The following is a 72089-nucleotide window of genomic DNA, read 5'->3' as shown; positions in this document are numbered from 1 at the left end:
TTAAGGAAGAACAACTCCTTAATTATTGGATACAAGGAAGGATGAATAACTCCTTTAATAGTTGTCTAGAATCAAGCACATTCAAGATCAAGAAAAATTCTCAAACGGTTGGAGGATATCAAGGTTGATTGAGACCTTGCCTCATTCTTGGAAACAAGGATTCACCTTCCTTTCCAAGGATCAAATCTCTTGGGTTGCTCTCTTCATTTCAACATTCCACCAAATGCCTATATAAGGACCGAAGATCGAAGGAAAAAGATATACAAAACAATTGAACTTTCTGACAATCTGTGTTCTACTCCTAGCAAATATTGTTATTCTGTGTGAATTGTTGTGTAATAAAAAAGAGAGGAGATAATACTAGATTGGTGAGGTTTTGTATCAAAAAGTGAAAAGAGATAACAAGAAAAGAATTGAATGTATATTTAGGATTTACTTATGTAGTGTCACAAAATCACATATAAGCTAGAAAAGAACACCCTTGCAACCCGATGAGACTGGAGTAAGACCACATTGGATCTCAACCAGTATAAAACATATGGTGTCATTTACTTACTGTCTTTAATTTATTGCTTGTCTTTCTTATATTGTTCTTAGTTGAGTTAGTTACCGATTAGTCGACTAAAGAAAATTAAAAAGAATCAATTCACCCCTATTGCATTTTCAATAAGTATGTAAGGGTACCAACATACTCATATAAAGTAACAGAAGAAGGAAGCAATGGAATAAGGTTTCTAAAAAGTAGTCATAATCATAATAAAGACACTGAAAAGAACCAATTGTAATCCATGCATAAATATTAGTTTTAAGATCTTCTTTCAAAAACATATACATAAAGATGAATCTAAATAGGTATCGTTGCATAATCATAACGTAAATTAGCATACTCAATATATCTCAAATAAAGTTAAGGGCATGTCGTAAAAGATGCATAAACTGGGGAGTTTCTCATAATCGAGATACACCATGTGAGCTCATGATGTCCAATAACTAACTAAGTTGGGAGGGCTTTCCTATACCTTTTCAGAGTATAATACCATACCATATCTAAGTGGATTCACTAATCTGAGCCTCTCAAGGTTAGAAGGTTAACCGATAAAGCAGTGAAACATAATCCTACATTGGCACATAGTTATAAAACTTGAATTTTCTCAATCTCCATTATCTCGGTACTAATATAGTCCTTCCAAAATAACATATAAATTTTCTCAATCTCCATTATGTCGGTACTAATATAGTCCTTCCAAAATAACATATATTCATATAATGCTAATAGGTATGAAAACCATTTATCATCTTGAATCAAATATGAGGCTAAGCTCAAAAGTCATATCTTAATATAAAATGTTTTTAGGTTGTACTTCATATCATGTTTATATTCATGTTTGAAAGTCATAATAATTTGAATGATCATAAAAATCATGCTAAGTCAGTACCATAAAATTTCAAAACCAAAGTGAAACAATGAAAATATAGCTTATTGAAGAAAGGTCATAATTTCGTAAGAACCGTAGCTTTCATTAAAAAAAAAAAACTGATTTAGTCTTAAGAATCAAAATACTTTAGGCATGAGAGTGAAGTGATACTATCGTTGAAGCCTTACATACCTGAGAAGATAAGACTTAGAAGTAAGAACTCACTTTGATGCTTTAGAACCTTATAGCTTGAACTTGAGAAATCCTTATATATATGATTTTCTTGGAGATGAAGTGTGGAATTGAAAACCTTAGGATTCTAAAAGAGAATCTTAAACTTCAAGCCTTTAGATCTTGTGAAATTGGAGAATTCCCTTTCATAGAGTTCTTGATCTTTGAAAGAATGAGAATTGGTGTATGTACAATGATGTTATTAGGTTATAAGATGGACTTAGAGAAGTTGACTTAGGATAAAAAGTCAAGAATAACTTTCTGGAAACATAAGAAACCCATAAAAATAAAAGAAAATAATCTTTTAATGAATCTTGTAGTTGTTATTAACCCCCCCCCCCCCCCTATTTTTTTTATTTATATATACATGTTTTTTTGAGAATTCAATTTGCTAGTTTGTTTCGAGTTGTGAAATCAATTGAAAGTGATTTCATCTTTCAATCCTTGTGGTTGGATCCCAACCTCTAAAGTTGGATAATTGTTTTGCATACGACTATCTATGCTCTGATAATGAGACATAGTTAAGCGTTTATTAGACTCACCTAAGCTTTAGACGCTTGATGAGCTTTGTGCTTGGTTTGATACGTGTTCGAACGTTGATTGCACTCTAGAATTATATATCCAGACTTCTTACAATAATTGTATATGTTTCTCTTCTTGAAATGTGACACAATATTGTCATACTCTTTACACTCAAAGCAATGTGGTCCGAACTTTTGGTGAGTGTAGAATTCATGGTTACCTATTGATGTATACATAGCCGCCTCAACTGTGTAGGACAAATCCATAGCTGCAAGAGTATTGGTGCACGTCTCCTTACGAATGAGTTCTCCAAAAACTACATCTATGTATGGTAGAGTTTCTTTGTTAAGAATGTTAGCTCTAATTGACTCAAAGCCAGACCTCAATTTCATGAGAAATTGAACAACTCGAGTTTTCTTCCTCTCTAACATAACTTCTTTAAAACATGTAGAAGAAAGTTTTCCTCCAAAGTTTTGATCTTGTTCGGACCAGATTGACGTAAATCCCGAATAGTAATTATGATTGTTTTTATATATCTCCCTACGTGTATTCCGAAAGAGTATGTTCTTACTCAAATCATGAGCATAGCTACATTGAGAATATACCTTTCTGAGATGCTTCCACATCTTCAATATCAAGTTGAACGGACGCAGACTTAGTGCAACATTTGCATGTACAAAATTGAGGATCCGTGAAATGACATGAGCATTGTTAGTGTGACAAATTTATTTTTTCTTATCTTTGTTTTGCTCAGTTGTTGATCTATCCAAGATTTCAAACAAGCTTTTTTCCTTGAACAAAGATTCAGAAATGAAATTCCCACATCAAATAAATTTTCATCAAATTTGATAGTCAAATACCATGAGAATGTGATTCCATTAATAAGACAAGAGATTATCCGATCACAGAAATCAAACAACAATAAAGAAGCAATTTCTATAGAAAACAAATTAGACTATTGATACCATGATAACTATTGATAAATCAAAAATAAATAAGAGTTGAAAAATATTTTATGTTTTCTTATCTACAATTGATAAACTAGACACTATTTATATACAAAGATCCATAAACACATGCATGATTTTAGCACTATATTTTGCACAATATCATGTCATTTATAACACAATATCAAGGGTATGATTGTGCATAGTTATAACATAATATTGTTTCCAATCTTATAAAATTATATCAAATATTTTGAAATCATATTTGATATGGTCAAAAATTTGAACCTATAGAAAGATAACATATCAAATTTAACAAAATGAGTTCATCATTTATAACACATTTCAATGAACCAGCCCCATAAAATTAGACCATTGATTAAATATTTATTAGACTTTAAATAAGTATAATTTAAATAATAAATTTTATAGTGTTAAGAGCTAATTACATTATTTCCCTTATCTTTTCTAATTTTCAAAAATCCCTTAAAATTTATGAATTTCGGATACATCATTGGACTTCCGGATATATTAGCAGACATCCGGATACATATGAGAGATGTATCCGAGAAGGGAGGGATGTATCCGAGAGAGGATAGGACATCCGGATACATCACTGGACTTTCAGATACATCAAAACACATCTGGATACATAAGCGAGGGATGTATTCGAGAAGGGAGGGATGTATCATAGAGGGGAGGGACGTATCCGAGAGAGGATAGGGATGTATCAACGAGAGGAGATTTTTGAAAAAGAAATTAAATGGTAGAAAATTTTAGAGATTATGGTAAAATAAGGTGTGTATTTAGGTAATTTTTCCTAAATAATTTATTCAATATATTAGCCCATTAATACATGTTGAATAATAATTTTTATTACTTTATAAATTTAAATAAACTTAAATTCTTATAACTCTATTTGAAGTAAGTTTCCATGGGCAGGCAAGTCGATGTAAAATGTACAAGGAAAGCGTTTTTGATTATAATATCTATCACCAGTACCACTCCTATCATTTTATCTCAACTTTTATGGCATCATTATATTATTTGATCCTACAAAGTAATAATGTTTGTTAGTAATCTGTATTTGATAATTAAAACTACAAATTAAAACAAGTTAAAATAGAAATAGAGAAAAATCAAAATTAATTCGAGTCCTCTAAATTTACAGCATATTCTTAAACATTTTAATTTCTTTTTAATACTCGATATATTTGATTATTTATTTTAGGAAAAACACATAAATTACATTGATATAACAATAATTTTAACCCTGATATACATCAAACATAAAAAAACAATCAAATCATAGTTACAAACTTACTTCTTATTTTTGACAAGTAAAATTATAAATTTACTTTGCAAGTGCAAGAAGAAGGAGAGTACTTAAGATATTTTGCACATAGAGAATTTGAATATAACGATGTATATATATAGTCAGAAGTAGGTGTGGCAAAATCAAATCCAAATAAGTTTGGGTTGGTTATTGACCCGCTCATTCATTAATTCAATCCATTTCAATCCATTAGAATTTGGGTTGATATGTAACCCGAATTGGCTCATGACAAATCTTATTAAAATATTTTTAGAAAACTTTTTTTTCAATTTAATATGTTAAGACGAGCTTGAATAGTTCCAGATAGTTCTTGATATTGCTTAAGGACTTCATATTGGAGAAGATGAAGAACTGATACAGTGTTCTTCAACCTTCCACTTTCCTTTTCTTGTTTTGTTATTCTATTTTAATATTTTTCTTAGTGTAATTTTTTATTTTCCTTTTTCCTTTTTAGTCTTTTCATTTTTTGGTGGGTTGTGCACTTTGGGTCAACTCACATGGCTTGTATATATTTTTTCAATTTTAATAAATTCTGATCCATGTGGTCTTTAATTAAAAAAAATGTTAGGATCTTGTCCTGGTTTTTTTATCTTATTTAAAGTTTATTTTTTTCTAAAAGAAAAGACAAAACATTACCATAAATGTTTTTACTTTTCATGAAAGGAAAATATATTTTTCTTCCATATTTGATTTATTCTTTCTTTAGAGGAAAAGTTTGGAGATCTATAAATTAAAGATTCATATTCTCATAGCATAACACAATAGAATCCACAATGTAGTCATTTAAAAAATTTGTTTATGGGAAGATTTTACTCTTTACAGTTTTAAAGTTTTTTTTTAGTTTTTAAATATGTAGATCAATTGGCCAAATCATATAATAATATTTTCATTTTTAGTATAAGTTTTTGTCATCTGATTTATCAATCATATGATATGCAATTATAAGATTCCACATGACGCTCTAATCACTTTCGAATCCAACAATTGGTATCAGAGCACATAGTTCAATGATCCAATGATTGAACAAGAAAAAAGACAGACTTAAGTGATTTCAAATCAATTTTCAATCAACGTGATGATAATGAAGATTTTTGTGCTACTACTTGTGGAAAAAGATTTCAAATATATTTTCAACAATATCCTGTTGCTCTATCTTTTAAAACAAAATAAATTTTCAACTCATGCTTACTTTAGAGCATGAGCTCCAACTTTCAACCCCTTGATGTTTGTGTAATCAACTGACACTAGTTCGGTTCAAGTGTCATACAGTCACGTGTAGTGATATAACTCAACCAAGGGTTGGGATCGCACAAGTGTCATAGGATCACGTGTAGTGATATAACCCAACCAAGGGTTAGGATCGTTCCCACAGGGAGTGATTTTGAGAATTAATAGAAAACTAAAATTTAATTCTAATTAGTTGTATCTAAAGGCATTAACGAAGAAAAACATTTTAAATCAAAAAAAGGAGTGACACAAGCGTTAATTAACAATTTGGGGTTTTTGTCACAAGTAAGCAAAAATAGTGAAAATAACAAAGAGATCTAATAAATTAGAGGGGGATTCTTGGGATGTGATTAGGAACACGGGATAAACAAGATTATTGGGTACATGCTTTTAATAGAGAACTTATAGAGTAATTGTGACTAGGCTAGACTTTAAGGGGGATAAACTCTCTCTCTCGCAACTTACCCCGTTTCAAATGGGTTCCTCTCAGACACCCACTTAGCTTGCCACATGAAGAACAACCTTCGCCTTAACCCACTCACTCTCTCGAGCTGAGTGTGTGGACATGGGACTAGGGTTCACTCTCTTGAGCTGAACCTCATGTCGATCCACTAACACTGACCATCAATTTAGTGGTCTTAGTTTTACGACCTCTCTCTCTCGCAAGCTGAAAACACATTTATGAAACTATATTTGCAACTACAACCTCATTAAGTTCATCCACAACCACTAAACGAAATCACATTTAAACTACAAATAGACTATTAGCAAGCAAGGCCTAACAACTAATCTAACCCATATTCACAAAATCACACCCTAAGAATTGGGTTTTTTAGCCACACATCAAGAGATAGAAATTTATACCTAAATGAGCTTGCATTCAAATGGGTATGAAGATTTAAGTCTTGTTACATGCCAAGAATGAAGAATCCAAGAGACCCAAGTCCAAATCCTTGGAGATGAAACCCTCTTCTTCTTCAAGTCTTCAAAACCCTCTCAAACTCAGAGCAAAATTATGAAAAACTAATATTCTCTATGAAAATTATAATAATTGTTCGACTCTTAAAACTACAACTCTAACTAGTATTTATAGTTTTTACAGATTTGTGCTGCAGCGGATCATTCGGCATTGTTAGTCGAAATTGCCGATCAACTCGGCGATTCGCCCTTTGGTGTAGTTCATCACCGTCTTGCACCAGCCTTTAGCATCGTCGTGCTCTGGGTCATTGGGCTACATGGTACTGCTTTGCGAAACTTCTCGGCAATGCGCCGACTGCTCCCTTTTTCCGCCGACTTGATCCTTTCCTTTAGGGCTCAGCACACTGGAACAAAAGGCGAAGTAGAACCCTTCGGCGACTCACCAAGTGGACTCGGCAATCCTCAGGCCTTCATTTCGTCGTTCTTTTTAGCCTTTTCATTCCTTTTTGCGACATAATGTCTATGCTTTCCTTCAAACTTCAAATACCTGAAACTTTAAGGTTTTCATCAGATATTGAGATAAAATAAGCATTTAAGGACACAATTTCTATTAAAATATAGCCCTAAATGAGTTCAATTTATGGACTCATCACCCCTACAAACTTTAATGATCGGGCTCCACTTTTAACTCATGAGCTCCACTTTTAACTCATGCATATTACTTTTAACGCATGAGCTCTACTTACAACCCTACTCATAACTTTTAACACAAGGCTCCATTTTTTTAACCTATATCAATTTTTAAATCATGGTAAGCAATAGTGATACATGAAGATTTTGTGAAGAATAAGATTATCAAGCATATGAAGAAGACGAATCAAGTTTTGTCAAGAAAATCCAGTCAAAATGAGGGATTTGTTAGGGTTTTGCCCTGATTTTCATATATTATTTGAAGTTTATTTTTTTCTAAAAGAAAAGACAAAACATTACCATAAATATTTTTACTTTTAATGAAAGAGAAATATATTTTTCTTCCATATTTGATTTATTCTTTCCGTAGAGCAAAAAATTTGGAGATCTATAAATTAAAGATCCATTTTCTTGTAGCATAACACAATAGAATCCACAATGTACCTCATGTATCTTTACTTTTAATGCATGAGCTCCACTTTAAACTCATGCATCTTACTTTTAATGTATGAGCTCCACTTTCAACTCATGCATATTACTTTGAAGGCATGAGCTCTACTTTCAACCCTACTCAAAACTTTTAACACAGGGCTCCAATTTTTTTAACCCATATCAATTTTTAAATCATAGTAAGCAGCAGTGATACATGAAGATTTTGTGAAGAACAAGATTATCAAGCATATGAAGAAGGCAAATCAAGTTTTGTCAAGAAAATTCAGCCAAAAGGAGAGATTTATTAGGGTTTTGCCCTGATTTTCTTATATTATTTGAAGTTTATTTTTTTCTAAAAGAAAAGACAAAATATTACCATAAATGTTTTTACTTTTCTTGAAAGGGAGATATATTTTTCTACCATATTTGATTTATTCTTTCTGTAGAGGAAAAATTTAGAGATCTATAAATTAAAAATCCATATTCTTGTAGCATAACACAATAGAATCCACAATGTAGTTGTTTAAAGAATTTTGTTTATGGGGAGATTTTACTCTCTACAGTTTTAATATTTTTTATTAGTTTTTAAATATGTAGAACAATTGACCAAATCATATAATAATATTTTGATTTTTAGTATATGTTTTCTCATTTGATTTATCAACCATATGATATGCAACTGTAAGCTTCCGCATGACGCCCTAATCACTTTCGAATCCAACAATATATAGTCATAAGCAAATAATTTTAGTAGGTACTAAAATAGTTTGAAAGACCAAATAAAATAATTAAGCTTGGTAAAAATGGATTGGGTTGCGTCTTGACCCGTTACCTAACTGTAACGACCAGATTTCGTCGTTAGGAAAAGGCCAATGGGGAAAGAATTGGACCAGAAAAACTTTTGAGTAGTAACTTGAAATTTCCTAGCCTAGTCCAGATTTGGACGAAATCGAAGTCAGGCGAGTCTAGGAAAATCTGGTAACAAATGAAAAGTATAATAATGAAATTTATTGCGTGAGTGGATAGCTAAGACGTAAAGAAATCCGTGCGACTTTACGAAATTGAATTCGGGCGAATAGAACTCCTGAAATTAATCTTACCATTAACAGGTGTTTTCTAAGTGTCCTGGAATGAAGGAGTATTGTGAAATGGGGGTTTGGAGCTCTTAATTCGACATTATGTTTCCGTGCAAGCCATTGTGGCGGGGTGAGTGATGCTACGGCGGGGAAGACACGACATATAGTCAAAAATAAACCCCAAAAAAATGTTTTATTCTGCAATTTTCGAACTTGAGAGCTAAGGAACGAACCCAGGGGTTTTCTTGACAGTTTTTCACCATTCTTGAGACTAAAGGTAAGATTTTAACTCCCCAAATCCATTTTTTGATCCGTAGAACGTAATCTAATGGGTAATTATCGATGGAGAAGGGTTTCAATCTAGAAATTATGGTGAAGAAAACGCTAATCTGGGTATGGGGATCATGGGTATGATCTAGGGTTGATTTAATTTTTAGTAATTTGAGTAATTAGTTATTGTTTATTGATTCCCGTGTTAAATTAATTATTTGTCGACCAAGAACAAGCAGAATGAATTCGAAAAGGGAAGATTTAAGTGCCTTAGGGGATTCAATCTTGGATTCAAGATAGGTGATGGTTGTGATGTCATGTTGGTGTGATATATGTTTGTACTTGCTTCATTATAATGCATGTATGTATGCGAATGTTGCATTATTGATCACCCTAATTGTAAATGAGGATAATTGAATAATTATATGTCATGAATCACCTCTTGTTGTATGATTGCGAGAATATACATTATGATTGTGATTGTGGCTTGTTGAATAGAGCAGGTGTTACGTTCTGACACACTAACTTGAATCGGTTGCCACGTTCTGGCATAAATACGGGATCGGTTGCCATGTTTTGGCATAAAAATGGGATCGGTTTCCACGTTCCAACATAAATATTGGATCGGGTACCACGAATCGGTACACTAATAGTTTGGGTTTGGGTTCTATGAGAGTACCATTGAATTGGGTTCCATGAGAGGACCGTTGAATTGTGTTGTGTATCTACTTGTGATGATTACGTTCATATCTAATGGTGATTGAGGTTGAAAGACTGTTTGTTGCTCTAAAATGATAACCAATATGTATTATTGAGAACGTGGAATGCAACATTGATTCTGTAAAGATGACTAATATTGTATATGTTTGGTATATGCATGTTTATAATGTTGTGGTTACTTGCATGTGTTTCACTTATTGGGATAGTCGCGTGATCCTACCAGTACACTGTGATTGTGTACTGATACTGCACTTGCTTATTCTTTGTTGAGTACAAGACATCTTCAGGCTGCTATTGATAAACCTCAGTTAGGTGACTATTGAGAGTGACCGAATTCAAGGGTGAGCCAGTTCTTTCATGCTACCATGGATCTTTCTTGTTTAAGTCCACTCTCTTTGGACTCAGACTCTTTGTTAAAGGTGTTTGTTTAGTTTCGGGATTGTACCCCTTGTTTTAGACTTTTCGTTCGTAGAGTTTTGGTACAATGACTTTCAGGTTCTAGGGGTTAAATTTCCGCATTAGTTAGTTAGTTAATTGTTTAAACCTTTGGAGTTTATGGGGACTCCATTTTTATTGTCATTTAAACCTGCTTCCGTATCTTTAAATGTTTTAGTTTTTAGTTAATTTGTTAGTTGAGTTGTAGTAATGGTTCTCCCACCAGAGGGTTAGTGTGGGTGTCAATCACGACGGTCGGGGTCGTGACAAAGTTGGTATAAGATCTTTAGATTCGTTGATCTTATTGTACCAAAACGAGTCTAGTAGAGTCTTGCGGAACGGTACGAATACGTTCGTACTTTTCTTCGAGACGCTATAGGACTTTAGGAAGAAACTCACTTCTTTCTACTCTTTTGTGCTATGATTTGAATCCAATTGGTATTTTGGTGATACAAATTGATATCTTTCCTCCTTCACTCTATGGTCCGAACTAGGGCAACAACAGTGGTGATACCATCACTAGCAAGAGAGGATGTGTATAGACTACCGACAATTGAATAGGGTGACCACTCGAAACAAATATTCACTGCCTCAGATAAATGATCTTTTGACCAATTGCAGGGTGCATCAGTTTACATTTTGCTCTTGTACTAGGAGGCCAGTAAAGATCATCATGGAACAAACTAATTTAGAAATCGGGCTTGTCTGTGAGTTGTAACTTGAAATTTGTGAATGTGTGTTCCTTGTTGCCTGAATTAACTGTGAATGTGGAAGTTATATTCGCTTGGACGTGATGATATGATCATGTGCACAATAAGTGTGGGTCTGATTTTTTATGTGTGTGATATGCTGGCTGAATTGATTAAAACTATGCAAGTTGTAACTGTTGAGTATTGTGAAACTTGTTGTGAAAAGAAGGTCACGACTAAGTTCAATGCAAGGGTCTAGATAATGTACGAGGTGCTTCGTAAGAAAGATCTGGACGTGTCTTGTGCTTGGGGTAATAACCGCGTGAGTGTCTTGGTGTATCCTAGGGATGTGTGAGTTATGGTGTTGAATTAATGAGAATGAGTTAGATTGTGTATCGTTGGATTGACTCGAGGTAGACAATGATTATCCTAGTTCAGTGGATTATCCTAAATTGCTCGGTAAAGCTGAAACCCGTTGGGAGATTTAGAAAAGAGAAAAACCCTATAAAAACTTATTGTCTGGGTATTGTTTTCGTCAGAGCTGCTGGGGGAGGGGGGAGGGGGGATTACAGGGTGAGACAGAACCTCAGCTTGTCTCCTCTATTTTTCCCAGGTCTCCTTATAGAACCCAAATCGAATCCGAACTAACCATTGTAATCCAATAAGTGTTTAACAATCGAGGATAGACTATAAAACCATGTAATAAAACGAATATTGTCAAAAACAGCAAAAAAACTACCATCCATGTGATTACAAAAACAAAAGGGGTGTGCGAAATATTCTAAGTGTGAATTTTGGTTGACTTCGATTGCCTTATGGGGCATGTAGTTCAAGGGAATAGGTAATGGTAGATCCTCAAGAGATTGAAGCAGCCGGGAATTGGGTCTGACTTAGTTTTGTGACTGAAATTAAGGGTTTCGTGAGGCTCGCTAGCTACTGTCATCGTTTGTGAAGGGATTAAGGTCTGATTTGCATATTCAAGTTTATAGGTGACAATATTCAAGAAGTTTTGGTAAGGGAAGGTTAGATAATGAACACCATTACTTTGGAAAATACATTTAGTATTGTTGTCATAACATGTATGGGTTGTTTAGCGAATGATGAAATTAAGTTATGCCAATTGAGATTAGAAGCTATACTATAATTTCATGGATTGATTGTATATCAAGAAGGGTCAGGATACGACTGCTCCAATAGCAGTGATGTTTACCTGGTTAAGTTATTACGAGTGTTGAAATTGTGGAGAACCTGGGCATATGAGGAGGAAATCAGTGAGCCCGTGGAGGCCAGGGAAATGGTAATGCAGGTAAGGGAGCAGTGCCGCCAGGCAAGGAGGTTGCCCGTCAAGATGACAGGGCTCAGTTTTTATGCCTTTTCAGAAAAGAACGAGGTTGAGGCGTCATATGCAGTGATCACATGTACTATTATCTGTGACTGGATGGCTACTATTTGTTTGAATCTGAGTTCTACTTGTTCATATGTGTCAGTTCAGTTTGCCTTGTGATTTGATGCGATTTGTGATGTACTTGATGCCCCCATCCATGTTTCTACCCCAGTTGAAGAGTTAGTCATAGTCAACCATGTATTTCGTGTTGTCCTGCTGTGTTTATGGATTTTCAGATTTGAGTTGATTTGGTTATGCTGGATATAACTGACTGGATATAATCTTAGGCATGACTTGGTTGTTCCCCTAATATGTTGTGCTTAATGGTAATGCTAAGTCGGTAACTCTAGAGATCCCGGGTAGGGAAAGGTTAGAGTGGGAAAGGGGTACAAGCCTAAGTCAACTAAGGTCATATCTGTCATGCGGGGTAGGAAACTGGTGGGGCAGGATTGTTTGGCATGATTGGCTCATATTCGGGATGTTGAGGTCGAATCCCCCTCTATTGAATCTATTCCTGTGGTATCAGAATTGAGAGAGCTTAAAGCTCAAATCCAGGAGCTTCTTGATTAAGGTTTCATCCCTCATAGTGCTTCCCCATGGGGTGTTCCTATCTTGTTTGTTAACAAGAATGATGGTAGTATGAGGCCTGTTGATTTTATCAAAAGCCATATTTGGGTAGATTAATATCGAGATGACAAGCTTATGGATAAAGAAAGTCCCATTGAGTATACTTGGGTGAAGGCAATTGAAGTATTTAGTAAGAAAGTGTGCATAAAAATTGGGTTAGTCCTTTGAATTTGATGGGTATACATGAGTTTGAGGTGTCGTGTTGATGAAAAGTTTGACTTTGTGGTGATAGTCAGGGCTGACTGAGCATAAGGGTAATAAGAGTTTGTGATGGAATGCAACTATATAATAAGTGCTTGGTTCTTGTTTTTGAGTTTAGTAATGAGTATGATTGAAATTTTAGCAAAAATATATTGTAAGATCGATGGAGATGCGATCAATGATAAATGGAGATCCATGAATTCATAAAAATCTTCAAGGTACAAGCTAATGTTGATAGAGAAAAGGATTGTGTTATACGATGGAAATTACAATTCGGATTTTTCATTGTAAGTCTACATTCGTGGTGATGTATTTTGTCAAGGTATGAATTGGCAAGGTGAGAAATGATCAATTGTATCCGGTATTGAGCATTTGAAAGGACTTACACCTGGGTTGAGTCGTAAGTTTACTATTATTGATTCTTAAGTAGTTAAGAAAGGTTTCATTTTTAAAAGTGTTGGTTTATAATAAGGTAGATGGTCGGAGTGTTTATGATGGTTGTTAGTATTGTGAGTATGATTCACTAGCTATGCTCTAGTGTGTTTTTACTTTTGTGGGTTGATCCCTAGTGGTGGATCAGGGGTACTAAATCCTGCGATGTTCTCTTGGTTGAGTGGGAAGATTAGGAAGATTTGATTATTTCGAATGACATAATTGGTGTTGTCTTGGAGTTGTTAAAGTATTTTAGTGGTTCGACATGTACCATTTGCTTATGAGAATTCATAGAAGAGCTACCATGTGTGATCATGGTTGTCCGACAATCTTAATATTCGTTTAGTCGTTGAGGTCATGTATTGATTATGTGTGGATGAATGTAGGAATCATTGGGTCCAATTCTACAATTCTTAAGGGTAATCTACAATCATAATTGCTAAATCTAGCATTTGATAGTATGGTTAGTGGGCTGTCTGCTTGGACATATTCCTCGATAAGTATCTGATGTCTAAAGATCAAATTTTGTAACTTAAGCTCATGGAAATTTATGTTGTGTGAAGGAGATGTTGATAAGAACTACGATTGGTTGAGTATTATGAGTGTGTGTTGGTTGGTTCAGGTCCACCTAGAAAGGATTAGTCCTGATGATTGTGTCAAGGCCCTTGATAACATGTGGCAGACGTGAGTACGATCAACTCTAGTGGTTATTAAGAATAACGTTTGTTGTAGTTAAGTTTACATACAACAATAATTATCACTCGAGTATTGTGATGACTTCATTGAGGCATTGTATGAGAGGATGTGTAGATCACTGATAGGGTGATTTGGGGATGAAGATGTAAAACCTTTGGGAGTTGATTTGGTGAAAAATGCTCAGGACAAGGTGAGAAGTATCCAAGCTAAGCTTCTAGCAGCCCATAGTCGACAGAAAAAGTATGCGAGACAAGTATCCCCAATGATTCAACGATTCAGATACTACTCTACTCTTACTTTAGCCAGTCTTTCCTAGTTGATCACTCGGGAACGAGTGATGGGTAAATTGGTATCTATTGTAACGACATGATTCCGTCGTTAGGAAAAAGCCAATGGGGAAAGAATTGGACCAGAAATTTTTTTGAGTAGTAACTTGAAATTTCCTAGCCTAGTCCAGATTAGGAGGAAATCGGAGTCAGGAAAGTCTAGGGAAATCTGGTAATGAATGAGATGTGTAATAATAAAATTGATTGCGTGAGTGGATAGCTAAGACGTTAAGGAACCCGTACGACTTTACAAAATTGAATTCGGGCGAGTAGAACTCCCGAAATTGATCTTAGCGTGAACATGTATTTTCTGAGTGTCGTGGGATGAATGTGTGTTGTGAAATGGGGGTTTGGAGCTCTTAATTCGACATTCTATTTTTGTGCAAGCCGCTGTGGTGGGATTATTCCCGCCAGGGCGAGGCCGCTGAGGCGGGGTGAGTGCTGCCACAGCGAGGCAAACACGACTTAAAGTCGAAAATATACCCCAAAAAATGTTTTATTCTGCAATTTTCAAACTTGAGAGTTAAGGAACAAACCATGGGTTTTCTTGACAGTTTTTCACCATTCTTGAGACTAAAAGTAAGATTTTAACTCCCAAAATTTGTTTTTCAATCCATAGAACATAATCTAATGGGTAATTATCGATGGGGAAGGGTCTCGATATGGAAATTCTGGTGAAGAAAGCCCTAATTTGGGTATGGGGATCATGGGTATGATCTAGGGTTGATAGAATTATTAGTAATTCGGGTAATTAGTTATTGTTTATTGATTCTCATGTTAAATTAATTGTTTGTAGACTAAGAACAAGTGGAACGAATCTGGAAAGAAAAGATTCAAGTGCCTTAAGGGATTCAAGCTTGGATTCGAGGTAGGTGATGATTGTGATTTCATGTTGGTGTGATATATGTTTGTACTTGCTTCATTATAATGCATGTATGTATGTGAATGTTGCATTATTGATCACCCTAATCGTAAATGAGGATAATTGAATAATTATATGCCATGAATCACCTCTTGTTGTATGATTGTGAGAATATACATTGTGATTGTGGTTTGTTGAATAGATCGGGTGTTACGTTTCGACACACTAACTTGGATCAGTTACCACGTTCCGGCATAAATATGGGATTGGTTGCCACGTTCCGGCATATACATTGGATTGGTTGCCACGTCCCGGCATAAATATGGGATCGGTGATACGTTCCCACATAAACATTGGATCGGATACCATGAACCGGTACACTAACGCTTTGGGTTTGGGTTCTATGAGAGGACGATTGAATTGGATTTCATGAGAGGACCATTGAATTGTGTTGTGTATCTACTTGTGATGATTACGTTCATATCTAATGGTGATTGAGGTTGAAAGACTGTTTGTTGCTCTACAATGATAACCAATGTGTATTATTGAGAATGTGGAATGCTACATTGATCCTGAAAAGATGACTAAATATTGTATATGTTTGGTATATGCCTATTTATAATGTTGTGGTTACTTGCATGTGTTTCACTTATTGGGATAGCCGCGTGGTCCTATCAGTACACTGTGGTTGTGTACTGATACTGCACTTGCTTGTTCTTTGTTGATTGCAGGACATCTTCAGGCGGTTATTGATAGACCTCAGCTAGGTGACTATTGAGCGTGACCGGATTCAAGGGTGAACCAGTTCTTTCAGGCTGCCATGGATCTGTCTTATTTAAGTCCACTCTCTTCGTACTCAGACTATTTGTTAAAGGTGTTTGTTTAGTTTCGGGATTGTACCCCTTGTTCTTAGACTTATCGTTCGTAGAGTTTTGGTACAATGACTTTCAGGTTTTAGGGGTTGAATTTTCGCATTAGTTGGTTTGTTAATTGTTTAAACCTTTGGAGTTTATGGGGACTCTATTTTTATTGTCATTTAAATCTGCTTCTTTATCTTTAAATGTCTTAGTTTTTAGTTAAGTTGTTAGTTGGGTTGTAGTAATGGTTCTCCCACCGGAGGGTTAGTGTGGGTGTCAATCACGACGATCTGGGTCGTGACACTAACCCATTTTGACCAAAGTCGTTTTGACCAAAGCAAATTTGGATTAAATATATTGGGTCTTGACCCAATTATTATCTTAACCCACAATGACTCGGCCAAATTTAACCCAACTCATCTAATTGCCACCTCTAGTCAGAAGTACTCTAACTAGTGGCCTTTCACAATTGTTTACGAAATAACAACTATTTGTGCAAAAGATTTAAAACAAGAAAATAAAATATGAGGGGAGATAATTTACCTTTACGAAAACGCTCATAAATATGCTAATAAAATATTAATATTAATGTATAAATTTGGTCCAAAAAATATATCAATAAGATTATTCGATCAAAATTTGATGTTAAAGCCGAATGACGACAATTTTTAAAAAAAATATCCTTTACATAAGTAGTGGAAAGGAGGTGGAAAAGATTTTTTGGGACAATTATATCTTTAATCATGCTAATGCATGTAATAAAAATATTTGCATTGCTAGTATCATGAGTTTTCATGTATTAGTTATACCTAGCATAAGACTACCATAAAGTATTGAACCAATATTAAAAAAAGGGAAAGGTCCCGATAAACCTCTTGTCATTTAGAGCTGATATACCCCTAATTATGAAAGTGACTCATATATGCCCCTACTATTATACAAATGACTCAAATATACCCTTTTTCTCTAACGGAAGTGAAAAAATTAATTATTTTTTAAAAAACTATTTTAAAAAATATATATATATAAAATCCCATGTGGGTATAATTAATCATCCTCACACATAATTTTTTAAACTTTTTTTTTGGTTTCAACGACTAATTTAAAGTTATTATTTTGATGGTCAAATTTATATATGTTTCACTAATTTTGTTGTAAAATCTATTATAGGTTATCCAAAAAAAAATTCAAATATAAAAACTAAATGAAATATAGTCGAAAAAAATATTTTAAAATTATAATATAGCCACAAAAAAATTAGTTTTAAAATGTTCTCTTTACACTAAGGAACGAAAGAAAAAAATAAAATAAGAATAAGAAACTCAAATAATGATAATCAAAGACCTCAAAAAATAATTTATGTATAAAAAAGATTAAAATATACGTTGAACTTTGCTAGAAGGATCATATATACCCCTACATAGTTTTTTTTAAAAAATTAAAAGTAAAAAATATAAATTTAAAACTATTTTTTTTCACTTCCATTAAACTAAGAGTATATATGAGCTCATTTTATAACGATAGAGATATACGTGAGTCATTTGTATAACGGTAAAAATATATATGAACCACTTTTTCTAATGCCATTTTACCCGATCCGGTTTATCGAAAAAGTCTACTCGCATAGTAATGAACGGATGAAAACCCTCCAACAGAATCAGCGGGAAATGAATTAATCAGATACTATACAGATACGACTGCTTACTTCATTTAAGACCATCCCCGTTTCACATGCTGACAACCAGCCTATAATTCACTACGTTCCCAACTACTCACCTTTATTATTCATTCACCCCATTTATTCCTATTTATAACTCTTTATGCTTGCTCCATAAATATATCACACAACAAAAACATCTACATTTTATTACTACAACACAACACAAACCCTAAAAAAGAAATGGCAAGTGCATATAATTTAGTAGTTTTACTAATCGTTTGTAGTGGAATAGTATTAGCTAATGGTGATGATAAGAGTCTGGGTGACAAGTGTGGTGTGGAGTTTCAAAAGGTGGCTGCATGTTTGACATACGCGACGGGGAAGGCCCCGTCGCCATCGAAGGAGTGTTGTGATGCGGCGGAGGATATAAAAGATCATGACCCGGTTTGTTTGTGTTACATAATAGAACAGATCCATAAAGGATCAAGTCCTCAGTTGAAGAGTATGGGAATTCAAGAAGAAAAATTGCTTCAGCTTCCTTCTGCTTGCAAGCTCACGAACGCTAGTATTTCTAACTGTCCTAGTAAGTTTTTTTTTAAAATTGTAATATATACTATAAAAAAATATATATTTAGCTGCATTTTATACTCTAATAGTGTATAGAGAAAATTTTGTTATGTGACATACTTAATTTTCATGTGAGACGTGTAGTTCATGACATGCCATATATAGTCAATATTTGACTTATAAGCTATGTACACTCTCTGATCCTTTTTAGACATGACTGGTTTACTTGACACAATTCTTTAAAAATTATTTTATATCTATATTATTTTATCAATAGAAATAGAAGTATTGGAGATATTTTTAAATTCGGCTTTGATTATTAGTTTATTTTCAAATTATTGATACACTTAAAAATATATTTTTATTTGATTAACTGGACATAAATATACCCTCGATTTTACTATATGAGTGAAATACATCCCTATATTCTTGTCAAGTTTAGAGGTGTTTTTAACATGTTTCTTGATTTTTTTATTAAGAATCTCATGCTCGTATAAGAGTTTGAGATCACTTGTTATATCATGTTGCATATCGTGGTGTATGTAAATTTAGTTAGTCAAGTAGAGATGTGTTTTCTTTCTATTTATTTATTATTTACTAAATAAATTGATAATTTATTATTCTCTTTGTTTTAAAAAGAATGATGTTTGTTTAAAAAAATGACCTCTTTCCTTTTTTAGCAATACTTTAATTTCAATTTTCCACGTGATATATTTAAAATCCCAATATTAAAAGACATTTAAGTACATTTGACATAACTTTAATTTACGACTAGACTAAAAAATCTTCTTTTTAAAAAAAATTCAATATCAAGCGAATTAATTAAATCATTCCTTTTAAAATACAAAGAGAGAATTTTGAATTTATTTTATTTTCACTTTTATATTATAATTATTACCAATTCATTTTTCAACATATAATAATTCAGGATTTTATTGTAACATTTTTATTATTATTATTTCTTAAAAGGTGTGCCAAGTTAAACAAATACGCAAAATGGAGCATTTGTAAGGAGTTTATTTTATTAAATTATATTTAGTAATTATACTTTTGAAATCTAAATTAAATTATTAATATTTTATATAATTATTTAATAATAACAAAATACTAGAGAATAATTTTTTCTTAATTTATCAAAATAGATAAAAAAAAAAAAAAAAAGTTACATGCACTACATACATAAAACTTAGAAGTTACTCCTCCGTCCGTGATACTTTTATGAGAGTTAAATTAACTAATAGTAGATACAAAATTGAATAAAAATAAATTCAATATTTTAAAATTTAAATATTTAAATTTTTTATAAAAAGTATTATTATTATATGAATATATTTTTAAAAAACTTATCAAAATATTGATCAAAATTTATATAATTTATATAATAAGTAGTTGGGACAGAGAGTAACATCTGTCAATTGCATTCATACTATAATCAACTTGTTCGTTTTGAACAGTGATCGAATTTAAGAAACAGCTGGACCACTTTGGATTGGGAGAAATACACTATTTAGGCTATTTTATAAAAAAAAAATCAGTTTTTTTTATTTTATCAAAGATCTATATTTTTATATCTAAATTGAAAAATAATTCTTTAATTTATTTTAAATGACCATAAATTCTTACTTCCTCTTCTTCTTTTTAAAAAATTCTTTCGTTTATTTAAGGTTGCTTTGGTTGTGATGACAGTGACACAGATATTTAGGCACCCGAAAATGACTTTTATCTACCTATCTAGTCAAATTTAGCCTCTTTATTAATTATGGACTATCTCATAATGTATTCAATAGTACAAGTCCTAATTATACATTGATGAAAATTGATGATATAAATAGTCTTTTATTAAAATCATAAATTATAAATATTTATTTTTTATATATCAAAGTATAAAATATATTCAAAGATATTTATTGATTATCTTCTTAAAATATGAGATTTAATATTTTTTTTAAAATATATTCTTTATTTTATTATAATGAATAAATATAACTTGATGAGGTAAAATTTGCGTATATTGAATAATTTTGACTCTAAAGTTTGTAATTAAAATGAAAGGAAGGTAGATGACTAGATGGGGTGTCTTCTACATGTCCCGGAGTTTTGAAAATTTGTGTCAATTTGGGCTACCTACTCTATTTGCTTCATTTTACTTATTGAGCTTATTAAACATAATTGGTCTAAAATAGTACAAGTCCTATTTTATCTACCTATCTAGTCAAATTTAGCCTCTTTATTAATTATGGACTATCTCATAATGTATTCAATAGCACAAGTCCTAATTATACATTGATGAAAATTGATGATATAAATAGTCTTTTATTAAAATCATAATTTATAAATATTTATTTTTTATATATCAAAGTATAAAATATATTCAAAGATATTTATTGATTATCTTCTTAAAATATGAGATTTAATATATTTTTAAAAATATATTCTTTATTTTATTATAATGAATAAATATAACTTGATGAGGTAAAATTTGCGTATATTGAATAATTTTGACTCTAAAGTTTGTAATTAAAATGAAAGGAAGGTAGATGGCTAGATGGGGTGTCTTCTACATGTCCCGGAGTTTTGACAATTTCTGTCAATTTGGGCTATCTACTCTATTTGCTTCATTTTACTTATTGAGCTTATTAAACATAATTGGTCTAAAATAACTTTTATTTTCACAAGGATCTTTTTTTTCATTTTTGGTCCATCAACCAAAATTAATTATGGATGCTAACAAAAAATATACACACTATAATGACTAATTATGTATATAATAAATATCTTATGGTATATTTATATTTATATTTAATATACAAAAGATACACATTTGCTCGATATATTTTTTAGGGTGGCCCAAAAAGATAATTATTCCTCACTTTTACACTTTCTCTAATAAAAATGGAGAGAGATTAATGTGGTAAACATTAAACAAAGCGTATTATATTGAAATTAAAGAATAAATAAGAGTCATTTAGTCAAACTAGTATTTAAGGCGTTATATTTTGTTGAGGGACTACATCACAAGTAAAATGGACCACACGAGTAATTTATAGAGTTTTTCTTTTATCAGAAAAAGAATATGTTATTTAGAAGTGTAAAGAAAATACTAGTCTCTATTTCTCAATTTTATGTGAATAATTTCATTTTTAGTTAATTTAAAAAAAAATGACACTTCTATATTTAGAGGGTGACAATTTAACTTTAGGGGTAAATTGTACATATGGTTGATCACCTAACTATCACTTGTGTTTACAAAAATCATTTAACTATCTTTTCTAACACAAAAAGTCATTAAACTTCTAGATACTAACTTAAAAGTCATAAAACAAAAAAAATGCTAATTTTTCTATGTTTCAAAGATCTTTCTTTTATACTTAAACGCAAAAGCGGATCTAAAATTTAATTTCTAGGGTTTCAACTTTTAAGTATTTTAACATTGATCGATTATGAGTTATAAGTTCTTACCTACTATTTGTTATAATTTTAGTAGATGATCTTTATGCATAACATTATGTTTCACATTGGAAATAATACTAGATTTAGATGAACACAATATTGTCACTATGCATCGGCCTTTGCATAAATATCGTGTTCAGTTAAACGCCTTCACATGAATTTCTTTTTTTGGTGAACGCAGAGTTACTCAACATTCCTCCAACTTCTCCCGATTATGCGATCTTCACCAATGCGACCAGCAAATCGCCTGTATCCACCACACCTTCATCATCATCATCATCATCACCGGATACTAACAAAGACGTCTCGAACGGATTCAAGAACGGACCCCAACTTTCAGTCACCGGAACAGTTGTGGCTGCTGCACTTGTTGCAATCTTTTTAGCTGTAATTCCTAGGGAGCTACTAGTATTTTGATTGTCAAACGTACTTTTGCCTTTAATTTCCTTAAAGTTTTTGGTTGTAGCTCGTCTTGTCTTGTTTTAATGAATTGATGTACGTTACGTATGGATTTAGTTTGCTGGTACGCACGAGACTAAGGAGCAGTTTGACCATGTGAATTATTCAACTTTATGTTTTTTGCTTTATTTCAAAATCAATGTTTAGTTATAAATTCTCTAACTCCATTTTCATAAATTTCTTATAATTATCTTCGCTATTTTTCCTTCTTATATTCTCGATATAATAAAATTTAAAGAAAGTAAAAATATAAAAATAATATATATATATATATATATGAATTATCAAATGGAAAAAATAATTGAATGAATGATATAGAAAGAATTAGATAAATAAAAGTCATGACTAAGATAAATTGATGTGAAAAATTAGATGAGATAAGAACTTTTGTTTAAAAAAAAAAGGGATAAGGGTCTGAAAAATATCTCAACTTTGGTCGAATTTGCTGTTGCGATACTAAACTTTCATGAGGACCTATTACCTCCCAAGACTATTTAATACCGTATTTTAAACATATATATTTGCCCACGTGGACATAAAAATAATGCAAAATTATAAATAATAATGTGTCCACGTGGACACATATATACCTTTAAAATACACTATGAAATAGTTCAGGGGGTAAAAAATACGGTATTAAATAGTCTAGGGAGGTAATTGGTCCTCATGAAAGTTTATTATCGCAACAACAAATTCGACCAAAGTTAAGGTATTTTTCAGACCCTAATCCAAAAAAAAAACTGAGTGAAAAGGAAAGAAATGGGAAAGAGGAGGGCAGTGGAGAAGAGGGGTAGGACCATACACTTTTTTATTTATATAATAATTCCTCACATACCAAGTAAAACTTATGTTTCTTTCACCATAAAAAATTGGTAAATTAGACAAAATAATTATTATGTTGTATTTCTTATATAAAATATTACCATAAATGACCATTCATCACTTTTTCCTTGCAAAATTTGGCCTGCTTCATTCTTCTTCGTCTTGCTGCAGCTGCTGCTTTTTTTAAAATGAATTTTGACGTAGGGTAAACGTGAATCATTTCAAGTAAATTATATATTAAAAGACACAAAATATCAAGAGGATTTCATATCTATAATTTAGAACTGTTTAGAGGTGATTATGAGTTGACTGAGATTGAATAGACAATGTATACTTCATGTATAATTAAGCTATATTGAGTTACTGAATGTGGATGATTGTAGTAAAGGAAATCCTGGAAGTGCTGGAGGTGGAGGAGTTCTTAGGAACCTTGCTGGACCAATGATTATATCTTTCAGTGCCTATTTTGGTTTTTGCTCAAATAATTCAGTCAAGGCTCTAGCTCTAAAGACTGGTCGAAGATGGTGTATAGATCATGATTTTCAGAGTTACTGTTGAGTCAGACTCCATCTTGATTATTCAGATGGTTAAAGGTATGATCAACCCCCTTTGGCAGATCAAATATGATATTAAATAGATTCGATCCATGAGTTCACTTGGTCATTTCTCTTTTATTCACACATTCAGAGAAGGTAACACTACAATGGATTTGCTTGTGAATATGACTAAACATTGCAAAACAACTACCTTCTTGTACCGAGGCCATAAATCTTCCTTCTAAGATTACATCCACCTTGAAGAATGATGTAGTTGGCTAGCCCAATATTAGATTCGAGTGAAGAAGGGCAACTTCATATTCGACCCTGCTTAAATTTTGTTTGATTGCTTCTAGTTTTATGAATTCTAGATTTTTTTGTAAGCTTATGTAATGATGAACAATCCTTAGCAAAAAAGCTATATTGAGTTTTTTTTAGTGTATCATAATGTATAGTCCGTGTATAGTTCATGTATAGTGTATAGTCATGATATACTTTCGTTTACTTTTGATAAGCTATAGTGTATAATCAATATATACTTTTATGACTTTTAGCTAAATAAAATGACTATATTTATTTTATATATTTGGAACTATCCTAAAGAAACTATTGAGCTTACTTAAGTTAAGATAAGAAAAAATAATACCACACTTTTCTAATCAGTCCCTAAAGAAATCTCAATAAATATTCCCATCTGTGAATTAGATCATCCACCCATAAAGAAGTTTGGCAAGAAAATGTAACATCTCAATGATGTATAATCATATTCAAAGCAAATGAAAACTAGTAGAAATTGTCTCTCTTTCCAACAGAAGTAAACAGATAATTGTACATGCACAAATTTTTATAACTTCTTCCCTAACCTTGAGTAAATATTTATTTTTTTTCCACCCACCACATCACCCCGTCATAGGATCAGTAGTGTTTCCACTTATCATGTATAGTTACTCGGACCCTCAACTTACCAGATGATAGCAGAATCGCTTAACCACTTGAGCAAGTCTGACTTGTCAACCTTGAGTAAATTAATTTGCTGAAGAAGCTGCGGCTTCAAAGGACTGTTTCCTTACAAGAAGGCAAGTGATTTTAGAGGGCTGAGCATGTGTATTATCAACTGTACACAACACGAAATCGGGTCGATGTAATGCTAAAGCCAATCTTTCCTTTCCTGCATCCAAACAAGAAGCATCTAACAGAACATGCCATGAATTTCTATGAGCTTCTGAGATCCAATGCATTGAATAGCGCGTTTCTTCTACATAAGCAGGATAAGCAAATAGCCCTTTTGGACTATGCTTTGATTTCCTCCGAAAATATTGACTTAGTTGTGATCCTTTGATCCTCAAATCAAGCCATGTTTCTGGTGCTGCAATCACTTTTGAATCTTTAAAAGTAACGAATTCGCGTATACAATCATACTCTTCACCAAGAATTGTCATGTAGTAATTTCCCCTGAAGAAAGGGTAACATTCTCCAATCATCATCATGGCTTCTTTCAATGTAAGTGCAAAAACAACTAAATACTCCTCTTCACTTAGTCCACATTGTTGCAATGCTCGATTACGGACTTGTATTTCTGGGATTGAAATGAAATTTCCTTGGTACGAAGTTTTCTTTGTTAGGATATCTAGCAATCTTGATGGCTCCAATTGGATTTTTCCCAACTCTGAATTACTACTACCAAAAGAAGGCGATGAGGACTCTCTCCTCGGGGATTTTCCCTTTTCATTAGACGACGAATCATCGTTCATACAAAGTGCATAAAGATCGATTTTATCCCCTTCTTCCACAAGTCCATTGCAATATTCAGGGTACTTAGCCAAAACATATTGTTGAACATATTGCATTTCACTTGGTGTAATTGGACCTGACCATCTTAAATCAAGCCCATGGAGTGTTGATATTGCTTCTGCCACCAAATGTGCTGGAATTACAGTATTTGCTTTCTGTTCATTTATCAACAACTCCTTTTAAACATGAGGTGTATTTGGTACGACAAAAAAACGTCTTCCAGAATATAATTTATATCACGTTTGATTATCAGGAAAAATGACTTCGCTCAACTCATTTTCCTTCACAATTATCTCAATTCTCAACTTGACATCACTACTTTAACCAACAAAAACATTGGTATCAATATTTCATACTCGAAGATTACAAAAACCATCAAGTTAACCAATTTTACTATAAATCTTTAATATATACAATATTTTTTCAAAAAATATTTTACACTCTTCAAATAAAATGTTTTACATAAAACAAGTCATTCCAACCACATCCAAAATATAAAACAAGAAAGAAGACTAGTATTTTCATCAACCATATATAGGAACAAAATTATGATTAAAATTAGCATATGGATAGAGAGAAATTGAACTTGCCTTAATCACCATGCTGTTTGGTCTGCTATTAATTGGTGATTTTGGTACAGGAGGTAACAAGGAATATTCTACAACTTCACCATCCTAATCATGAAGTTAAAACCTTGATTAGTACAAAACCTTCATAATTAATCAGAAGTTATAGAAGAGGTCATACCTTGTTATCTTTGTTTAGGCTTAATTGTTCTTGGGCGTCTTTTCCCATGTTGTGATGTTTTTGCACTTTGATTTAAATTAAACCAAAAAAGCAGGAACTGAAATAGGGAAATTTTTGAGAAAAATAATGGTGCACAAGAAGCTAATTAATTTGCACAGACAAATAATTAAAGTTAAATCTGTTAATAATTAAAGAGGGAACACCAAAACGCCGACAGTAATATAAGTAGGTAAGGCATTTTTCTTCAGAATAAACAAGTAATTCTTCAAGTTTTTGACTGGAGAACAGATTAATTTTTATTTTTTTAGAATTTATTGTACTTATTAAATATGTATTAACATACATTTTTTCATTATAAATTAAATTGTTTTTAAATAAAAAATGTATCACTCTATTCTTTTTTGAATACATAAAAAATGGAGTGTCATATAAAATGAGTAGATAGTACTGCTATTTTCGATCCAATTGATCTTTTCTACTCTTCTGATCTATGTGAAAGGAGTATTTTGACCGTGCATTATGCCACGTAGGATGTGTGTGTCTTATTGTTCAATTTTATATAATTTTAAATGTCTACATGTGCACATTCAAAGTTGGAGAACATATATGCCAACTGAAATCAAGTTAAATGATCGTATTATACCTTTTTTTTTTATCAAATTAAAGAATGCTCAGAAGACCAATTTAGTAAGATGTTGAAATGACCTTTCAGAAGGTATTTAATTTACATAGTACTCCATAATATGAAGATTCTTATGATTTTAATGTATTTAAACCTATTAATAAAGAAAATTATACTATGTAATTAGTCTGTTAAATGTTCAGATAGTGTAACTATTCTCTTACATCGATAACGTAGAAAATAAATTTCAGATGATTTTTAGTTTTCATAAAGTTTATGAATTAATTAGCGAGGGACATAGTTAGTAATAAAGCTTCAACAAATCAACTACAATATATTGTATTGTTAATTAGTTGGCATTTAGTCATTAAATAAATTGAAAAACTGTCATTGAGCTTGATGTTATTGGTTTCTTAATATAATTTCATTCAAGCACACATAAATCAATCACAAGTTGACTAAAAGCAATACGGAGAGTGCAACAACTCACTAAATTAATTTGTTAATGCTAATTAACAAAAATATGGAGGAATCAATTGAAAAAATTTAGCATATACTTATTGTTAGAGATAGCGACCCTTAAAGCATTTAAGAACGTTGCCTAGGTATCAAGATTGTTTGGTCCTACTATGTGAGATCATCTTGAATTGTTCAGTACTAATTCAACCAACAATTCTTTTAATTATAATAATAATATAATTATCCCACCTTTGGTCTCATCTCCAGCTTTATTTAATAATTTAAAGTGAAAAGAAAATTTATTTGAAGCAACATATCATCTAGAATGTTCACATTTGACCAAAAATCAATAGTGCAAAGGCATCTTTTCTATGCTCTTATGGGTATTTACATTGCACAAAAGAACAATTAGCCAAGGAGTTCTCCACATAGAATATGCAAATGATGATATCTGATTTTTTTTTTAAAACTTGTTCATTAAAATAGATCTAGTGTTTAAAACTTGTTCATTAAAATAGATCTAGTGTTTTATGTAGAGCGAGGTCGAATCGAGACAGTTAATACCTATACACCCATGTGTCCATATTTGATCAGCGAACTTTATTTTCTTTCCTCCAAGGAGTAAGCCATACACACCATCCTCCCCCCAACTTCATTTAAGGAATTATACCGTGTATATTATTAATATTATTATTATTATTTGTATAAGGTGAAATTCAGGCTACACAAGAGGACCAGTTTCCTTTTGACACGTGAAAGCATGAATTAAGCTAGAACTATGCCGACAATAGAAACCCCAATCCTGAATCAATATAATGACCTTCCAGGTCATTTATGTGCTTGTGCCTTCTTTCCATCGTTTAGAGCGTTTCTATAGTGACCCCAAGTCATTTATGACTTGCTGGGACTTATAGCTCGGTCACTTGGTTGTTCGTTTGATTTTTATATGAGTTTTTGTGTTATGGAGCTTTTGAACCTTAAACGGATGATTTTGATCAAAAGTTCATAAAAATGGCCTTAAAATGCAATTCTAACGATTCCATCAGCTCCGGAAGAGGTCAGTATAGGCTAGTGGTATGGCCGACTCGGGTCCCAAGGCTTTCAGTACGAGTTTGTGCCGTTAGGCATTTTATCATTTAAGCTTTGGGCCTAAGTTTGACCTTCGTCAACATTCTGAGTAAACGTGCTCAAATGAGAACTCTGTCAATGTGGTAAGCTCTAAAATGTCAAGTTTTATCTGGCTGGAACGACCCTTCGTGCAGAGGCTTCTAAGTTAATTTTGAGCCCCCTTGTAGATTTTGGCTTAAAATAGAGTTTGGGTGTGGGTCCTACTTTTTGTCAAGATGACCTTGAATAGAGGTTTTGACTGCTCTGTTGAGTACAAAATTTCAAATTTAATCGGGTTGCGTATCCCGTTTGCATGCACGAAGTTCTGAATAGATTCTAAGCCCCCGAGCAGAGCCGGGAGGGCTTAGCTGAAAATTTTTGGTGCCTGATGCTAGTGCACCCTCTTTTGCAATCCTAGGGTCACTTAAGTGGTCGGGGATCCGCTTTATCGGGCTAGGCCAGCCAAACGACAACCGCTTTAGCGAGCCTGGCTAGCTTAGGATTTGTTTCTTAAGAAGTTGTAGCCTTGCTTAAGCGACGTTCGATTTAGTGGCAAGGGGGACGCTTTAGCGAAGCCCACCCTTTGTGCTTAGCTGCTTTTGCAGTTGTCTTAAGACCAGCTCGATCAACAATTATTTCATTTATTCCAATTGCAATTTCTCCTTCATATTAGCTCCAAATTCAATGATTCGAAGTCCTATGTGTTTTTTGAGCTTGGGACTACTTAGGTGTGTGATCGAGGAGCGTCGAGGAAGCTTTGTTGGAGGTTAAATGGTTGTGTTTGGGCCTTCCTTAGCTCAATTCTTGTCCTTTAAGTGTGAATTATTGCATATGTTGATTCTCCTTGGTTCGAGCCCCAAATTGTGTTCCATTTTGAAAAATAAGTTCGGGGAATTGAATTAGACCTTGAGATGGTGCCATTTTAGGAATTTCTGATATGGGTTCCATAATTTATATTTTGACTCCAATTTGGATCCATCTCTGTTTTATGTAATTTTAGTGTCTAAATGACCGCATTAACATTATGATCCTATTTTTGATAGCGTGACATAGTTTGGAGGTCGTACAAAAAGGAAAATCTCTGGAGACATGATTTGGAGCACACACAGTTGATCTAAAGTAGGCTACAACTTCCCTTTCCTTAGATTGAGATGGATTATGTGAAATCGTGTTGATTTGAGTGAATTAGGGGCGGGTAACAAGTTGATCATGCTACTTTACTTAGAAACCATGTTTTAGGCTTATATCGGGATTATCGAGAGTAGAAATATGTTAGTTGTGTTATGTGATCATTCTTACCTTGTTGTTGGCCTTGGTTGATTCTATTATTGAATGTTTGAGCTTGTTTGGCCTTAGTCTAGGCTTAGACTAGTGCTTGCCATAGACTTGCAATATTTGGAGCCATTTGGCCTTAGTTTTTCCCCGACGTCATTTCAGAGGGTTTACCTCCTTGTAGACTAGAGTAGGGACTCGAGTCTAATAGAATTAGCCTTAGATTAGGTGTTGAGTTAGATTTGATGACCTTCTATCAACTCTCCTCTTTCTATGGCCTCGTGTGCTACATTTTAGATTTTGGGCTTCGCTTGGCAACTTGGGACTGGAGTTGGTTCGAGCTTGGAGTTTATATTGATTACCTAAGAGTGTACTTCATCCCACATTAGTTCTATGACAATGCTTTGACATGAGATCCTTCAACATCCCTTTATAGTCGCAAATTCACGGTCGGGTCATGCTGCTCATTATCCTCTACGGAGTTCATTCCTACTAGTCGCAGATTTAACGTCTGGTCATGATGCTTTATATCCTCTATGGAGTCTATACACTTTGGCTATAACCTATTTCTCCTTTAGGGACCATCTGTCACGACCAGGGGTACACCCTAGATGTTACATGGCGTATAAGACCCCGAGAGGCCTTATACAAGCCACTTAGCATATCATAACATAAAGTAATATAAATGAGCGGGAATTTAAAACATTTTCAACAACATCAAAGTTTTCATAAAACGAAGCGGAAGTCTATTACACTTGTCTCAAACCATCTAAACCAAGAATATCTTTGGGACAGAACCCATACAATAGTTCAAAACATAAAATGAAAAGACATAAGGAAATGACAGTCAAATCCTCAAACGTTATAAGGACTCACCAATCTTCAAATCTTGCTCTATTATGATCCTAGCCACGGGGATGAGAGCCGATATCTCCGGACCCTACATTTGGATAAGAAATGTAGGCAATAGTATACGTTAGTACAAACATGTACTAAATATGATAGCTTGCATAAACATCAATATAGGCATAACATAGACATTAGTCAACATAAGACATATACCATAAGAATAAGAGATAACAACCCAAGTCATAAGCATAATCTATGCACATAAATCATCATAATGTAAGAGGAATGCTTCTCAAGTAACCTCACTTATCCGTAGTCAAGACTTGGGTCATCCACCTCTAGTCATACATATCAAGAAGGCAACTCAAGCAACAATCCAAGCTAATCTATCATCACAACAAGTAAATCTCAACTTAAAACATACTTACAATACTTCCTTGAAGTAACCTTGTTTCATCATAACTTTGCTAATTTGATTGGGGACTAGTCCCTCCTTAGCTATTTCTACTATCCATGGAAGAGTACTACTTTACTAATCCAAGCTAAGTCATTCTCCATGAATGGTTACTATTTACCAATTCAAGGCTACCAAGGAAAAACACCTCATTATGCTAGACCAAGCTATCATAGAAAGCACCTCATTATGCAAGTCCAAGCTATCCAAGGAAGGGTACTATTTCTCAATCCAAGCTACCAATGAAATGGTTTGGCCTTACCAAGTCAAGTTACCATGCAAGCATCTTATCATGCTAGTTCAAGCTAACCATTGGAAGGATACTATTGCTCAATCCAAGCTATCCATGAGATCTACTAACTCAAGCTACCATGAAATGATCTTGTCTTACCAAGTCAAGCTATCATGAAGGGATCTCATATCACTATATCAAGCTACCATGGATAAAACATCTCATTATGCTAACCCAAGCTAAGTCTTATCTATCATAGTTAATAAATTATTTGATTCATTTTAGGTGAGCAAGTCTTTCAACCTAGAATCATTCTATGTGAGAAAACCTTTCACATTTATACATTCATACATTCATAGAGTAAATCATGTGGGTAAATCCTTCCACAACAATTCTATCTATTAATCAACATTCATCATGTAAGCTTTACTCAAAAAGCCCTACTAATCATAACTCGTCATACATGCCTTAGTCTCAAGACAATTCTAATCTCAAAGCCTACAAGTCATAATTAATCATCTATACTTTGATCTCAATCAATTCATGTCTATATGATTTACTCTTAAGCAATTCATGTCTATATGCTTCAATCTCAAGCAATTCATGTCTATATTCTTTACTCTCAAGCAATCTATAATGTATCTCATCAATCCTAGAAGAATATATCTAAATCCTCAATTTTCCCTTTCATGGAGTAAAACCCATATATATCAATTTCATCTTAGAATCATGGGTTATGAATGAGTACATCTAAATTCATCCTAAAAAACATGTAATTCTATCAATTAAATCATAAACAATCATAATCTACTTAGTTGGATCAAAACCCATAACATTAGAAGAAACCCTAACTATAATTGGGGAATTATTCTTCTAAATTGGTAACACCTCAGAAATTAGTAAACTAAGCTAGAGCTTAAAATGAGGATTAGAGTCATGAATGTAACTCCCCGTACTTAAAATAAAGGGTTTCGTGTTAGAACGTCAAGGTACTACCCCTCAAGGACCAACCATGGGTCCTTGAGGAGGACCCTCTAGAAAACTGCCTGGGCAGTGACCAACGGAAGGACCTACGCCCTGTTGGTCAATCCACGCCCCGTGGGTGGAGGGTCATGGTTGAAGTCCCAGATTTCCAACTCCCAGTAACCAAACCACGCTTGACCAAGACAGTCCATGGTTCCATCCATGGTCCGTCAATGTGGTCTCGTGGATGGTGACCTGGGAGCAATTTTGGTGGTCAAGCTTATGTGTATTTTGGGATTTTCCAGTTTTAATTGATATTAAGTGATGCCGTTTTAGCCTAATTTAGACCACATATATAAGGATTTTAGACCACTAAATTAAGTCAAGCATCTCATTATTTCTAAAACCCAAATCAATTCCCTAACTTCATCCTCACCAAAAACTCTCTCTCTCTAGAAAACTCAAAGAAAAAGTAGAAGGATGTAAGAGCTAGGGTTGAAGAAGATAAGGTATTCACATCAAATTCATAGGGATTTGTGATCAATGTTTGATAGTCCTTCATCCATGGATAGCTTTCATCTATGGAGTCCCTTCAAAATTTTAATTTCAAAGATAGAAATCCCTAAAAGCTAGGGTTTGATTCCAAAGTCACGGGTTACTTTCAAAAATCATTCTAATGTTTGAATTACATTATATTATGTATGAATTGATGATTTCTTATGGTTTTTATGTTGAAATCCCCAAGAACCCATGAAATCTCCATATTTTCCAATTATGATCTTGTGATGTTGGTTTGTTGATGAAAGAAGAATGTTATGGGATTATGCATGTAGTGATTGGGTTACTTGAATTATGTTGATATACATGTATAATGTAGTGAATTTTAGATGTGTTGATTGGATATGATCTTTGACCCTTGAAAGGGCAAATTATGATATTATGCATGTTTTATGAAGTATATATATATGCTTTAAGAACATTTTGAAAGTGAAGTGTCTATGATTATGATCTAGTTGTTGTATTATTGAAAGGGTATTCTCATATACACTTATGCATGAATATGATATGATGTGAACGGTTTTATCAAAATATGACGATTCTAGGGTTGAAAGGCTTTCTCACCTATTGAATCTATATGTAGACACGGACGGTGAAATGTTATTCTCACGCATGATCTAATGAGCTATCTTAATGAATCAAGTTATGAATTAATATGTATTCCATGGGAATTAATGCTTAGCACCGAGTGACCATTGTATATGAGATGGAAACTTTTACACTAGTTGAGTTCGGCTTCCAAATGGGATCCTTTTACACTAGTTGAGTCTGGGTTCCTAAAATATGTATCATGAGATGGAGACCTTTTACCTTAGTTGAGTTCAGGTTTCTAGTAGTAATCTTCTTATCCCGTAAACTATGTGCCCCCGTAGATTACTTAGTTAATGGATCCACCTAAGCTAAGAGTATGGTTCTACCTTAGGCAAGTAGGACAACCCTTTCAATGTGGGTAACACTGGGGGATCATGTATAGCTCACATGGTTTCATATTGGTTAAGACTTATTCCCACAACAACAAGAATAAGAATATGAATATGAATTATGGCCTAAAGAGGTTTACTTAGCATGGGTGCGATTTATATGGTCTTATCCATGCATTGCACAACTATGCTTTGAGGATATTTATGTAGTGTTTCTCTTATGTTATGATGATCTATGTTTATGACTTATACTTTTCCACTAATCTTCATGATGATGTTTAAACTTGGTAAATAGCATGCTTTTAAATAAAATGTCCCTTTTAGCATGATTTCAATATTTTTATGCATGGCTATCAACAACAGAAAGAGGTAAGGTTCTGCTTTCTTACCTGAGAATATTTACAAGGGGGAAGCCTCGAAAGGCATACGAGTGCACCTCTCATAGATCATACTTAGTGCATTTTTGTACTAATGCCTACTTTTCCTACATTTCCCCCAAGTGTAGGGTCCGGTTCTCGAGCTGATCATCCTAGTGGCTAGTGCTTGGACCTTGCTATCTTTCGAGCTTGTTGGTGAGTCCTCATGGTTCGAGGATGGCTATTTCTCATGATGTAGTTTCCTTTATTGTATTTCCCTTTTTGGACATGTTGTATGGGCTAAGGCCCTATTTCATTCAAAGATTGCAATTGATGGCTATATTGAGACTAAGTGTCTAGACTTCCACTTTCCTTTATGAAGATTTTAGACTTGAATTGTGTTTTTAATCTTATTGTTCTATTGCTTATGTTATGAGGACTAAGTGGCTTGTATGGAGTTCTTCGGGGTTCTATATGCCATGTTACATCTAGGGGGAACCCCTGGGTCTTGACAAAATTGGGGATATCATAGGAGCTCCATGGATGAAAGGATTCCATGGATGAAAATCTATAATACCTTAACAACAAAGCCCACAAATTCTTGAGGAATGGAGACTTGAGCTTGATCCTAGCTCCAACTCTTTCTTCTTCTTCTTCAATTTCTAGAGAGAGAAATATTTGAGAAAAGAACTTGGGTTTTCTTTTGGGGTTTTTGGAAATAATGACTTGAATGGTGATTTTAAAGGGTTAAAACCATTTATATAGGTGTACTAGGCTTGGGTAATATGACATGGCTTTATTTTAATTAAAACCGGAATGGCATATTTAACCCTGCACTTAACAATGGATTGCCCACCTTTACGAGGGGCTCCACGAGTCGTAGTCCCTCTCGTGGTCATGAACCAGTTGCTTGGAAACCACTCCCCTAACCCCTAAAAACAAAATCAGCACCACGACCCCTCCCACGACCTGTCAAGGCCTTCACGTGCCGTGAAATGGCTCGTGTGGAGGACGTTAACTTGGGGTAGTGTATCCTAGCTATTGGCTTGCCTTCCATGGGCCTTACCACGAGCCGTGGTCCTCACCACAAGCCATGAAGGTGGTCATGGGAAGGTAGGTAGTGCTTAGGGATGGTTGGGCTGCCCTAACCCCCTTCACTGGCCCTTGCCCTCTTCCTTGGATCTTGCCCTCTCACTTAGCCGTAGTTTAGCCTACTAGATTCCGAGGTGTTACGCTATCTATGGTTCAAGGTTCATGTTCTACACCCCTTAGATTTGGGTGACTCTTATCGATTACGTGCCTTCTCCGGCTCTAGACTCATCGTGACTTATTCTTAGTAGATTTAGATATTTTATGTACCATTAGACTTACGGGGTTCGTTCGAGTTTTTACTTAACTTGCGTATGAATGTACCTTCTTTTCTTATGTGGTCCAATTAAGTTTAGTTAGATGTACTTGTGGTTTTGTTGGATGGTTAATCGGTCACATTTTATTCATGAAATAACTTGGTTTCATTTCTATCTTAGTACACACGCATGTATTTCTTTAAATATTGCTTTAAATTTTGTTGTGCCTATATTTTATCATACCTTATGACTTGATGGGACTGACAACTCGGTCACCTAGTTATTCGTATGGTTTTTACGTAAGTTTCCATGTTTTGGAGCCTTTAAAACTTGAATGATTGACTTCAGTCAAAGTTCTGGAAAAAGTCCTCAGAATGTAATTTTGACAGTTCTATGAGCTTTGAACATTTAAAGCAGACCCCGATTCTTCTAGGATCATTTAAAGAAATCTCGTGTCTTATGGATTAAAATGGAATTTGGATGTGGGACCCACTTTTCATCGAGAAGATCTCGATTGGAAGTTTTGACATCTACGTTTAGTCCGGATTACATAATTTGGTTGGGTAAAATATCCTGTTTGCATGCACGAGGTATTGATCACACCGTCGGGGGTTCCCATCTTTGCAGAAACCAACTAATGTGCATCAGCTGGTGCATCCCACCTCTCATCTTTGCATTTATATGCCTCAGGCAACATTTATGGTGACAGTGTCCTGGTTTTCATGTTCGTAAGGCTTGTGCCACGTTTGCGGAGGAGGCATGTGTTGGCGATCGCGTTCACATGCCTTGTGCCGCGATCACATAGACAAATAAGTTGACCCTTTGTGATTGCAGGCTAGGTGCCACAATCTTTATGCATTAGGGGTCAACCTTCCACGATATCAGACTGGGTCCTGCGTTCGTGGAGGTCATTTAACTGATATTTTATGAAAGGAGTAGTCACGAATTCAACATAGCTTAGCATATTCATTTGGTGATTCCTTAAGCTATGGTCTTTTATTTGAGGTGATTCAAGTTGCGTTGTGCCAGGTTTCAGTGAGATTATGCTTTCGAGTCATCCGAAGAGTGTGGAGGATGAATTTTCAAGGTAAATTTACATCCCGAAGGACTGCCCAAGATTCTTTAAATAGTGTCTTGCTTCGTTTTGTCGCGAGTTATTTTTTGAGCTTAGATTGTGCCTAATTTTGGGGCACAAGTTCAATAAGCTATTTAGGTACTATTGTCGGAGTCAATTTTGAGATTCCTAGCGTAGGTTCCATAATTTTATTTTTGACTCGATTATGCCTGTATTGTTGTTGTGATCTTGTTTTTGGAAGCGAGGTAGTGATCGGAGGCCGTTCAAAAGGGCAAAACTCCAAAACTGTGATTTTTTAGCGCGTGCAGTCTGCATTGAGGTAGACTAGGGTTACTCGGTGTTTAGATTGAGCTTGTAAATGTAAATCCAGCTGGTCTTGGGGAGGGGTTGGTAATTGCACCATGCTTAAATATTAGAAATCATGTCTTATGTATATTTCAGGAAATTTTGGGAGTTCTAGCATGTCTAATCTTGTTATGTGATTGCCTTGCGTCGTAGTCTTCATATTATTGTTGTTCATGTTATATTGGTAGTTTGTATTTGGACTTAGCCAAGGTTTAGGCTAGTGATTTACTTAGACTATTGTTTTGGAGTCGATGAGCCTTAGAAATGCTCCAACGTCGCTTCAGACAACTTAGCTCTTTGTAAATTGATATAGCAGACTTGAATCAGATAGTATCATCCTTATTTGGGCGCCATTTCAACTCATTTGACCTTTCATCTATAATTCCCTATTGTGATTCGACTCGAGTATGTTTGCTAGTGTTTCCGATTCTTTACTAGCTATTTGGGGTCGGGTCTTAAATTTGGAGCTTGAGTGGGTCCCTAGCGACTCTAGGATGGTTCTACTATACAGTATGGACCGGTTTGAGATAGTGGAGGATTTTGGGATATCCAAAGATCTTAGTCCATGGTTTGAGGTCTGTGTGTATACTTATCATCCTGGATTTGAGACCCATGTGTTCTTGCTTTAGCCACCGGTTGAGGCCCTAGAATATCACTAAGTCGTGCTTCGAGGCTCAACATACCTCTATTAGGCTCGGTTTAAATTTGAAAGACACCTCTATTGGCTAGGTTCGAGGCCTGACTTGGTGTTTCTATCGGGTTTTTGGGTTGCTTTTATTGCAGTTCAAGTCCATGGTTGTGTCAGTTCTGGTATTAAATCCTTAGGTTCGTTGGTGTTGCTTAAATAAAGCTAATTTCTAGTAGAGTTCTGTGGATTGGTACAGAGACGTCCGTATTCTATCTTTAGGAGGCTACAATGCATCTTTAGGAAGATTTTCTCTTTTATTTTGTTATCATGCGTCACTTGTCTTATTTGGTTTTTGAAGTCTTACTTGTTTCACTCTTTCGCAGGATGGGTCGTACAGGCAACTTAGCAGTCGGGGGTGATGCACTAGAGCCCATAGGTAGAGCCTTAACTGGGGGCAGAGGAATATCTCGAGGTCGTGCGAGGGCTGCAACACTATATCGAGATAGACATAGGACTCCGGAGCTGGTGGCAAAGCCTGAGACAACTCTCATTCCTCCTAGTCGGTGGGGCCGAGACCGACCCAACAACCACCTAAACTATCTATGGCTCCAGATCTTCAGAATACAATCACTTAGCTATTAGCCATGCTAGGGGGCATGGAACAGGCCATAGGTCCAACTATGTCAACACCACAAGATCATCTTGCACCAGCGGCTCCACAGGTTGAGGTGCCATAAGCACCCGTCGCTGCCCAACCAATTATTGTAGTTGGAGATATGCCATTGGAAGAGCATGTTTTTGAGTGTAGACCAGTTGGGTTACCTCTAATGTCATGGACTTAGGTTTCTCAGGCATTCTTTGCTAGATTTAACCGCGGAGCGTCATAGATCGATTATGGGATTAGTTCTCCAGGTTGGAGCAGGGATCCATGATCATATATGAGTTTGAGGCCTAATTTCATGAGATCTCTAGGCATACTACCATGATATTACCTACTGAGCAGGAAAGGGTTCATTGTTTTGTACATGGTTTGATATTGCAGCTGCAGATTAAGAGTGAGTCTATGGCTTCATTGGGGAGGAGATTATTTTTGGATGTGGTGGATCATGCTCATACTATGGAAGAGCTTCGTTTCGAGGCCCAAGTGGGCAGCAATAAGAGGGATATTCATTAAGGCAAGTACAATGGGTCCCATTCTAGGGTAATGACTCATATGATAGGCCTCACTAGTGATATGTGCAGGGTTAGTCTAGTTGGTCTATTCAAACGACACATTAAGATTCAAAGGGCGATTAGTACAACTAAGGTGGTTCTGGTGCTTATCCAAGTTTCAGGGGTTCATATTCAAATTCTCCAGATATTTTAGATTCTTGAACTTCTTGATAAACATGAAGATTTTCTATAGGGAATATTCTTATTAAGTTGAATTAAAAGATGAAGAAAACAAAATCTTCCATCTCCTCTTAAAGTGGAAACTATTTTGGGGCACAAGAAGAAATGAAATAGGATTTACATCATAAAGAAGAGTACAGGAAACAAAAATATGGATTACTTGATTATTTTTAAGGTGACGACTGTTGTTCATCCTGTATTCCTAAGATACTTAGAACAACAACTCCGAATAACTTGGTAAGAAACAACAAAGTTTGAAGAGTATTTTCAAAACTAGAAACTTAAGACCAGTAAAGAAAATAGAATCTGAAACAGATTAGAAATAACATACCAAATATTTTTCTAAAAGAAGAAAATCAAGCTCACTGAATGCACAGGGTGTCCTTTATGAAATTATTCCACTCAACTATCATAGGTTAATTGAATATCCTCCCAGGATAGAATGATCTTACTCACCGATTTATTGGTACATAAACGACGGTGTTAGCAAATCACTCGATGGTAGTAACGTACAATAATACTAGATTTAGCAGTACAAGAACAAGTCCAAAAATTCCTTTTTTTTAAATGAGAGAAAATCCCTCTATTTATAGGCAACAAAGGGTAGTGTGAACATGTGCTTATGCGCCTTACCGTAAATGTCACACTGCTTTGGAAAAGTCACAACTCTTTATAAAGATCACAACATTTCATAAAAGTCACAACTTTCCATAAAAGTCACAACTTGTCATCACAACTCTTTATAAAACCCAACAATCCCCCGCATGAATGGGAAACGACTCTAAGACAAAGAAACAAACAAGTATGTACTTTATAAGTGAGAATCAATTGCATCTAGATAAGTAGGTTTTCTTTTGAACTTTCTGTAGTGAACATATCTCAGATCTACTCGGTAAATTGGTAGATTTGATATATTTGAACCATCGAGCTTTGGTGTATACCTAGACAACCACACATCACACAATCAATGCTTTATCCTCTATGGTTTTCACGGTTGTTTTCATTTCAACCATGAACACCTCATAGTTTCATGAGTGTATCAAGAAATGAGCTTTTACAATCATCCTCTTTGAAGCGACTTACACTTAACACTCACATAATTGATTTCTAACTGTGTCATCGCTTAGATACAATATTTGATCAAATCTATCAAACTTACTAAATCATTAGAAACCTTTAAGCTTTATTAACTCGTTAAAGAGCCTTAATATTTTGTCCTTGTTCCTAAACATTGTCTTCATCGTGATAATGGATTGATTTTTTTGAAATTGTCGAACCATTAGACACAACTTTGTTTTATCTACTTGAACCTAGCTCTTTGGATCTCGAGTCTACTAGGTAGAGTTACCGCCATGATGAATTGTCCTAAGCCTTAAATTCATCCCCTTAGATGATCTTTCAACTGCCTCTATATCTAGGCCATTTGTTAGTGGATCCGACACATTATCTCTAGGCTTTACATAGTCAATCGTAATAATTTCACTAGAAAATAGTTGTCTTATGGTATTAAGTCTTTGTCGTATGTGATGAGATTTTCTGTTGTACATGACGCTCCCTGCCCTACCTATTTCTGCTGGACTATCAGAATGTATGCATATAGGTCCCACAGGTTTGAGCTAGAATGGAATTTCTTCTAAGAAATTCAGAGTCATTCAATTTCTTCATTGACCTTATCTAAGGTGATAAATTTAGATTCCATTGTAGAGCGAGTGATACTTGTATTTTTAGATGATTTCCAAGAGAATTCTCCTCCACCAAAAGTAAATATAAATCCACTTGTGGATTTTACTTTACTTTACTAGTAGCATTACAACTACTAGTTTTGAATTCTCTATACAGTTTCAGAGTCTCTTACAAAGGTCATCTCTTATAGAACACAACATAACATAATGACACAACTAATCACAATAATCAAGAGATGTTTGTTTTAAACCTCCCAATTTTTTCTTCTTACTAGGTCAATGGACTATGGGAACTCTACAAGGGTCCTATGGCCCTAACTTTCCATAACAACTAGATAGGTTGTTACAAGAACATAATGTTATGACCCCAACTTTCTCTAGTTATCAAAATAAACATTAGAGTGTTCTTATCTAGGTTCCCACCAAATCTCCTGATCAATACATTCATTGGCCTCCAACATATATTTTCTACGATATGACCTCCTTTCAACTCTACCTTCATGTGAGACTTTGATTAGTCCTTCATATTTGATATGAATATATAAAATATGTTAATTGGTCTTCATACATAGCATGTGAATGATATTTGTTGAGATAATCAAGCTTGTATAAATAAGTTGTGAATAATTTATTATGTGCACTTATGATTTATACTATACTTGTTTTCCTCAGGGATTACTTACCAGAGAGCATATTGAGATACAATAAAATGATAAGAATATATATAATGTTCTGATGATGAGTGGTTCGAGTCTGATGTGACCTTAATAAAGAGCAGTTGTGTGTCATATCTAGTACCGTACTAGTACAAGTGATTGATCGGGCACCACGCCAATATGGTGCATGGATATCCCACGTCTTATGTAGTACATGACTATATGAGTAAGATTAAAGACGCTTTATCATACATGTATATATACTGTGTGAGTGACTGGTGAGACTGATGACATATATCAGCCATATAACTATGATATCAGTGTGGATCACTTATTGTGTGTGGCTGCTTATTGATTGCAGTATTTTTTATGATGATTATCTCTGTAGTGGTGAGTTATATGTCCATTGGCTAACGATATTGATATGTTTGGAGTGAGACCATTTATTTCTACACATATGGTTGATGATTTCTTGATTGTGAAGTGAACATTTCTGCTTATATGGATTGTGTTTATATACTTGTTACTAGTCTGAATCGTCATATGATACCTACTAGTAGATTCTAATTGTACTGATTTTACTACTGCACTTTCTTTTGAGTGTATATTGTGATCCAAAGATGTCTATGCAGGCCCACATCTAGCGTAATTACATTCAAATCTGAGGGTGAGCTACTTTCGTCGAGGCAACCACATATTTTCTAATGATAGATGCATTTCCTTTTAAGACATTGACCTAGTTTATTAGTTTTTTTTTACTCTTAGACATTTGATGGTTAGAGTTCTAGTGTGATGACTTTCATATATTGGGAATGCAATTTATTATGGTTGATACTTTATTTCTTGTCTTAATGCTTCACTTTATGATTAAGATTTAGTATTAGCTTACATTAGTTGGTAAGATTACGTTCACCCACTAAGGAGGTTATTGTGGGTACCAATCACGACAATCTAAGTCATGCCAAGATTGATATTAGAGCCCTAGATTTGTTGATCTCGTCATACTAGAACATGTCTAGTAGAGTCTTATGGAATTGTATTGAGACCTTTGTATGTCTCTTCGAGAGGATACAAGACACCAGGAAAAAACTCACTTCCTTCTTTCCTTCACTTTATTAGTTGATTTGAATAGGTATCTAGTGATAAAATTGGAATCTAACTCTTTCACTCTTTTTTGTCGAATATAGTAAGGACACGTTCAAGAGAAGGTAGAGCAAAGGCACCCAAGCAAATTGCTACTGTTGTGACTCGCGCTAGAGGACAAGATAGAAGAGTTGTTCGAGGTAGGAAGAAAGAATTGATTCCAGCAAGGGCCAGATCTCCAACTACTGATTAGGTACAAAACAACTCTGAGTACCCCGCACCATAAGAAGCTCATGTACTGATAGCACCAGACAAGATGAAGGCACCGGCTCAGGAGATGACTTGCTCGGCTGTTTGTAATGTATTTAGACTTCTCCAACTAATTGATATCGATGAATAATAACCAATTTCAACAACAATGCAGTAATAGACTACAATTTATGCAAGTCAATTTCAAAAGTTAAACCCTAGGACTGCCATACTTTCAGGTTTTATATTAATTTTTAAGCTTGTTCTACATTACCCATTAATGTTTAGCACTAACCCAATAATTTATGATTAAAATCCCATGGCCATTATCAACTTTAAACATTCATCAGGAATAAGGGCAAGAATAGTAATGGGTTTAGGAAAACGAACCTTTAAACAACAAAGTAATTGAGTATAAATTAGGGAAAATGCATAAGTACCCCCAGCCTATGCTCGAAATCCCTGAGACACACCTAATCTTTACTAAGGTCCTATTACCCCCTGAACTTATTTTATATATAATTTTCTACCCCTTTTCGGCCTACGTGGCACTATTCTTGACAAAATTGTCAACACGTGCTGGGCCCACAAAATAGTGCCACGTAAGCCGAAAAGGGGTAGAAAATTATATATAAAATAAATTCGGGGGGTAATAGGACCTTAGTAAAGGTTAGGTGTGTCTCTGAGATTTCGGGCATAGATTGGGGGGGTACTTATGCATTTTCCCTATAAATTAATATAAAACTTACCTTGAAGCTTAATAAAGTAATAGAAGAAGAAGATTGAAAATGGTGTGTGCTTCGCGGTTTTATTGAGAGAAATTGCAAGAATAGCGGTGTAGGGAGTGAGAAAATAAGGGAATTAAATTGAGGGATGCATTTTTAAATAAGTGTACCGAGTTGGGTTAACCCGAAAGATTTTCCTAAATTGTACTTGAATTTACATTGGGTGCACCATGAGGCCTATCTTGTGGCTTAGGGGTGTGCTGATAAGTGATAATGTCCTAGTACACCTTTTAAAAAGAAATATAAATGGTTATTTACAATATATTTATCTCAACTATGAGTCAGGGTCGAACTCAAGGAAATAAGAGTGATTTCTATGACTATGTTTCATTATTTGTTTGCAAGTAACGGGAAATTAAATGTGGGGGGGGGGGGGGGGGGTACTAAATTATCTAACATATTTAAATTGAACTACATTGTAAAATCTGATTCAAACAGTTGAGATTGAGAACCTAAGGATGTGATAGCACAAGTCTATAGCATCCAATTGGATTATAACATTTGATTATCAAGTGATATTGACATGGGTAGCATTGACTTTGCCTGAACTTACAATTTCCCAACATACAAAGGCAATTCACTTTTGGATTTGTCAAACCCCAAAATGTTTCTAATTAAACAACCAATTTAGCTCAAGTAAATTACTCTATTTCTAGCAGCAATTATCAAATGTGTAAAAGCCCAAATACTTGCTAATGAATTCTTCTTACAATTTTTTTCCTTTTCTCAAGTAAAATAGTCAATGGTTAGTAAGTCTTGAATTCAAGTAAAATAAATCCTAATTGAGAGTGTGACATCTTATCTCCTTATTAAGGTTGAAATGGCACTCTCCGGTAGTGAGAATCCCACACACAAGTAAGTTACTTCACGCAAATGGGATGTATGATAGAAAGAGTTTTCTCCCACTCTCTCCAAGACGTTCAAAAGGCATGTAAGGAGAACCATAGGCTTGACCCTCATGTGAGTCACTACTAATGTAGATTCACATAGCTCAAAATAATCTAGGCCTTATGGGAATCATATTGGCTAGGGTAATAGAATGGAATATGGATAATCGAATGACTCATACCTCCCTAAACACTATTTATTTACGAAGTTTAACTCCATATTTTCCTTATTACACCTACATATTTTATTCAAACACACATTAAGCCCTTTTGACAAAAGAAGTGACCATATTTTTTGACAAACGTCTTTATAGCACATATAACAACTTGCACTATTTTGAGCTCTTTTCAAACATAAGTTCTCTATCTTCGCCGTTTTTAACATGAGTCCTCATAGTTCTCCTGGTTCTCCTGGACCAATGACTTTTGAGGTAAGTTTTTTCAATTTTGTTGGGATATACTCAAAGAGGAGGTGATTGAATTTGTTCAGTTTTTCTTCAAAAGAGGAAAAATGAAAAAAAAAAAATCACACATACCCTCTTAGCTTTGATTCCAAAGATAGATTGTCCTACTAATTTCTCTGACATGCGTCCTATTAGTCTTAGTAAATTTTCTTGTAAAATTATTACTAAAATTTTGTCAATAAGGCTTAACCCTTTACTTTAAAAAATGATCTCTGAAAACTAGAGTGGTTTTATTAAAGATAGGCTCATTACTGAGAACACCTTGCTCACTTAAGAAATTGTTCAAAGTATCAAAAGTAAAAATAAGGGTGGTAATGTTGTTATTAAGTTAGACATGGCCAAAGCTTATGACAGGAAGTCATCTCAATTTCTAAGTGTTGTTTTAAAAAGATTTGTTTTTTCACAAGAGGTCATTGATTTGTTTATGGGTACTATTGATAATGTATGGTATTCTATCATCATCAATGGTAATAGAAATGGATTTTTCACCTCTTCCCAAGGACTCAAGCAAGGTGATCTTCTCTCTCCCTCTCTTTTTATTATTGGTGCTGAGGTACTAACACGATTGCTTAATAATTTTATGCATAGTGATCACTTCCTTCCTTTCTCCATGTCTAATAGGGGTCCAATTATTAATCATCTTTCTTATGCCGATGACATAGTTATTTTTACCAGTGGTAACAGTAGGTCTGTCAAAATGATCATGAAGCAAATTCATATGTATCAAAGGAGCTCTGGCAAGATAATGAATAAAAATAAATGTTTTTTCCTTACTGCTCCTGGTACTGGCCCTAGTAGGATTAACAAGATTAGAGATTCCACTGGCTTTCTTAATAGAGAGTTTCCTTTTGAATACCTTGGTTGTCCCATTTACATTGGTAGAAAAAGAAATGAGTGCTTTGAGAAGATGCTTTCCAAGGTTATTAGAAGACTAAGTGGTTGGCAGAACAAATTCCTCTCTTATGGGGGGGAAATTATCTTGATCAAATATGTTTTACAGTCTCTACCCATCTACATCCTTACCGCTCTTACTCCTCCTAATGGAATCATCAAGCTCATGGAAAGACATTTTGCAAGATTCTTTTAGGGGTCTACAGATGAGAAAAATAAGTATCACTGGAGCTCTTGGAAGAACATTTGTTTTCTTAAGGAGGAAGGGGGCATTGGAGTAAGGAATGGCTGAAATTAGTGCTACCATCAACCTTAAAAAGTGGTGGAGATTTAGACAACAAAATTCTCTTTGGGCCAAATTCACCAAGCATAAATATTGCACCACTGCCCATCCAGTGTCCAAGGTTTGGGTGTTTGGTGACTCTCATATTAGGAAATCTCTTACAGTTTCAAGATTTGTAGAGGAAATAGCAGTTTTTGGTGGGATAACTGGACTGGTCTTGAACCCACTGCGATCTACTGTCCTAACCAGTCACACTCTATTAAAAAGGCTTGTGAAAGAGTTTTTTAATAATCAAGTTTGGAATTTCCAAAAACTTAGAAACTTTGTTCCTAATCGGTTTGTACAACATGTTGTAGGGATCAAGATAGGAGCTGATACAAGGGACGACTACATTTATTGGAATGCAGCTAGTGATGGAGTTTTTAGCAACAAAAGTGTTAGGGAGAGTATACGAAATACCAGAGATCCCGATCCTTTGATTAAAAATATATGGCATAAGAGCATCCCTTTCGAATTCTCTTTTCTTACTTGGAGAGTTAAAATCTAAACTTCTTTTTAATGATGTGATAAGCAGGTTTGGAAACAGGAACCATCAAGATTGTCTATGCTGCAATACTCCTTCACCAGAAACTATTAAGCACCTATTTATAGATAGTAAACCAGCTCAAAGATTGTGGAGATTTTTTGGCCATCATTTGGGGATAGTTTATCAAAATAATTCGATAAAAAGATTCTTACAAGGGTGGTGGATGAACCAAGGGACAAATGCTATGCAAATAATGGTTATTAAAGTGGTCCCTATTGTAATATGTTGGGAATTATGGAAAGAAAGATGTTCATGTAGATACGGTACTCAAAAAAGGTTCTACCCAAGGAAGATGGAGCACCAAATATGTTGGAATCTAAAAGCAGCCATGGACAAAACATTCCCTCTATACAAAATAGATATGCGATAGAAAGACACTTGTGAACTGATCGAAAAACTGAGACCTAAAATCAGTGTCAAAACAATTACTTGGCAGAAACCAGAGGAGGGAAGGATTAAACTCAACATCGATGGTAGCTTTTTGGAAAATAATGATAAGTCCGGAATTGGGGGCATAGCGAGAGATACCAATGGAAACATCCTATTTGCTTTTGATGTACCTATCCAATGCAAGAACCACAACATTGCGGAAGCCTTAGGCGCTCAGTTTGCGACAAAAATTGTGAAGGACAAGGGGTACGAGAAGTGCACCATTGAGATGGACTCAAAGATTATAGTTGGTATGATGCAAAGCAGTAACTCTCAGAACCTTAACCTGAGGGCCATTATGGAAGATATTATTTGCCTCATTGATAAGAACGATATTAATTTCATTCACTGCTTTAGAGAAGCCAACAAAGTAGCGGATTATCTGGCAAAATGGGCCACAACAATCATCTATGACAATTTTAATGAAGTGCCAGAGGGTGGTAAAGGTCCATTCTTTCTCGACAAAGTGCAAATGCCTAGCTTTAGGTTCAAATATGACAAGGCCAATTTTTTTGTAAGCTAACTAACCTATGTATATTAGAGAATGGGGCATATTTAGGTAAGCATTATCTCTTTTGTTTTTTGGCTGATTGCTTGCAATCTAAGATGTAACTAAGGGGTAAGGCTTAGTCCCCCTCTCCATTCAATGAAATACATCTGCCGGGGATACTACCTGGATTTTTTTTTTTCTTAAAAGTTCTCTATCTTCAACAAGGCTTTTCACATGGTGCACCCCTAAAGTTAGTCTTTTAGCCTATATTCTATCTCTTCATGCACCAACTTTATATTCTTTACACTCCTTATATCTCCTTTCTTCTCTTTTGTTTTTAATAAGAAGCATTCAAATACGGGGGTGGAAACGGAGAGGTTTTCAGAAAAAGGTTAAGGTGTACATTGTGATTATCAATAAAAAGGATATACACTCAAATGGGTTTACTAGGGCATTAGTAAGAGGTTTATGGTCAAGCGACAGTTTAAAGAAAGCCTATGTTCATCTTCTGAGCACATGCTATCTAAAATTTTGCCTTATAAACATTCTGGATAAGTTCTAGCCTACAATTCATGCAAATGAAAACGCTCAATGTAGGAAGTTAATTCTACAACCAATAAATATAAATGAGCATGCAAAGCACTCTAAATCACACGCTATTCTTTTGTGAAATGATGCCAAGTGAAGAATATAAAGATTATATGCACAAGAAAAAGACTTCATGCCACTTCCCTTTCTTTATCAAATTGTCAAATCACATTTCCACATGCCTAAAATTATTGGTGCCCCATAAATTCCACGCATTTGCAATTCAACATACTATTCTTACACAAGTCAATTATACTTAAAATGGTACGCTCTTTCATAAATCAAAGGAAAAAAAGCCACCCGGTTTGACAATAAAATAAAACAAAATTACAACTCGAAAAAGAACTATGTCATGAAAAAAATCATGGAGTTTATTAGCACACTATTTATAAGAGGCAAATTAGGAATGCACTCCATATAACATTAAATCAGGCCCAACGAGAGCAATCAACACATCAATAAAATCAAAGACATCAAGTAGAAACATCTCCCATAAGGGCATAGAATAATTACACTTCATGCAACCAAGGGCATACAAATGTATCCAAAACATCTCAAAACAACAACCAAGCCTGAACTGGACATCATCAATATATCTCATAATATCATAACAAAATAAACATGCATTGTCCCTAATTCATAAAATAAAGCATAAAGGAAGGCAGGGACTCCCTAACTGGAATCATGGTGCGTCATGGGGAGCTCTCAGAGGAGCGCAGTAATGTTGGAAGCCTCCTTAATCCCCAAAGCTAATCATTTTTATCAATGTGGGACAACAACGTTACCTTAACATTCAAGCGTATGATAGAAATAAGGCACATGAATGGCAATGAAGTCTCATTTTGACAGGCACACTTTTTTTATCTCCTCCACAATAATTTCACCTAGATTTCAGGAAAGAAACAACTTGTAGTTTTTATGATTTATCCTAGCTTGGTAGAAAGTAACGAACTCATCATGAACTATTTCAGGAAACAAACAACCGAGAGACTCAAAGAGCAATTGACACTCCCTCTTAACTACTGTTTCTTCCACCTCTACATAGCTATCTAGGAATCCATACAAACTAAAATCCTTTTAAATTGTTGAACTCACGTCGCTGACAACCATAGAATATCGCAGATTTGCATGGATGATCCTTGAAATATTCTAAACTTGTCGAATATTCTAGAATGGGGAATGATTTGTAAATATGTATGAACTTATATATAAAAAAGTATTATTTTTATTTTAGCCCCAAGTAAATAATATAAATAGAGAGACACTCATCAGTAAACACATCAACCAAATAATTTAAGTTCTCTCCTATAGAAATCTCCCTCACAATTCTTTTGCGAGGGAGATTTGTATTTGAGAGAACTTGAATTATTTGCTTGATTCGTTTAGTGATGAATGACTCTATATTTATATTAGTCACTTGTGGCTAAAATGAAAATAATATTTATTATATAAGTTTGTAATATTTACAAATAATATCCCTTTGTAGAATACTCTACAAGTCTAGAATATTTCAAGGACCTTCCATGCAAATCTATGGTATTCAAAGGTTGTGAGTGACATGATTTAAACATTGAAAAGGATTGGGCTCACCATGAGGCCTATCTTGTGGCTTAGGGGTGCGCTGATTATGTCCTAGTACCTTTTAAAAAGAAACATAAATAGTCATTTACGATATATTTATCTCAAGTACGAGTCAGGGTCGAACCCAAGGAAATAAGTGTGATTTCTATGTCTATGTTTCATTATTTGCTTGCAAGTAACGGGAAATTAAATTGAGGGGGGGGGGGGGGGGGAAACTAAATTATCTAACATATTTAGATTGAACTACATTGCAAAATTTGATTCAAACAGTTGAGAATGAGAACCTAAGGATGTGATAGCATGGGTCTATAACATCCAATTTGATTATCAAATGATATTGACATGGGTAACATTGACTTTGCCTGAATTTATAATTTTCCAATATACAAAGGCAATTCACTTTTGGTTTTGTCAAACCCCTAAATGTTTCTAATTAAACAACCAATTTAGCTCAAGTAAATTACTCTATTTCTAGCAGAAATTATCAAATGTGTAAAAGCCCAAATCCTTGCTAATGAATCCCTCTTACAATTTTTACCCTTTTCTCAAGTAAAATAATCAATGGTTAGTAAGTCTTAAATTCAAGTAAAATAAATCCTAATTGAGAATGCGACATCACATCCCCTTATTAAGCTTGAAATGGCACTCTCCGGTAGTGAGAATCCCATACACAAGTAGGCTACTTCACAGTCTAGGGGTGTACATAGTCGGGTTGGTTCGGGATTTTCAAATATCAAATCAAACCATTTGTGTCGGATTTTTAAATCTATAAATCAAACCAAACCAATAAAACTCGGGTTTTTTTGGGTTTTTCGGATTTTCGGATTTTTCCGGTGAAGTATTCATACAAACATATAACTTACTTGTACTTCAAATATTTCTTTAGTCCTACCAAAATACAACTATCTAAGGTGTTTCTTAAGAAAATAACACAAAATATGATATGATTAATGACACTAAAATATCCAACAAAAAAATAATAATAATGAAATCGAGTAAACCAAATATTGCAAATCAACAAGTCATAAGGAAAATGATCATAATTTAAAGTACTAAATCATGCTAAAATAAGTTTAATAAGTATTAGTTACTTTACTAAATATTAAAGGAAATTAAAATTAGATTATGTATTTGAATTGTCTAAACCAATGTAAAACCAAAGAACAAATATTCAATATTTTTGTCATTCTTAGTGTTGAATTGATTTTCTTTTTGCATTAGTATTAATTTGATTTTGATTTAACCTTTCTAATTACCAACATCTGTGGACTATAATCTTTATTGAGTCATTCAGAATTCTAAGTATCAAACTTGAAATAATATATTAAAAGATAAAAATTATGAAGAAGTTTAAGAAATATTTAAAAATTATATCAAAGTAAATATTTTTATGTATAAAATAAAATTTTAAAATTATATATATAATGTCGAGTTGGTTTGGTCTCGGGTTGGTTTTTTTTAGTTAAACCAAACCAACCCAAATATAATCGGGTTTTTTTTTCCAACACCAAACCAAGTCAAACCAACCATTAGTTGAGTTTTTTTTTCCGGTTTGACTCGGTTTGCAGTTTGGTTCAGTTTTGTACACCAGTACTTCACACAAATGGGATGCATGATAGAAAGAGTTTGCTCTCACTCTCTCCAAGATGTTCAAAAGGCAAACAAGGAGAACCATAGACTTGACCGTCATGTGATTCACTATTAATGTAGATTCACATAGCTCAAAATAATTTAGGCCTTATGGGAATCATATTGATAATTGAGTGACTCATTGCCTCCCTAAACCCCATAGTTTCCTTATTTACACCTACATATTTTATTCAAACACACATTAAGCTCTTTTGACAAAAGGAGTGATCATATTTTTTGACAAACGTCTTTTATAGCACATATAGCAATTTGCACTATTGTGAGCTCTTTTCAAACATAAGTTCTCTATCTTCAACAAGGCTTTTCACATGGTGCACCCCTAAACATAGGCTTTTAGCCTATATTATATCTCTTCATGCACCAACTTTATATTCTTTACACCCCTTATATCTCCTTTCTTTTCTTAATTTTTTTTTATAAGAAGCGTTCAAATAAATCATAGGAAAAAGCCACTCGATCGGTTAGACAATAAAAAAAATCAATACAATAAAAAAAATCCACAACTCAAAAAAGAACTGTCATGAAAAAAAACCATGGAGTTTATTAACACACTATTAATAAGAGGCAAATTAGGCATGCACTCCATATAACATTAAAACAAGCCCAGTGAGAGCAATCATCACATTAATAAAATCAAAGACATCAAGTAGAAACATCGCCCATAAGGGCATAAATAATTACAAATCATGCAACCAAGGGCATACAAATGTATCCATAACATCTCAAAACAACAACGAAGAACTGGGCACCATCAAAATATCTCATAATATCATAACAAAAATAAACTCCCCACCCCCAACTGAAAAGCACACATTGTCCATAATTCATTAAATAAAGCATACAGGAAGGTAGGGACTCCCTAACTGGAATCATGGTGCATCATGGGGAGCTCTCAGAGGAGCAGTAATGTTGGAAGCCTCCTTAAGCTGGTCGTCACTCTCAATGTTGAACTCACGTCGCTGACAACCTTAGATTTCCACAGATTTGCATGGATGATCCTTGAAATATTCTAGACTTGTAGAATATTCTAGAATGGGGAATTATTTGTAAATATGTATGAACTTTATATATAAAAAAACATTTGTTTTATTTTAGCCCCAAGTAAGAAATATAAATAGAGAGACATTCATTAGTAAACACATCAACCAAATAACTTAAGTTCTCTCCAATACAAATCTCCCTCATAATTTTCTTGCGAGGGAGATTTGTATTTGAGAGAACTTGAATTATTTGCTTGATTCGTTTAGCTATGAATGCCTCTATATTTATATTAGTCACTTGTGGCTAAAATGAAAATAATATTTATTATATAAGTTTGTATATATTTACAAATAATATCCCTTTCTAGAATACTTTACAACAGTGGCGAAGCCAGAAATTTTAATAAGGGGGTTCAAAATCTAAGAAGTAAACACACAAACTAGTGGAAGGGGATTCGACATCTATTATACATACCTAAAAAATATTTTTAACCATGTATAAATATGTAATATTTTTCGCCGAAGGGGTTCGGATGAACCCCTCATAATATGCTGCCTCCGCCCCTGCTCTACAAGCCTAGAATATTTCAAGGACCTTCCATGCATATCTATGGTATTCTAAGGCTGTCAGTGACGTGATTTAAACATTGAAAAGGACTTCAGTTGTTTCTTTCTTGAAATCTAGGTGAAATTATTTCGGAGGAGATAAAAAAAGTGTGCCCGTCAAAATGAGACTTCATTGCCATTCATGTGCCTTATTTAATTTATATCCTACCATTGATGATAAGGTAACTTTGTTTTCCCAAATTGATAGAAAGTGATTAGTTTTGGGGGTTATTGACTTCACTTAAATTTTGGAGCGAGAGTTAGAGGAACTTAATTAGCTCCTCTTCTGAGACACTTTCGCCTACACTTCCTTCTATTGTACTAATGCATCAATTGTAAGCAATTCCTTACTTCAAGCCATGCCATAGCAGGTCATACAAAGGTTCGCTCCAAGGACGACTGGGTTAAAAACCCAACAAAAGAAAAGTGTTTGTTCCATTTTTCGATTATCAACAACAATAGAGATTTACTATTGACTCATCAGTTCACCAGCAATAACATATGTTTTCTACAATAGTATCTTACGTTGATTTAGCAAATGCTCATATGTTGGATTTGTCTCTAGTAAGAGGTTTTAAGAAACTGCATCTATATGAGATCCAATTAAATATGAATGATGCATTGGCCGCTAGGATTATTGAATTAATCCATTCAATAATCTAGAGAACCAATGTTGTTTCCTTCGTTGGGGAGATTGACTTAGAGCTTAGGATTTAGGTTATTGAAGGACCTTGGTTTGTGGTTTTAGGATTTTGTCATATTTTCCTGTTTTGTCTTATGTTAGTTGCGATTTTTGTCTTTTGTTTAAGTTTATGTTTTGAGCCCATTTTGATGAAGTGAGGCCATACGTACTCTCTAACAAGAAGGCATTGTAAAATTTTAGTTTTAATCAAACTGAAGCAATAGTCTTAAGAGTGGGGACGGGAGGATGTCTTCTAACAATAACAATAATATAACCAGTGAAATTCCACAAGTAAGGCCTAGGGAAGGTAGAATGTATGCAAAAATTACCACCACCTTATGGAGGTAAGTAGACAGTTTCCAAATGACCCTCGACTTAAATGCAATAAATCCCGATATAAAGAAGAAGGAGAGAATCAAGGGAATATATAAAATAACAAGGAAACAGTGCAACGACTACCATATAGGAGACAAAACAATAATAAAATAATGTGAATAATCGAAACACAATCAACAACATACTAGGATATATTATTGAAAACAATAATAAAAAAAAACAAGAACTAAAATAATATGACTAGTACCATCGCAAAAACCAACAAACATATGCAAGATAACATTACACTACCTACTAACCTTCTGTCCTAATACGCATCCTTCGCACCCTCCTATATAAGGTCATATCCTCCATAACATGAAGTTGTATCATATCTTGTCTTATCACCTCTCCTGGATACTTCTTTGGCCTACCTCTACCTCTTACCGTACCCTCTATAACCAACCTATTACTCCTTATCATTAGTGTGTCTATGCATTAACTCTATCTTCACATGTTCAAAACATCTGAGTCTCACTTCCCTCATTTTCTCCACCACAGAAGCCACTCCCAGTGCCACTACGACCTTATCCCGGATATCCTCATTTCTAATCTTATCGCTCCTAGTATGGTAACACATCCACCTCAACATCCTTATCTCTCTAAAATGCATCTTCTAGATATGGGAGTTCTTAATTGGCCAACACTAAGTCCCATAAAAAATGTACTTCTAACCACTACTCTATATAACTTACCTTTGAGTTTCTGTGGTATCTTTTTATCACACAAGACTCTAGTAGAAATTTAATGACCCACTAGTTCATTTCCTCTTTATTGGTTATTTTCAGCATCTAGAGAGTTTCTGTAGTGACCCAAGTCACTGAGATTGACAGTTTAGTCACCTGGTCGTTCATTTGATTTTATGTGAGTTTTTGTGTTTTAGAGATTTTGAAATATGAACAGTTGATTTTGGAGAAATCATTAGGTAGATAGCCCAAGAATACAATACTGATAGTTTTATTAGATGCATTGAGTTTGGTCTAGAAAGACCTTTGGTGCAGACCCTGAGACTTCCAGGCTTATTTTGAGCCACATCATGGATTTTGGCTTAAAATGGAGATTGGGTGTAGGATCCACTTTTTGTAGAGACAACCTCGGTTAGATGTTTTGACATCTTCATTGAGTTTGGAATGTCGAGTTTTGTGGGGTAGCGTAGTATGTTTGTGTGCATGGGGTTCTGAACAAATCCAGATGCCCTATCAAGACATTTTTCCAAATCGAACTTGAGCTTGAGAAACCTTTGTTGGTGCACCATGCTTTTGTTCTTCACGTTCGCAGGCTTAGAGTTGCATTCTTGGAGACCAAGAGATTTGGTCACCGCATTCACATGCTCAACTACGTGTTCATGGAGAGGTGGGACCTTGTCCATTCACGTTTGCAGATGGGCTGCCGCGTTCGCGAAGAAAGGTCAGTGTTGGCCTCACCCTATTGACCACCGTGATCACGAAAGTCATTTAACTGATCAAATTTAAAAGACTAGTCCTGAAAATTTGATCAGTGTGCAAATCTGTGAGTTCAATTATTTCGTTTCTAGAGCTTTGGTTAAGTTGATTTTCCTTGCATTTGGTCGGAATTGTTGGAACTACATATTTTGACCATCTGGACGGTGTGGGGGAATCACATTGGTGGTAAATTCTTATCTTGAAGATCTTCCCTTCCCTCTTTAATAGTGAATTATATTCCTTGTTATTGCATGAACTGTTTTGTCTTGTTGTAAAAGCTCAAATTGTGCCCGTCCTTGGGAACAATTTCCTAAAGCTATATGAGACCAATGGGTGGAGTAAATTTCATAATTCTTGATGCAAGTCCTATAATGCTATTTTGACTCATTTTTGTGTCTGTTTTCAATTGTTGTGATTTGGGTTTCAAAACATCCGTAGTGACGTTGTAATAATTTATTTGTCACCGTGGCACTGATTAGATGCAGTTTGGAAGGGGTAAGCTCCAGTATAGTGGATTTGGAGCGTGTGCGGTACGAATTGTAACATCTCGCTAATTGAAAGAACTAGAAAGAGTTAGAATTGGAAATAGTCATTTTAGGAAAGAATGAAAAATCTAGAAATTTGTTAGGTTATGCTAAGTTTGGGTTTTTGGTCAACTTCAAATGACCATAACTCCTAGCTCGTGATGATTTAGGTGTGCTTCCAGATACCGTAGGAAAGATCTTGGAATTATCTTTCCAACGCCGCCGAGTTTGCACGATTCCGAGTTTGTATGAGTGAGATATGTCCATTGGAAGTTGGGCTGGTTGGATAAGGAAAGTCCAATCCGGATTTTGGAAGGGTTTTTTGGTCTTTTCCATACCCTATTATTTTAATTTTGTTTTTGGTAATTAGTTGGGGTCTAAACTTAACTTGGTCAGTTTGCGCTTTACAATATTGAGTTAGGATTTTTAGAAAAGAGAAAGGAAGAAAAGAAAAGAGGAAAAGAAGCAAGAATCGCCAAATTCTCGAAGCTAAGATTGTGGATTTCTTCAAGGGGTGATCCCTACGAGTTATGTGAGACTTTCATAGCGTTAGGTTCATTCACCCACGCGCCAATCATGTTTAGTTCAGCGAAATTCGTCCTAAAAAGGGTTGAAAGTTAGATATTCTTGATATGTGTTCTTGAATTTATTTTCGTTCTTGAATTGGGCTGAATTGAGGAGTTCTTGAGACTATCGCGTTGAGTTTTGGAGTTGTTTTGAGTTAGGTTCTTGGGTACATTTACTGGGTATCTGAATCTAAAGAGAATTTGAGAAAAATAGTCGAGTTTAGGCGATTCGGGGTTGGAAAAATGAAGAAGGAAAAGTCGGTGGAATCTGGGCACCAGGTCCGCGTCGCGGACCTATTCCTCAGATTTGGGGAAATCTCCTTCGCGGAGCGGAGCGGTCACAGACCGTTCTGCCTCAAAATTTATTTCGCTACCAAATATTTAAATGCATCTCCGCGTCGTGGATTTGCTTCCAGATAGTGATTTCTTAAACTTTTCTCATGTTTAACTATCTAAAAACACTCCTAAACATCATGAGATCTTTCCTACCACAAATCACAATCCTTGAATCCATAATTCAATTCAAGGAAAGTTAAAAGTCAAGTTAAGAGAAATTCATAAAGTTTTCCAAATGTCTTTCACAAATGTTTTAACTTTGTTTTAAGACTTAAGCTTTGAGTTAAGTAAAGAATAAGAGTAAAGTTCTTTTCTTCAAAGATTATACGGGAACTAAGTATTCCCAAGAGTTTGAAATGTTTTCACATTTGAGCAAGAAGGGAAACACCGATTTCCAAGAGAGCTTTTAAGCTAAGTTTTGAGTAATTATCTCAAACCAAAGAAAGAAGTTTTGTTTTAAAAACATATGAGCCAAGTATATTTTTAGGAGTAGTATTGAGCACCGATATGGGGATGCGAGTTCATAATAACTCAGTCTTCATAAACCATGAAGCCATCATGGATAGAAAAGGATCATATTTTTTAGATGGTTCCTTAGTGCTTTTTAGCATAGACTAGTGACATAGTTAAGGCGTTCTATATGACGGCAAAGTATAGGACAGTTCTGGCAGCGTGGGCAAGACGTTGTATCACCATTTAGGCTGATAGTGGTGGTTGTCGGTTAGAGAATCTGCCACATTACTTTATTACTTTATTATATGAGTAAGTTGAGTTGTTATAGCATTCTTTAACAAATTAATTTACTTTCTATTGTTTTAAAACCTTTCCATATATTGCATATGTTGTTGCTTTATATTGAGTTAAGTTATTCATGAGTTGAGTAAAGCCACGGTAATTGTTCCTTTCAGATTACTTTCAAGCTTATGTTATGTTTAGTTTCCCCTCGCATACTCGTACATTCAATGTACTGATGCCATTTGGCCTGCATCTTTTTATGATGCAGACATAGGTAAGTAGAATCAGCATCCAACGCCTCGTTGATCCAGTTGAGCACTCAGAGTATGTTGGTGAGCCCCCTTGCTTTCCGGAGGGCTCATTTTTACATTGTTTTCTAGTTTTTCAATTGTTAGGATGATCGGGGATCTTGTCCCGACATCCCTTTTTGTTTTAGAGGCTTCATAGACGAGTAGCTATAGTTCTTTAGTCTTTTCGTTTTCAGTTGTATACGTTTAAGACTTGAGTTGTTGTTTTGGCTAAGTTTGATATTTCTTTAAGACATTAGATGAGTTATCCTTTTGAGACTGTTTCTTGTGTTTAAGTCTTCCGCTGAGTAAGTAAGCCAGGCCAAGGGTTTTCTTGGGGCCAGCAATGGTTCTCGAGTGCCAGTCCCGCCCAGGGTGTAGGCTCGGGGTGTGACATGAATTTAGGTAGGCTACAACTTAACGATCATTAGATTGAGTTGTACTAGTAAATTCATGTTGATTAGCTAGTATTGGCATGCGTTTCTAGTTTGAATCATGTTTAATAGTTAGAACAGTTGCCTAAGCCTTATCTTCGAGGAATTGGGCAGGCCTACTTTAGTTGCATTGATTGTATCATTCCTTGTGGTTTCTCTATTGTGGATTGTATTGATTAGAAATTTTTACTTGTCCTTATCCTAGGTGTAGGCTAGTGTTGTCTTATACTTGTAATTTGGAGCTTTTTTTCCTTAGAAATTCTCTAACATCGCTTTAGACGGATTAGCTCCCTGTAAAGTGATATAGCATACTTGGGTTTGATAGTATGAACTCTTAGCTAGGCAGAAACTCAGCTCTTATAAAAGTTGATCCATGATTTCTCGTATGTTTCGTCCCAATTGTAATAGTTTGCGAGTTCTGGCTATGTCGGCTATATTGGATCGGTCTTGAATTTCAACCTGGAGTGGTCCTTGGTGATTATGATTATGATTTATCCCTACGGTGTGTTCCCGCATGGAGAATAGTGTGTGATTTGGTGGCATTTGATGTCTACTAGCCACGACTGAAGGCCTGCACGCATTTCTACCAACCACGATTTAAGTCCTGGTACACTTCTACTAGTCGGGTTTATGTTCTGACATGATGGTTCTGTTGGGTTAGTCAGAATGCCTTCACCATGATTAAAGTCTGGGGATGGTCGTTTCGGTTTTGGAATACTTCTAATTCTTACCCTTTAGCTCTTTTATGTACTCATTGGGCTTATGGGGATCCAATTAGCTTATAACTAGTTTCTTTACTTTTCAGTTTCATCTGTTTCTAGACTTATGAGCTCTATATTTAGTCTTTCGTTATCACTTCACTTGTATAACCTCTACTAGTTGTTACTTTCTCCCTTTTTTGAATTGTTTTTACCTTCCAAGCTCAGTCGGCCTATGATGCGTACTGGGTACCTATTTTTGTTTTTACTCATGCCACACCATGCATTTGTTTTCTTGATGCATATTTGAGCGCTAGCCAACAATGATGATTCAAGACTTCTTGGAGAATATGTTCAGAGATAGAGGGTGAGCTAATGATGTCCTAGTTCTACTTATCTCTGCATGTATATAATTTTTTACTAGTCTTTTGTATTTGAGACAAGTGTGTACTTTTGATCCACTTTTGGAACTTGTACTTCTATAGTAACTCCATACAATCGTCCACCAGGTCATGGGATTGGATCTTGTACTTCTGCTTTGTATATATTATTGTTATTTCTCATTCCACTGTGTTTCTTGTCTAATGCTTTAAATTACTGGTTGGTTATTGATTCTGCCCAATATGCATTTTATAGGTTGACTTACCGATCTGTGAGTTATGGTAGGTTTCATCATAACTGGAGTTTTTTGGATGACATGAATGGGGGTTTTCCGATCGTGACAGGCAAGCCTCCACTTAATTCAGATCGTGATATTATCGTTGATATCCCTTCTCCCTTGGATTACAGACCCCAAATACTTGAATCTATCTCTCTTGAGGATATTTTGTATGTCAAGTCTCACTTCCACACCTACCTCAAGCATCAATTATTGAATTTGCTCTCTAAATATTCTATAATTGTCCTGTTAAACTTGAACCCTTTAGTCTCCAAAGTTTGTCTCCATGTACACCTCTAACTTATAATTAACTACATTGTGTGTCTCATCAATCAGTACTATGTAATCCAAAAATAGCATACACCATGGCACCTCATCAATAATGTCTTACGGCAATACATCCATCATTAAGGCAAAAAGCATGAACTAAGAGTTGACCCCTTGTGTAACCCTATCTCCACATGAAAGTGCTCTGAGTTTCCTCCCATCATTCTTACCCTTATTTAGCTCCTTCATACATATCCTTTAACACTATAATGTAGGACACCAACACACCTTTTCTCTCAATACATAACCACAAGACTTATCTCAGTACTTTATCATAGGCAATCTCAAGGTCAATAAACACCATATATAAGTCCCTCTTCTTTTCTTGTTAAATATTTTTTTATCAGCCTCCTCACAAGATGGGTGGCTTCTATAGTCGAACTCCCGGTCAGGAGTACAAAATGATTCTTGGAAATAGAGTCACCCTCTTTGACACTCATCTTACTCTCTCCCAAACATTCGTAGTGTGGCTTAACAATTTAATACTCATATAGATGTTGCAATTTCTTATATCATACTTGTTCTTTTACAATGGAACCATTGTAATCTACCTCCATTCCTCAAGCATCTTAGACGTCTTAAAAAGACATTGAACAAGCTAGTCAATCACTCCTAACCTTTTCTGTCCACACTCTTCCGAAACTCTATTGGGATATCATATGGAACTGTCTCTTTACCCTTGGTTATCCTACTAATATCACATCTCACCTCCTCAACCTTAATATGCCTACAGTACCCAAAAACCCAATGTCTCTCAGAGTTCTCCAACTCACCCAACACAATAAGTATGTCTTCTTCTTTGTTCAATAGTTTATGAAAGTATGCTAGCCATCTTTTCTTAATGAGGATCTCCTCCATTAGCACTTTGCCTTCTTCATCCTTGATATACTTCACTTGATCCAAGTCAAGTCTCAAGCCTTCTCTCACTTGCCTTCGTAAGCATGTAGAACTTCTTATTTCCACCCTTGTCTCCTAGTTTAATATACAGTATTTAAAAGATGTCATCTTAGCTGTTGTAACTGATCACTTAGCCTTTGTCCTTTCCACCTTATATATTTCCCTGTTTGCCCGCATTTTTTCCTCATCCGTGCAGTTGACCCGCATTGAACCTTTTTTGCTTCAACTTTGTCTTGAACTTCTCCATTCCACCACTAATACCTTCGGTGTCTACCAAAGTTACCCTTCGACACCCCAAGCACCTCTCTAACTTTTTCTCTATTGCAACTAGCTATGTTATCCAACATTGTTTCCGCTTCCCCACTACTCCTCCATGCTGCCATCATCATCAACTTCTCCCAAATTTCATGGGAGAGGGAAATTATCAAACCCCTTCCCCTATGTATTCCTAGGACTGACATATAACTTCTTCTTTATCATTCCTTTCTTAATCTCCATGTCCATAACAAAAAGCTTATGCTGAGTAGTAAGATTCTCACCCAAAATAACTTCGCAATCCATAAAAATTCCTCTATCGCCTTTCCTCATAAGCAAGTAATCTATATGTGATTTAGTCAGCGCGCTACGAAAGGTAAGCAAGTGATCAACCTTCTTTGATGCACAAGTTAGCTATCACCAACTCAAAAGCTCTAGCAAAATCCATGAGCGAAGTTCTACCACAATTTCTTGCCCCAAAACCAATGCCTCCATGCACATCATCAAAACCACTAGGAGATGCCCAATGTGTATATTGAAATCTCTGCCAATGAAAACCTTCTCGATGATTAAAAAAACCTCCCAAAATCACATCCAATTCTTCCCAAAAACATGTATTTACCTCTCTGTCTAAGACTGAATATGGAGCATATGCACTAACTACATTCAATATTAGCCCTCTAATGACTAGCTTGATCTCCAACAATCTATTGTTAATCCTCTGAAAATCTATCACTTGCTCTCTTTGGTCCTCAGACTTCTTGAGTAGCCAAGTCTGAACCCATCCACATCCCAAGCTTTAGAACCTACCCATCTAGTCTCTTGAATGTAGGCTATATTGATCTTCCTCTTCTTAAGGATTTTCACTAACTTAATGGACTTCATGGAAAAATTCCCTATGTTTCAAGACCCTACTATCAGCCTTGCAACCTCCTTAATCCCATACTCGACCCTGACCCCAACCGTGGATAAGACCATATTCTATCATATCTTACCAGGGACACTAAGGCTAAACTAAGTTGACAAGAAGAAATACATAAATGGGTTAATACACAATGATAAAACTAACACAAGTTGTACCTATACTATACTATGGAAATAAATCAAAGGAAGATTCTGAAATTCACAGGCATTCAATAAAAAATATGCATCTAAATTCCAAATTGGATAAATGTAGGTTAAGGTATAGTCGCTAATACATTCTGCAAAGAGAAAGATCAAGAGAACATCGATTTACACATGGTAGTATCGAGAGGTTTATAAATAGCAACAAACCTAAATTTGGATGGTGTCAGAATTGTTGGATGTCATCGGAAGTCACCAGGAATGGTTGGAAGATGCCAAAAATGGATTGATGTTGCCCTATCTAGTCTTTATTGGAGTGTATGTTGTCAGATGTCCCTGGAGATCTCCTAAAATGACGGGAAGTCGCCAAAAATAGTTGGACGTTGCTTAATTCGGTCTTTATTGGACATATCTGGTACAGATCTGTACCGACCACACTTTCCGGCAAGAATAGTGCCGACGATGGTTTCGTCTTGCTGGTGGTTAGATACGAGAAGGAGAATGAGAAAAAGAAAGAGGATGATACGGGAGAAAAAGAATTCAAGAGATTTCTTCTCTCTTCTGTGGATACACTATCCCTTCCGGCTATGGTATGGGGAAGGGGAGGTGAGATCTACTCATTGATTTTATATTAGATGAGCGGCCGTACTATGATCTTTTTGTTCTTCAATATTGGCCAATTCAAGTTGATCCAAGGCTCTTTCGATCTAGGAATAGAAGACGACTAAAAAAGTCAAGGAATATTAACATTAGTCTGATAAAGAATTAAATAATATCTATTGAAGCATAGAAAAAACAGATAAAATATATTAATTATTTGAGAAAAAATTAGAAATACTAATAATGATAAAAGTACTTTCAGTAATTAACATGAATTGTAGAATTTTCACTGAAAACTGAGAAACCATATTGAAACAAGAATTGAGAATCTTTGATTCCACACCAATTCACTTCTTAGTTCTCCAAAAAAATCCTTTACGGAAAAAAGTAGTAGCCACCGACAAGCGATGAAAATTTTCCACATAAGCACATGTTTTAGCAAGATATATGTAAGGATATAATTAAAATACATCTATCGTTTTTGTGTTTTTCGTAATAACAGATACTCATACAAATAAATGAATATGATCTAGTGATTTAGTTATAATTAAATAAGATTATATTGAAAGCAATATGATCTAGTGAATTCTCTTCATCAAAGTCTAGAAAAAGGGTCAAAATACTACAAAATTAGATGAATTTTTTTTCGACGAATAAGAACATTTTTTTATTCAATTTATAAGAATAACTACTTAGAAGTCATAAATGGGATACACAATTTAATTTATAACTTTTAAAGGTAGTTTTTGCGTGTATTTTTCATGTGTTTATGTCATGACATGAAACCGGATCATGATAGCACCTACTCTTAACCCCTATTAGGAAAGCAAAAACCCAAGATCACTAGCGATAAATAAATCTAGAAATATAAATGTTGAAGAAATGACAACATAAGAATGGCCCCCATAGCATAGAAATATAGAAAATGCTATCAAATATACAACAAGGTCAGAAAGGAGACCGAGCAAGACATATATATACAGAAGCTTAACACGGGACCTGGTGTCCCCGTTACAAAAGCATCTAAAGTACAAAATAGAGCTATTTACAATAAGGTTGTCTAACAAACTACAAAATATCTAGACACAATAAAAAGAAGAAAAGTATAAAGTCTCTGAACGCTAAGTGCTCATATTATGACCCAAAAACTTGAGTCATGATGACAGCTACCGAAACCCACCGGTAGTTAAGCCAACTCATATCCCAGAACGAAAAGTAACATGCATATTGGGAAGAATCAACAACCAACGAGAAGATAAAAACAATAAAAAGGAATACATAACGGAAACAAGAAAATGACATAGATATATACAAATATACAAATCCAATCCCACAACCTAGTGACCGAAGGTACAAAGCTACTAAAAAGAATACAAGCTACAAAATAACCAAAATAAGTAAAAACTTGTCTTGAATACAAAAGACTAGCCAAAACTATATACAGACGGAGATGAGTCAAACTAGGATACCATCAGGTCAACCTCTATTTCTAAAAGTCCCCGCTACAGTATAAAAATCATCATTGTTAGTTGGCGCTCAGATCTGCATTAGGAAAAATAGATTCAGAGTGTAGCATGAGTACCAAAATAGCAGGTACCTAGTCGGCATCATAGGCCAACTGATCTTGAAAACAAAATACATAATGAAAAGCAAGGAAATAAACGATACTTACGGTTCATAAGAACGTAACAATATAAGAAAGTCTAACTATACACCTCGATAATCTAGCGAGAACAAAATAATAAAGTAAAGCCGCTAACTACAACCTAACTGAACCCCATAAGCCCAGAAGGAACACACATATGCAATTAAAATGAAAACAACCCTTTGCAATGTAGGACAAGAACCCCCCCCCCCCCCCCCCTCCCATGGTTTGATAGAAATTGAACTTCTTCATTGTACAAAGCCTCAAATTTATCAGCTTCATAACTTTTACTTCCACTCGTTTTCTACCGCATTCACACTTTTTGAACCACCTCTCATCACATGTTTAGTCAAGAGGTCCGTTTGTGTTATCCTCCTGCCAATATTTTCATCGCTCTCTTTATCCTTCAACCTTTGTTCTTTGGTAATAGACGAAGAGAAAGCAACACCCTTTGCTACTTTGACCTCTCTAGTATGCCAAACTCGATTTGTCTTCGCTATCCAATCAAGAAAAACATATGTGAGACCAAAAGTTTGAGTCATGATAGTACCGCCGACAAGATTATTGGCTACCGTCTTGTTCATTTTATCAAGTACCCTATAGAAAACTTGCAAATATAATGCATCTAGAAAACCATGAGTTGGACATTAGAGTATCTTTTTTCTGAAAATGCAGTCAAGCCTCATGAAAAGGTTCACCAGCATTTTGATGAAAGTTTGTTATCGCATCCGAGAGTTGCAACATTCGAGAAGGTGGGAAAAATCTATCAAGGAATGCAAGATGTGATAGATCCATCCATAAGCTCAGCTAACCCAGTTGTAGCCTCTCCCCGTGAGTGAGAAAGGAAATAACCTCATATGAATCGACTCTTTCCTTATGTTTGCAAAGTGAAAGGACCGCACACATCAATAAAGTTTTTGAGATGATTATGTGGATCTTCATGAGATTTCCCTCCATAGAGTCCTTTAATTTGAAGAAAATGTAACATAGGACTATTGATATGAAAGGCGGTGTACGTGAAGATGCAGAATCAAAAAGAATTCGTTTATTCGTCTTATTTTATTTATATAAATAAAAATTATTTTTTAGAAAAAATATAATAATATACATGAATTATGTTTTGTTTGTATTTAAAAAAAATATGATTTACATTATTTTATTTATATTTATCATTTTAAAAAGCGACATCTTTTACAAAAAATCTGGTGTACGCTGTTGGTAATCCTCATTCTTACCCATTAATGGATATGAAATTAAAACTATCATTTATTGTAAAAAATATATACAGTTCTTTTGGAACAAATATAAGGAATGCACTGCCAAGTGAATCAATTAACGTATCCCTCAGAAGTCAGATCTATAAACAAACAATCGATATCATTATTAACAAAGATATAAATATCAAAAAGTACCAATCTTTTATTATCATGGAATTATTTTTACTTCATTCTTAGTTTTGCGATTATTGAGAGAAACAATATCGCCAAAGGAGTAACATTCCTCCGGATAAGAAATACATCTTTCGAAAATAAATTTTGATTTTCCTTACCTCAAATATTTTCGAAGTAAATTTTCACATTAGAGATCGTATTGATGATGTGTTATGAAATAATAAAGTAAGAAGAAGAGCTTTATAGTGAAATATAAAGAGATGCCTAGAAGGGAGAACACATATTCTCTTAATGGATAAAATACAATAAATAATAATTCTTCAATTTATTAAGGAAAAAACTAACTTGATCCAAAAATAATTACCCCTATTTTTTCTAAAGATACTAGGAGCCCGTGCTAGCACAGACCCAATATATATTACTTTTTTTGTTTCAATTTATATGACATGAATGGAATTTGAAGAGTCAGTCAATATTTTTAAATATATTTTTGCTATATTTTAAGTTTTTATTATTGTGACTTATGATACTTTTTACGTCAATTTAAATAGTGTATGCTATTATTTCTGTTATGACAAAGGCAAAATTTGAAGAGTCAATCAAATTTTTTAAGACAAGAGGAAGTTGTTCGGATGGTAAGCACCCCTCACTTCCAACCCGAAGGTTGTGAGTTCGAGTCACCAAGAGAGCAAAAAGGGTGGGAGCTCCTGGGGAGGGTAAAAAGAAAAAAAAAATATAAAAAAAAGTATATAAATTTTTAAATATTTTAAGTTATTAATTATTGTAATTTATAATACTTTTTACGTGCATTTTTTAATAATTTGGGGAGTCAATCAAATGCATTATCTTTTCTCCTAATTTATGTGGCGTTAATAGAATTTGAGGGATAAATTATTATTTTTTATGTTACTTCTAAATATTTTAAGTTATTAGTTATTGTAATGTATAATAAGTTTTACATAATTCTCAAATACTAGATATAGGACCCCGTGCCAGCACAGGGCCCAATATATATTATTTTTTTATTTTAATTTATGTCATATTATGGAATTTGAGAAGTTATTGAAATTTTTATATGATTTTAAAAATATTTTAAATTTTTAGCTATTGTGATTTATAGTACTTTTTTTAACATAATTTTGAAAATAATATTTATTACTCTGTTTGTTCTAATTTATGTGGCACACGCAGAATTTCAAATATTAACCATTTTTTATATGTCTCTTTAATATATTAAGTTCTTAATTATTATATTTTATAGTACATTTTGAACCTAATTTTTTAATAATATATGTTATTTGCCATGTCCCAATTTATGTGGCATTAATTGATAGATTTGTTGGAGTCGAGAGATTTATTTTGTTAATTATTGTAATTTATAGTTTTTTTTCCGTCAATTTCAAACAATATATGTTGTTAATTGATAGAATACTTTTAATGTAATTTTAAAAAAAATTATGTGTGACTCTCCATGTCCCAATTTATGTGGCACATGTAAAGTTTTGACAATTAAACAAAATTTTAATACATTTAAAAAAATATTTTTAAGTCGTTAAATTTTAAGTAATTTAAATTGTTGTATTATTTATTACAATTTATAATACTTTTAAAGTAGTTGAAATATTGTACTATTTATTATGATTTATAACACTTTTTTTTTAAATTTATGTCATATTATGGAATTTGAGAAGTTATTGAAATTTTTATATGATTTTAAAAATATTTTAAATTGTTAGCTATTGTGATTTGTAGTACTTTTTTTTAACATAATTTTGAAAATAATATTTATTACTCTATTTGTTCTAATTTATGTGACAGATGCAGAATTTCAAATATTAACCTTTTTTTATATATCTCTTTAATATATTAAGTTGTTAATTATTGTATTTTATAGTACATTGTGAACCTAATTTTTTTAATAATATATGTTATTTGCCATGTCCCAATTTATGTGGCATTAATTGATAGATTTGTTGGAGTCGAGAGATTTATTTTGTTAATTATTGTAATTTATAATTTGTTTTTCGTCAATTTCGTCGACTATTTTTTTTATTAATTATTGTAATTTATTGTTTCTTTTTTGTCAATTTCAAACAATATATGTTTATCATATAATCCATTTTATGTGGTACCAATAGAATTTAGAGAGTCAATTAAATTTTTTATATAAGTTTTAAATAATTAAGCTGTTAATTATTGTAATGTATAGTATTACTTATATTATTTTTAAATATATTTAAATATTATATGTTAGGTTTTTTATCCTAATTTATATGGCATTGATAGGATTTAAAGTGTCAAATAATTGTTAATTATTGTAATAGATAATATGGAGTATTTAAGTCATTTATAGTATAGTAATTAATATATAATATGTAGTATTTAAGTGTTATATTATGGAATTTGAGAAGTTATTGAAATTTTTATATGATTTTAAAAATATTTTAAATTTTTAGCTATTGTGATTTGTAGTACTTTTTATTTTACATAATTTTGAAAATAATATTTATTACTCTGTTTGTTCTAATTTATGTGGCACAAGCAGAATTTCAAATATTAACCATTTTTTATATGTCTCTTTAATATATTAAGTTGTTAATTATTGTATTTTATAGTACATTTTAAACCTAAATTTTTAATAATATATGTTATTTGCCATGTCCCAATTTATGTGGCATTAATTGATAGATTTGTTGGAGTCAAGAGATTTATTTTGTTAATTATTGTAATTTATAGTTTCTTTTTCGTCAATTTCAAACAATATATGTTGTTAATTGATAGAATACTTTTAATGTAATTTTAAAAAAAATATATGTGTGACTCTCCATGTCCCAATTTATGTGGCACATGTAAAGTTTTGACAATTAACCAAAATTTTAATACATTTTTTAAATAAATTTAAGTCGTTAAATTTTCAGTAATTTAAATTGTTATATTATTTATTACAATTTATAATGCTTTTAAAGTAGTTTAAATATTGTACTATTTATTATGATTTATAACACTTTTTTTTTTAAATTTATGCCATATTATGGAATTTGAGAAGTTATTGAAATTTGTATATGATTTTAAAAATATTTTAAATTGTTAGCTATTGTGATTTGTAGTACTTTTTTTTAACATAATTTTGAAAATAATATTTATTACTCTCTTTGTTCTAATTTATGTGCAAGATGCAGAATTTCAAATATTAACCCTTTTTTATATGTCTCTTTAATATATTAAGTTGTTAATTATTGTATTTTTTAGTACATTTTGAACTTAATTTTTGAATAATATATGTTATTTGCCATGTCCCAATTTATGTGCATTAATTGATAGATTTGTTGGAGTCGAGAGATTTATTTTGTTAATTATTGTAATTTATAGTTTCTTTTTCGTCAATTTCAAACAATATATGTTGTTAATTGATAGATTTTTTGGAGTGGACTATTTTTTTTTATTAATTATTGTAATTTATTGTTTCTTTTTTGTCAATTTCAAACAATATATGTTTATTATATAATCCATTTTATGTGGTACCAATAGAATTTAGAGAGTCAATTAAATTTTTTATATAAGTTTTAAATAATTAAGTTGTTAATTATTGTAATGTATAGTATTACTTATATTATTTTTAAATATATTTAATATTATATGTTAGGTTTTTTATCCTAATTTATATGGCATTGAAGGAATTTAAAGTGTCAAATAATTGTTAATTATTGTAATAGATAATATGAAGTATTTAAGTCATTTATAGTATAGTAATTAATATATAATATGTAGTATTTAAGTGGAAGGTGGTGGGGCCACTTATATAGTTTGATAAATATATTGGATATTAGTTGTGATTTATAGTATAGTAATTAATAATATATAATATGTAGTATTTAAATGGAAGGTGGTGGGGCCCACTTATATATTTTATAAATATATTGGACATTAGTAGTAATCTTATTGGACCATTGGTAGTCATTCCTAGACTCTTCTATAATATAGTAATATAACCAACAAAAAAAAGATAAAATAAATTTAAAACAGAATCCAACTAAATAGGAATGAAAAACAATATTATTACAACTCCACTACATACAATCTTAAATGAAAAATTAAGAGCCGACATAGTAAAGTAGTTGGACCCACAAGGTTCAACAAAAGAGTGATTCTTTGATACGTAGATACTGGTTGTTTTTTTGGTCTAATAAATATAAAAGTATATCTCTAAAGCTAGAAGATACAATGACTTAAAAAATAATAACTAAAAAGTTTTCAAAATATTCTCGTCACACAAGAACACATGTCTGCTTGTAGACTCTTATACTATATAAATAAAATAATAAATATACACACTAGTATATAAAATATATTTATAACAGTTAATTGTTAATTAGGATCGTAGTTTATCGATTGATTGTTTATTACTTATTACATAAAAACCGTGTATTGTGTATTATAGCCAAACTTACGACAAGGAAAGTTGTTTCCAAGAACAAGTGCATCTCTTTTTCTTAATTTTTTTTTTTCAAATTTTGGGTGGGCCACAGACCCATTTTTTTTTTTTGAATCCCAGGATAATCCGCAGCCGCTACAACTTCTGTCATAACCTTTGCCCTTCGGGTGAGCAATGTGTGGTGAGCATTTTGTGCGCACTGGGTAAAACTCCCACTGTGTAATAGCCTATAAACCACACAGGGGATATAAACAACACTAGGCAAGTCCTATGCGACAGACTCGACTTAGAAGACATTGAGGAGAGATCAATCTCGGATCATCCATGTGGATAATCACCCTCCAAACCAGCTAAGCCATCCTGAAGAACCAGACCCATTTTATTGATAAATAAAAATAAAAAAATAAAAAACAAAGTTTTTGTTACATTAAAGTAAGAAGAAAAAAAATGCAATAAAAAATAAAATAAATATCTGGAGAAATCAAGTGGGAGAAGCAAAATCAGATTCTTCTAAAGTTAGAGAGTGTAAATAAGCCAGGGCGAACCCACTCTTATCTATAAATGTACTGACATCTCTTGACACAAATTAAAATTTTAATCTAACGATTAAGATATTGCGAAATTTTCTTGAAATTATGTGTTCTTGACCTACTAATCTCATAATTATACTTTCCTGTCTCCAATTACTTGTCCACTTTTTTTTTATAGTTGTCCCTAATTACTTGTCCATTTTGACAAATCAAGAAATAACACATTTTTTTACCTATTATATCCTCAATTAAATGATTAATTACTTTAAAAAATATAGAACTTTTCGTCTACTTCATAGTTAATAGGGGTAAAATGATAAATTCACTATATCATTAATTATTTTTTTAATAAGTACGTCAATTCAAAAAATGACTAAGTTATTAGGGAGGAGTATTTTTTAATACAATCATGACTCTGCTACAACAAATAAGCAACAAGTAGAAAATAAGATAACACGCGTGATTGAACCAAAAAAGAAAGAAACTTACACGCATTAAAAAAAGAAAAAAAACAAGAGTCTACCAGAACCAGTAAAATAAATAAAACAAAATAGTAATCAAATCCATCTCCTACTAAATTCCAAAACCTTAGCCTCCTTAAATTCACCAGGTTCACACCCTTTTACGTGTACAACATATCAACCACTTCATTTCCATTTCAAAATTTAGAAAAAAGAACAAATTCATATTCTCTTCCCCAAATTGAACAACAATTACTCATTCGGTGTTGAATCAGAAATAATGGGTCCAATTGTTCTAACTCAATTAGGTCTGAGTGTATTAGCCGGTGCCGCACTGGTGAAATCAGTTATGGACCAGAAGACTATGATGGGTTCGGGTCAGTTTCCTCGGTGCCCTAGTTGCAATGGAACGGGTCGGGTTTCTTGTATGTGTTCGCGCTGGTCAGATGGAGATGTAGGTTGTCGGACTTGTGCCGGGTCGGGTCGGATGGGTTGCAGCAGCTGTGGAGGTACAGGTACGGGTCGCCCAATTCCAGTTCAAATCTCTGTTCGTCCTCCAAACCGTTCACCTTAGAACTGGTTCGAATTTTTACCATTGTATCAATATCTTATCTTGTACTTAATTCATATTCTTCAAGTTGAGAAAAGGATAAAAAAAATTATGAATTGTATATGTTTGGTGATACTTGAAATCAATTAGACCTACATGGAAATTGCTGGTTCTATGTTGTAATTATTGTTATAGCTTCACAAATTTATACCATGAGTTTAGCCCTATTTATTTAATTTGCTTCTTTCTTTTCTTGTCAACTTTATACATTCCACTTAGATAATACAGAAATTGAGTTGGTTCATGCTCATTCATTTTTAATAAGAGATTTCGGGTTCCTGTTTCATTGGGTATGGAATTGCCTTTTGTTAGAAAGTGTTTTACGTCTAATGTTAGACTTCCCGTT

At 33.9% G+C, this 72089-nt stretch overlaps 3 protein-coding genes across 3 annotated transcripts; 2 read left to right on the top strand and 1 right to left on the bottom strand.

The window, feature by feature from the left end:
- The first annotated feature begins 18186 nt into the window (after positions 1-18186).
- On the top strand, positions 18187-22591 carry LOC125829259 (non-specific lipid transfer protein GPI-anchored 1). Its single transcript, XM_049508510.1, has 2 exons — positions 18187-18536; positions 22152-22591. Exons 1-2 carry the CDS (start codon positions 18194-18196, stop codon positions 22385-22387), a joined length of 579 nt encoding a protein of 192 aa, XP_049364467.1. The 5' UTR covers positions 18187-18193; the 3' UTR covers positions 22388-22591.
- A 2196-nt stretch (positions 22592-24787) lies between these two features.
- On the bottom strand, positions 24788-26531 carry LOC125829249 (uncharacterized). The gene is made up of 3 exons (XM_049508501.1): positions 26326-26531; positions 26165-26252; positions 24788-25729 (listed from the first exon to the last, which is right to left on the bottom strand). Exons 1-3 carry the CDS (start codon positions 26371-26373, stop codon positions 24813-24815), a joined length of 1053 nt encoding a protein of 350 aa, XP_049364458.1. The 5' UTR covers positions 26374-26531; the 3' UTR covers positions 24788-24812.
- Positions 26532-71309: 44778 nt separating this feature from the next.
- Positions 71310-71919, top strand: LOC125829264 (uncharacterized). Its single transcript, XM_049508515.1, has one exon. The coding sequence runs from the start codon at positions 71414-71416 to the stop codon at positions 71705-71707; it is 294 nt and encodes a 97-aa protein (XP_049364472.1). The 5' UTR covers positions 71310-71413; the 3' UTR covers positions 71708-71919.
- The last annotated feature ends 170 nt before the right edge of the window (positions 71920-72089 follow it).

Source organism: Solanum verrucosum, unplaced genomic scaffold (assembly GCF_900185275.1).
Source record: "Solanum verrucosum unplaced genomic scaffold, falcon-dt-bn FXZP01000028.1, whole genome shotgun sequence".
In the NCBI taxonomy this organism is placed as follows: Eukaryota; Viridiplantae; Streptophyta; class Magnoliopsida; order Solanales; family Solanaceae; genus Solanum; species Solanum verrucosum.
The sequence above is the reverse complement of the archived record's forward strand: the minus strand, read 5'-3'. Positions and strand labels throughout refer to the sequence as shown.

Bases quoted from the DNA above. Each gene is read 5' to 3' on its own strand.
- LOC125829264 (XM_049508515.1), top strand. From the start codon at position 71,414: ATGGGTCCAATTGTTCTAACTCAATTAGGTCTGAGTGTATTAGCCGGT.
- LOC125829249 (XM_049508501.1), bottom strand. From the start codon at position 26,373: ATGGGAAAAGACGCCCAAGAACAATTAAGCCTAAACAAAGATAACAAG. The intron at 26,253-26,325 runs GTATGACCTCTT...CTTCATGATTAG, and splicing joins GCCTAAACAAAGATAACAAG to GATGGTGAAGTTGTAGAATA. The intron at 25,730-26,164 runs GTTCAATTTCTC...ATGAACAGAAAG, and splicing joins CAGCATGGTGATTAAGGCAA to CAAATACTGTAATTCCAGCA.
- LOC125829259 (XM_049508510.1), top strand. From the start codon at position 18,194: ATGGCAAGTGCATATAATTTAGTAGTTTTACTAATCGTTTGTAGTGGA. The intron at 18,537-22,151 runs GTAAGTTTTTTT...TGGTGAACGCAG, and splicing joins TAGTATTTCTAACTGTCCTA to AGTTACTCAACATTCCTCCA.